General features: G+C 42.7%; 15 protein-coding genes across 15 annotated transcripts; 9 read left to right on the plus strand and 6 right to left on the minus strand.

The window, feature by feature from the left end:
• Positions 1-6,980: 6,980 nt before the first annotated feature.
• On the plus strand, positions 6,981-7,178 carry MELLADRAFT_84923 (uncharacterized protein; the record flags this gene model as incomplete). The annotated part of the gene is made up of 1 exon (XM_007408289.1): positions 6,981-7,178. One exon carries the CDS (start codon positions 6,981-6,983, stop codon positions 7,176-7,178), a length of 198 nt encoding a protein of 65 aa, XP_007408351.1.
• Positions 7,179-11,652: 4,474 nt separating this feature from the next.
• MELLADRAFT_105099 (uncharacterized protein) lies at positions 11,653-14,692 on the minus strand (the record flags this gene model as incomplete). Its single annotated transcript, XM_007408505.1, has 9 exons — positions 11,653-11,973; positions 12,165-12,355; positions 12,388-12,422; positions 12,716-12,843; positions 12,935-13,333; positions 13,400-13,552; positions 13,635-13,979; positions 14,055-14,468; positions 14,537-14,692. 9 exons carry the CDS (start codon positions 14,690-14,692, stop codon positions 11,653-11,655), a joined length of 2,142 nt encoding a protein of 713 aa, XP_007408567.1.
• A 4,447-nt stretch (positions 14,693-19,139) lies between these two features.
• Positions 19,140-20,389, plus strand: MELLADRAFT_84925 (uncharacterized protein; the record flags this gene model as incomplete). The annotated part of the gene is made up of 2 exons (XM_007408290.1): positions 19,140-19,605; positions 19,674-20,389. 2 exons carry the CDS (start codon positions 19,140-19,142, stop codon positions 20,387-20,389), a joined length of 1,182 nt encoding a protein of 393 aa, XP_007408352.1.
• A 224-nt stretch (positions 20,390-20,613) lies between these two features.
• MELLADRAFT_61955 (uncharacterized protein) lies at positions 20,614-24,221 on the minus strand (the record flags this gene model as incomplete). Its single annotated transcript, XM_007408504.1, has 10 exons — positions 20,614-21,226; positions 21,307-21,755; positions 21,812-21,974; positions 22,017-22,440; positions 22,510-22,824; positions 22,887-23,111; positions 23,189-23,218; positions 23,300-23,371; positions 23,439-23,855; positions 23,987-24,221. The coding sequence occupies 10 exons, from the start codon at positions 24,219-24,221 to the stop codon at positions 20,614-20,616; spliced, it is 2,943 nt and encodes a 980-aa protein (XP_007408566.1).
• A 323-nt stretch (positions 24,222-24,544) lies between these two features.
• On the plus strand, positions 24,545-26,414 carry MELLADRAFT_105101 (uncharacterized protein; the record flags this gene model as incomplete). Its single annotated transcript, XM_007408291.1, has 3 exons — positions 24,545-24,798; positions 25,370-25,491; positions 25,567-26,414. The coding sequence occupies 3 exons, from the start codon at positions 24,545-24,547 to the stop codon at positions 26,412-26,414; spliced, it is 1,224 nt and encodes a 407-aa protein (XP_007408353.1).
• Positions 26,415-26,885: 471 nt separating this feature from the next.
• On the minus strand, positions 26,886-27,864 carry MELLADRAFT_61957 (uncharacterized protein; the record flags this gene model as incomplete). Its single annotated transcript, XM_007408503.1, has 5 exons — positions 26,886-27,142; positions 27,217-27,336; positions 27,398-27,478; positions 27,562-27,753; positions 27,822-27,864. The coding sequence occupies 5 exons, from the start codon at positions 27,862-27,864 to the stop codon at positions 26,886-26,888; spliced, it is 693 nt and encodes a 230-aa protein (XP_007408565.1).
• A 642-nt stretch (positions 27,865-28,506) lies between these two features.
• On the plus strand, positions 28,507-29,338 carry MELLADRAFT_84928 (uncharacterized protein; the record flags this gene model as incomplete). Its single annotated transcript, XM_007408292.1, has 2 exons — positions 28,507-29,231; positions 29,299-29,338. The coding sequence occupies 2 exons, from the start codon at positions 28,507-28,509 to the stop codon at positions 29,336-29,338; spliced, it is 765 nt and encodes a 254-aa protein (XP_007408354.1).
• A 1,263-nt stretch (positions 29,339-30,601) lies between these two features.
• MELLADRAFT_84929 (uncharacterized protein) lies at positions 30,602-32,187 on the minus strand (the record flags this gene model as incomplete). Its single annotated transcript, XM_007408502.1, has 8 exons — positions 30,602-30,699; positions 30,759-31,059; positions 31,141-31,193; positions 31,284-31,421; positions 31,472-31,585; positions 31,662-31,745; positions 31,820-31,903; positions 31,980-32,187. 8 exons carry the CDS (start codon positions 32,185-32,187, stop codon positions 30,602-30,604), a joined length of 1,080 nt encoding a protein of 359 aa, XP_007408564.1.
• Positions 32,188-37,826: 5,639 nt separating this feature from the next.
• On the plus strand, positions 37,827-39,207 carry MELLADRAFT_61958 (uncharacterized protein; the record flags this gene model as incomplete). The annotated part of the gene is made up of 5 exons (XM_007408293.1): positions 37,827-38,110; positions 38,420-38,591; positions 38,673-38,741; positions 38,824-39,013; positions 39,158-39,207. The coding sequence occupies 5 exons, from the start codon at positions 37,827-37,829 to the stop codon at positions 39,205-39,207; spliced, it is 765 nt and encodes a 254-aa protein (XP_007408355.1).
• Positions 39,208-39,859: 652 nt separating this feature from the next.
• MELLADRAFT_116047 (uncharacterized protein) lies at positions 39,860-41,699 on the plus strand (the record flags this gene model as incomplete). Its single annotated transcript, XM_007408294.1, has 7 exons — positions 39,860-40,210; positions 40,280-40,422; positions 40,512-40,737; positions 40,814-40,849; positions 40,933-41,042; positions 41,116-41,197; positions 41,297-41,699. The coding sequence occupies 7 exons, from the start codon at positions 39,929-39,931 to the stop codon at positions 41,321-41,323; spliced, it is 906 nt and encodes a 301-aa protein (XP_007408356.1).
• A 1,930-nt stretch (positions 41,700-43,629) lies between these two features.
• Positions 43,630-44,355, plus strand: MELLADRAFT_61960 (uncharacterized protein; the record flags this gene model as incomplete). Its single annotated transcript, XM_007408295.1, has 1 exon — positions 43,630-44,355. The coding sequence occupies one exon, from the start codon at positions 43,630-43,632 to the stop codon at positions 44,353-44,355; it is 726 nt and encodes a 241-aa protein (XP_007408357.1).
• A 159-nt stretch (positions 44,356-44,514) lies between these two features.
• Positions 44,515-46,143, plus strand: MELLADRAFT_84933 (uncharacterized protein; the record flags this gene model as incomplete). Its single annotated transcript, XM_007408296.1, has 6 exons — positions 44,515-44,919; positions 44,989-45,079; positions 45,151-45,198; positions 45,247-45,566; positions 45,639-45,919; positions 45,984-46,143. 6 exons carry the CDS (start codon positions 44,515-44,517, stop codon positions 46,141-46,143), a joined length of 1,305 nt encoding a protein of 434 aa, XP_007408358.1.
• A 4,782-nt stretch (positions 46,144-50,925) lies between these two features.
• On the plus strand, positions 50,926-53,124 carry MELLADRAFT_84934 (uncharacterized protein; the record flags this gene model as incomplete). Its single annotated transcript, XM_007408297.1, has 5 exons — positions 50,926-51,397; positions 51,458-51,620; positions 51,689-52,020; positions 52,080-52,642; positions 52,705-53,124. The coding sequence occupies 5 exons, from the start codon at positions 50,926-50,928 to the stop codon at positions 53,122-53,124; spliced, it is 1,950 nt and encodes a 649-aa protein (XP_007408359.1).
• Positions 53,125-56,094: 2,970 nt separating this feature from the next.
• MELLADRAFT_105107 (uncharacterized protein) lies at positions 56,095-57,204 on the minus strand (the record flags this gene model as incomplete). The annotated part of the gene is made up of 4 exons (XM_007408501.1): positions 56,095-56,224; positions 56,300-56,586; positions 56,668-57,101; positions 57,177-57,204. 4 exons carry the CDS (start codon positions 57,202-57,204, stop codon positions 56,095-56,097), a joined length of 879 nt encoding a protein of 292 aa, XP_007408563.1.
• A 534-nt stretch (positions 57,205-57,738) lies between these two features.
• Positions 57,739-59,914, minus strand: MELLADRAFT_61963 (uncharacterized protein; the record flags this gene model as incomplete). Its single annotated transcript, XM_007408500.1, has 7 exons — positions 57,739-58,205; positions 58,252-58,690; positions 58,771-58,923; positions 59,017-59,275; positions 59,359-59,418; positions 59,514-59,641; positions 59,735-59,914. The coding sequence occupies 7 exons, from the start codon at positions 59,912-59,914 to the stop codon at positions 57,739-57,741; spliced, it is 1,686 nt and encodes a 561-aa protein (XP_007408562.1).
• Between the last annotated feature and the right edge of the window lie 9,922 nt (positions 59,915-69,836).

Consider the following 69,836-nt stretch of genomic DNA (forward strand, 5'->3'; position numbering starts at 1 on the left):
ATAGCAATGACTACTCACCTTGACCGCTTTGATTGCCTTTTCGCGCAATCCAGGATATAAAATAACCAATTGTTGTGCTGCCCAGGTTCTTGAGCAAACCTGGGCAGCACAATTGACAGTAAAGAAAGCTGCTCAAAGAGCGGGGTCTTCGAACCTAGCCCATGGAAGAGCATGTCGGACAACCCATAGTACCAGGATCATGTTGACAAGGCCGGCTGAGAAGGTCGGTCTGTTGAAATAAGATGTCAAAGTGGTCTTCTTGGCCTGTGATTCAGCCTTGAGAGATTCCTGATGAGTAGGAGGAAGAACAACACCTGCGGCAATCGCTTTGTGACACATCTTGCACACAGGGCGATTATTCTTGCCGTCACGGTGGCCCCATAAGCCGTAATAAGAAGTTGTTCCAGCAGTATACGTGTTGTGACAAAGACAGCACTTGTATTTGAGTCCCTAAAAATGATAAACATTATTAGAGTTGCTTCGACATACAAATAAAAAAAATTGATGAAATGATTAATGATACTTGAAAGGTGTACCCTAGGTGGATCAAAATACTTGAGGAAGTCCAATACGGCAAGGCTCCTAGCCTTATTATACCCAAGCTGATCACTTGACCCGACAACTTTGACGTCCGACTCTTGATCCACGTCAACACCGTCCGGAACTTCAAAGTCCTAGGTGATTTGATGTACGGACAAAAATGAATTGTGGAATAAAAAGAATCAATATGGAAAGGTTTAAGATACTGTCAATCAAATGGAGAAAGAGGTGAAAAGCTGAAGGTTGAACACAGAACTTACATTGTTTTTTGTTCTCTTTGCGCACGGGGAAGTTCTCTGAGAAGGACTGCCTGATGGCGATCTCACACGCTTGCTGATTGATGATTGACTCTGGAAGAGGTGATCAATTGATGTGTTAGTATTTCTGATCATTGATGGATTGATATTTCTGATAATCGATGGATTGATTATCAGAATGATGACATCAATCATCAACTAACCTTTCCTTGGGCCGTTTGCTTAGCCTTTGAAACACTTTGCTTTTGTTTCTTGGTTGGAGCCGGGGGTAGTGGTGACGCAGGTCAAAGGCCAAGGGGACCAGGCTGACCAGATGATGTTGGTTCATCTCTCGGATCAGGTGAAAGAGTCATAGATGATTGCAAATCTTTTGGAGGTACCACAAACCCAGGTTGGGTTTGACGTGGGCTTGGAGGTCAAAGACGTCCAGTTGAAGACGTACCTGGTACCTGGAGGGTACTTTGGGATGACATTTGCAATGAATGGATGGACGGAGCAATGGGAATCAACAAGAGTTGTGTTCGCGAAACACCTTTGGATTTGAAGGTGATAATAAAGCAAGAATACATTACCTTATAAAGAGATTTAGTATCAATCCAGGTTGAAACCCACATGTCAGCCATTGCGATTGTGGAAAAATTTGCCAGGTGGTCAGCATCATAAATCTGTACAGAAATGCTCCTGTATTTCCCCACTAAGAATGACCAGTCTATTAACCTTTACAATGGAAATTGACTGAGTTACTAAGGTTTAAAAAATTCATGGATTAAAAATACTATTTTGGTACTATAGACCAGACTGAAATCTTCGATATGCTGACACTGCACCAAATCAATGTTATACCATGGAGTTTAGAAAAGTCAAGATGTCAAAAATTCTCAGTGATGGATGAGAGGTTGGAAAAATTTGAAATAATTATGGTTGAATCAGCCTGTGATGTCCCATTATTTTGCACATTTGTTCATATTTTTACCTTGAGTTTTGAAGATATTTCAAAGAAAAATGATATTGGGGTGTATTTGGTCAGAAACTCAAATTTTGTCCAACACTACCCAGGCTTGAGCAGAAACTTTTGAACAATCACAAATACAACAATTTTCTTTCAATCAATTTGACAGTTGAAAAATATGAAAGCCACAGACTGGATCTACAGTTTTCATCTGGATGCTAAAACCCTTCCAGAAAGATTTATAAGCTTTTCTAGCTTTGCTGATGGGGACGATGATTGCTGTACCTCATTAATTTTTGGACACACACCACTCATTCCAATGTGTATCTGGTGAATTGAACATGTAGATTCCATAATGGGCAGACAGTACAGATGTTGACACAACATTGACAATTTTATTGGTCTCACAAGGTTGATGCCTCCATGACTGCCAGTTTTGGACATAAACTGAGTTTCTGACCTGATATACACCGCTGCCATAAAAATCTGTAAAAATATGCAAAATGATGGGCACACACAAGGGAATGCAACCCTCATTTTTCCATATTTCTTTGGCCCCTTCTGCCTTGTGTATAATTTTATATGTTTTCTGCATTTTCTAAACTCAGTGGTAAATTTGAAATCTGGTGCAGTGTGAAGGTCTATCAATATAGAAATCAATTAAATTCAATATTCCTTTCCAAAACATTCTCCTCCACATTTTTGTCCCCTACACACTTCCAGTACAAGACGTATTTTTATATGTAATGACAGATTGTACATGAGCAGTCTTGTTTTTCCATTGTTTTGGTGGTTCCAAGAGAAAATGGAGGAATTTTTGGCACAAACTTTGAGAAGATACATCAAGAGTGCCACTATACTGTACCCCAGTATAGTATAGTTGCAACTATACTTTAGCGAACTATACTGACTATAGTATCATTTCATTAACTATAGCTGAAGAATGTTTATACATGTTTTGAATCAACTTGTCCCACTATACTATACTGTACAGTATAGTATATCTGAGTTTGTTTTATCTATACCCTATCAAGTATATTTTGAGTAAGTATAGTTGGACTCTATACTACACCAAGTATAGTGAAGTATAGTAAAGTATAGTATAGTGACAGCCTTGATACCATGTACATGTATATCAAGCAATTTGAGACTTCTTTTCCATTCATTTCATCACAATTTGCCACAACAGCAAATTGCTTCAGAAAATCAAACCTCTATGTACAATCAAAAATTACATATATAAATATTGCAAATAGAGAAAGACTGTGCAGAACAAAAATGTGGAGAAAAACATGGCAGAGAGGGAAGCGCTTTGCGCTCCCCATCTCAATTTCAAAACATATGCATATTAATTAATATAGAAGATATTCAAGATTTTAGCCTTAAGTATAGTATAAAAATAGTATTTTTCATCTGTGATTTCTTTCTCAAACCTGAATCACTCCTTCAATTCACATCATGAAATTTAATGGACTATATATTCTTGTTGAGGAAATACAGGAGCAGTTTTGTACAGATTTATGATGACATACAACATCATCTCAATTCTGGTGATATCTCAATAAATTCCCAATGGGGTACATAGTCAAAAGAAAGTTTCCCAGAAGTCTCCAGGAGTGACATCCAGAAACTTCTGGGTCACCTACAATTCCTTTTGGCTGCTTTGAGACTTTTGGGCTCCAGAAGCCTATTTGCACCTATGAGCCTACTAGCACCTGTTAGGCTAGTAGCAAGGCTGCCATTATACTATACCGGTATATTATACTGTTGGTATAGTATATTTCAAGTATACTATACTAGGCATTATATGGAATATACTAGTATATTTATACTTATACTATGCTGAAAATATACCCAGTATATTTGGATTTACCAAACATACCTGGAAGACACCTATACAAGTTTTTGACAAGTTTTTATAAATATACTGCAGTATATTTCAATTATACTATACTATACTGCACTATACTATACCAAGTATATTTAAGGTCCAGTATAGTATAGTGCAGTATAGTACAGTATAGTATAGTGGCAGCCTTGCTAGTAGGCTCAATAAAAAGGTTGTAGAAGGTCTAATCACTTAACCCAAAGTTGTGGAGATCAATATCTACAAGTATAAACAGGTAGAGACTTGGACACAAGATCTTTACTTGCAATAAACAAGTAAAGGCTCCATTTGGTTGACCCTGCAACAAAGGCTTTGGCCCAGGGATTTTGGGTTAATTATTGTCTTTACAACAATTAAAAATAGGAGGAACTCACGCGCAGTTCTGGTCCAAATGTGATCCTCTTTTTATTCATAGAAAGGTCAAAGAAGGTGGTGTAAAAGTCTATTATAACACTGGGAACTTTACACTCTGACTAAAGGAACTTCCCCCGTAGATTTGAATTTTCTTATATCAGATGAATCTCAAATCTGATATAAGCAATACTCAAGGACTGCTTCCTTACAAGTAATTCAACCAAATTGATATTACAAGAATTACTGATTATGGAGTCTAATCAGAAACAAAGTTGTATGAGCAAACCAAATAAGCATCAATACACAAGGTTTGTACAATCAGGCCTTGTCAGGACTGATTTGATGGCTAGGAATTGCTCCACCAGATTATTGTAAGATGGACAAAAAGTGGTTTGATCTTGCAAGATTTGAAAGCATCAAAGATTCTTGATGCAGCCACTCAAGGCCAGGCCCCAACAGTAGATGAGGTGAGCCTCTTTGACTACCTTGAGGACCAGACGGGTCTGGAACACCTTGGAAAAGTAGAGACACTTGAATAGAGTGTTATTCAAAAAAATCTCAGGTGACTATCAAACAAATTCCAAAATTGGTTGGCTTATATTAGCTAAACCAAGGGTGCAACTATACCATACCGGTATAGGTATAGTTAGGTATAGTATTCTTTACACCATACTATACTATACTGGGTATAGTATAGTTGAACTATACTTTAACCAACTATACTCAGTATAGTATCCTTTCACCAACTATACCTGGAAAAGTGTTATATATGTTTTCCATCAAATTATCCAACTATACTGCAGAGTATAGTTTGGTATATCTGAGTATAGTTTGGTATATCTGAGTATAGTTCATCTATAATATACCAAGTATAGTTCAAGTGCAGTATAGTTTGACTATACTATACCAAGTATGATCAAGTATAGTATAGATAGTTGCAGCCTTGGATAAACCTTCACCACATAACAATTGGCTGGATGTTTAGGGATTACCACATGAATGAATTGGTATTTTCCTCCAAGAATTTCTTTGTGCACTATTTTGGTGAAGGATGCCCGTGTCAAATTGATGGCAGATAGTTCATGTATAGCCTTTTCTTCAACCTGTCCAATGGAAAAATGGACAGTGGGCCAAATTGCAAACAGGGACATATTAGTATAACTTACTTGATTGTACCCCTGGGCATCTAAAGGATTCAAAGTCAGGATTATCAAAGCACAGGCTCTGATGAACATCAAGTAGAACAATTCTAGTATACGAGACTTCCTGTAGCCGGTACTTGCAAGGAGAAATATGTCCCAATTTTGAGCTGGACTCATAGTCACGTCCATTTGAAGTGTTCAAGCATTAATGTGATATTTGTCGTATAATAATTTATGTATGACTTCACGCTGATCTTCATTGTTGAACCTGAGTAATAATTTTGAGATTGATGGTCAGAAATCTTTAGGGTTTGCTTTGGTGGTAGCTGGAGAGGCGACTGGAGTCTTTCCAACATGAGGCAAAGGTGGAAATATGGGACCTTGAGAGCGAGTGAGCATGTCGTAGTTGGGTGAAGTCAAAGTGAATGCATGATGATGACAGTGGTGTCTTTGCTAAGAAAGGTTGCCCACCCAAACACTTACTGCCCTTATGATATCTAAGGCCTACACCCCTTATGCCATAAGACTTTTAAGTCTTATGACCTTGATGCCCAAGTTTTGTATTTGTGTTGATTTGTCCAAGAACAAATCAACCAAATCTGATTGACTGCCTGTACACCCAATCTGAGGCTGTTACAGGAATACATAACCACCATAATTGGTCATGGCTCCAGCAGATGCAAACCGAGTCTGTTTGTGTTGAAATAAGTACCAAAATATGTAGAAATGTTTGGAGATCAACACACACAAAACTTGGACCTTTTTGTGGAGAGGGGACCAGGGGAAGTTGAAGAAAGTACCTAACAGTACTTACTTCTTAGAAGTCCTCCGCCAAAAATTGCGTCTCTGCAATAAGCCCCTCTTTGAGGTCACAGACTCAGCTGCAGGAGAGGGGCTTAGATAACCTTAGGAGACTCTCAATGTCTCACCCCCAATTGTGTGAGGTCCTTTGGAGTGATTTTTGGCTATTTGACCCCCCACATCATCAAGATCCACCACAAGTGGGGCACCGCTGCGGATGCTCTAAGTCCCTCCCTCGAATACTTGGGCGGAGGGACTTTGATAAGTTTACAACGGTCCTGGGTGGGCAGAAGGACCCGCACATACGGAAGACAAGATGTGAGGTGTCTACCAACCAATTTTTTGTTTTTTGTTTTGTGTCTTTGGAATTTTCCCCTTGGACTAGCCCGGTATGTAAGATACATATGTGTAATTGCATACTGTAGTCCTGTAAACCCCATAATATGCCTCAATGGTGATTCATCACTTGACAAGTTGGCAGTGTTGCTGTTCATGCCTCTATACTGTCTCAAGGTACCATCAACTACACCAAATGGTGATTGTTTAGAGCATGGCTGACTTTGTGATTTTTCCAGTTTTTCTAGATCATACCTCTTAATCCTTTGGTTCATTTCATGTAGGTTCAAAAGTTCACCTGACTGAGGATAAAACTCAATGGTTGAAGAATTGCTTAGGAGATGAATTGAATCATTTCTTCATTTTTGAATCATTGTCTCATCTTGTATTGTCTCATCTAATTATGTGCTGTTTTGATTACATAGGAGGATCAAAGATGTATATGAGACGGAAGCAATCAATCAGACCACAAACATTATCTCACTCCCTTATGTCAAGGTGGTAGCACCAACAAGGTAATTCAGTATTCATTGACTCAGGACAGCAGAACCTAAAAAAATGTCCTTTAACTGAATTTATTGTGCTATGATTGATTTCAGGGGTTCTAATCATGAGATGGATTTTGCATTTTATTGAGACTTGTTCCGGTTATTGGTGCTCTTGCATTGATCACCAGTTTTGGATTTGTGGGAAGTGCGATAAATTTCTTGCAGATGGGTATTAAATGGAGTACTATCTTGATCTGGGCTTTGGATTTGATCACAATTGTCGTTCCATCCGCCTTACCAGCAACAATTCCAATTGGTACCTCTTTCTCTATGGCACATTTGAGGAAGCCGGGAATATTCTGTATCTCACCCAACAGAGTCAACATCAGTGGCAAAATCAACTTGATATGTTTTGATAAGTGACTTCAGTGAACTGTACAATGAGATTGAAGACACATCAATCTTTGTACCAGATGATAAGAAAACTCCTCTTATGCATGCCTTGGCCACCTGTCATTGGTTGAAAGTAGCCAATGGATGAGTTTTATTGGCTCGAGGATTTTGTCCTGAACTTCATTGATCTGCACCATAATGTGGTGTTGAAGTGAATCGAGTAGAGGACTGATGGGTGTTATGCTGGGTGACAGAGTAGAGGAGAGTAGAGCAATGAACAGCAAAGTGACAAATCACAAATCTATGATTGAGGCATATTATGGGGTTTACAGGACTACAGTATGTGATTACATAGATGTATTTGACATAGCAGGCTAATCCGAGCAAAAAGTTCCAAAGACGCAAAACTAAAAACAAAAAACAAAAAGCAAAAATTGTTTGGCGGACACCTTGTGTCTCGTCTTCCGTACGCATGTGACATTGTCAATTTGACTTCTGTCATGTGGTGGGCGCGGCGCGATGTTGACGCCCCGGTACGCGCCTGGCGCGGGCGCGCCCGGGCGCGTCCTCTTTGGTCCTAATTGCGGTAAACTCCAGGATCCGGGGATCACCTGAGAATTATCTGAGACGCTGAGAATCTGAGAATCCCCCCTCATAAACCATGATATATGGGTTTATGCGACCTTCATCCGCCCCTTCAGGAATGTAAATACATCCTCATACCGTTTGTGCTTTACTTTTGGACATATCCCTTATGACCTGGGAACTGGTACTAAGCTATGTGGCTAGACGTGACTCCTTCCACACATGTGCCGGACATGCGCGTGACAAATCGTTCCCTCACCAACTCAGCACTCAAGCCTAGCCTAGTTCACGTGGCTAGGCTGAGTGCTGACTAGGCTGAGTGCTGAGTTGACGCATAGCAGATTGTTTAAATAAATACTTGATTATTTATAATAGATCTCCGAGCTTCTCGGATTCATTGGAAAGTGGTCACGTTCAATGATTCCGAGAAGACAAATAAAAAGACAAATAGACTAGACTACTACTACTGACTGGTATGATATTTTTCACGGAGATACTGAGGACTCCCATTAAACCTCCTCCTATTAAACCTCTCAGTGTCAATATCAATATGAATAAGTGTCAATATCAATATGAATATTATGCCCTTGGCCCCATTGATCAACACCTTTTGTTAGAAGGTTGGGTGCGGTGCATGAGAAATGTGACTTGACTCTATCATACTTTAGAAATAAGGAAAGGAGTCACTTGACACTCTTAGGAAGTTTCAATGCAACAGGTTTTGTTTAGAGATTTGTGTTTGAGAGGGAATTTTTTCCTTTGCACCCATAATAACTTAGAAGTGATGATTTCAAAAAGACCCAAGATAACCAAACGTTCCATCACCAGCAATCATTCCTTTCACTTCAGCATGCTACTGATTGACTTTGTTGGCCAAATGTCCAACACCAGCGCTCATCTGAGCACTACACTAACTGTCAGCAACTTTATTCAATTTATATCCCTAGTGTCCGAAGTTCAACACAACGCTGGAGTTTCTTTACGGCTCACACAAAACCGACCAACCACGGTGATACCTTTCCTGACCAAAGCACTGTCCCCAAACTTTCCTGACTACCTCATCAACGATCTATGGAGTTTAACCTTCCCACTGTTATCCTTGACACGCTTCGACCCAAAAGCCGCCATTTGCACCTTTGGACTTCGAACTGACTTGGCCGACAAGGACAAGCTCCCTGAACGTTTCCTACGCCCGCCTGTATCACAATGTGTAGTTTGCCCAAAATCACATAATTTACATGTCCATACCCGCTTGAATGGGTACCTTTTCGACACCAATGGCGTACACTCGGTTCAGATAGTCATCCTGGATTGCTCAGGTGAGAATTAATTCAAACACCAACACCACAGTCCGGATGCATGACTCAAATATTTGATATGACGTACAGGCTGTGGAGCATCTTATTGCCCCAGTTATTACACGGGCAATAAATTTTGACACTATTACACCGTGCCGATGGGACGTGATGTGGAGATTATCCATGTGCACTGTCATTATTACATGACAAACCGTTTGGGTAACCTGTTCCAAGTGATTCAAATGTTGGCTCAGTAAGTTCAAAGTTCAATTGATATGTCTTTTATTCATGTGACTCAAAATAAAATTCTTGCATTATTCTAGTGTCTCCCACTTCATTCTCACAAACTGGTATAATGAGATCTCTGTTGAGGACTCCAATGTCCTACAGTTTGAATCAGCGCAAGTTTTCAGTCCGGCTATGTCAGAGGCAGTGTGCCTAGATGGGCTCAAACTACGCGACTTGTTGGAGCACGAAGACTGAAGGCAGCAACAACTGCTGCTTCCTGCAAGTGGCACTGATGATGCTTGTTTTGAGAAGGCTATCGCCTCCCACCTGGACCGGCTTGACATTAAAGGTACAAGTTTCCGTGATCATTACTGCAGCAGCTGTGCTCGAGTCAAATCAGGTGGTGTGGATCCGGAGACAGGTGAAGAAACATGGCTAGGTACATACACAATGTCCTTACTCTTTTGAATCCGTATTCTGTTTGGATTTAACCAAATACAATCCATTCCAGGAATCCAAGCAGTTGTCACCAATGGTCTCACTATTGGGCACTGGCGTTGCAGTGCTTCCACAGAACAACTTGAAGAGCTAGCAAAAATCTCAGGACTACCTCCACCTGAAGGCCCTTGTACTCATCCTCTCGACAAGATCAATGATTGATTCTGTCCCCTTCACCACTCCCTCCTGGGCACCAGGTGTCATGTACAACCTTGCCGAAAAGATGCCCTGCCAGATTCCAAAACATGTGGTCTGACTGCCCACATCAAAGCATGGGCAAAATTCACAGAGCGTGTCGAATCAAATTTTTCTCTCACTGCCATCCTCAATCGACCCAGTTCCAATCTACCATCCAATCCAACGGTCCACCTGGACGCTGAAACAGGGGAAATCAATGATCTGGAAGGTCTACGCCAAGCCGATGTATCTGATCGCATGCATGAGGGCGCCCGCAATGGTGGAGCCTCGCAGGCTAATGCAAAACTTGTGGTTTCAAGATGCTGAACTCACAATGATCAACTAGTGGTTGGGTGTTGCGGCATTATCTTGGCGCGGAAAACCTTTTATCACTCAGAATCTGTGAGCACTGTCAAGGTATGTGCTGATTGTTTCTGATGCGGTGTAAGTTAACAAATTGATTTGTGTTGCTCTTCTCAGTATTTTTTGGAGGAGACTTTTCCTCAAGGAATGCCTGAGGTCGTGTTCTACAACAATGAATGTCGACTCACCGAACACATATACCATCAAGTCTAAGATTCCAGCCGATTCCAAGGTACTGTGATACCTGTGGATCCTTTCCACCACCGTTTGCATGCGGAAAGTGACACATTTTGCAAAAGATTTACCAACCCAAAGCTCTTTCCTGATATCCAAGAAGAGGGCAAATGGATATTCAACGCGCCCGCTGCAGAACTCACCAACATATGGTATGGAGCTTTTGCATCTATGTGTCGTAACATGCACTCCCTCCAGTATAATTTTTTCTTGGAACAAATGGTTCATTTGAGGAATCTTTGGCTCACAAAGAAATTGAACAAGCAAAAGGGAATGTTGTTCTTGGGGCACGGTGTCCTTTGATAGATAGAGGGAATTCAAATAATGTTTTGGAATTATAATTGCTCATTTGGTTTTGGATTATGTGTTGTTTTCTCTCACACAAATATCTATCTAATAGATAAAATTTGAAAATACCTCGGGTTTTGGTGAACCTTTTTGTATAACCTTTGTGAGCTTCCAACTGACCATAGTCTCTCATAGTCATATGACAGACCGTATATTGCACAAACAAACACAAACAAAGAACATGTGATAGTTATTATTGCACTTGACACTTGAAAGGAATGTAAATGTAAAAGCAACGGATAACAAAGACATGTTTGTTCTGTGGTCACGGGGACATTTGGGAACATTTGGGATCGATTGTGATTGTGACACAAGGGGCCATCCATCGAAGCACTGGGAGCCTGGAAAGAAATCTGACCTCTAGACAATTTCGCGATGGAGTAATACCTGAATGTGAATGAATCAAGGTCAACAACTGGAATTATATAGGTGGATAAGCTTGGATATGCTGTAACCCACTTGAACAATGAGCTGGTTAGATTCTGTATCTTTTGAAACAACAATTCCTTCCAACCACATCACTGTGCCTATAGTTATGTTTCTTATCTCTGATAACTCAGGGGAAAAGTGGCCAAAGCAATAAGTGATCGCGAATTGCAACATTGTACCTTCCTGGAGTGATAGATAGCGATTGGCAAGTCATGTTGTTCTCAGTGAGTGACAAGTCTGCGACAACACATCAACTGCAGTACTCACAGCCGAGTGAAAGATCTCATGTTTGGCTTGGATGTAAGATGCCATTCGCCATCGTCGTTGTCATTGTCCAACGTCATTCAAAGTACTTTGCCTATTGCACTGATCTTCGCTTTACCAGAAAGGTCTTCAGGTTGAGGGGGGATTGTGGCAACCAAGCTCTGAGTCATGATGCTATGTTTGATAAACGCATCACCGTCTACGAGGTCTACCCCCACCGGTCCATGTATATGGTAGGTGTGATTCCGCACAAGAAAGTCATCAGATATGCTAAGTCCATAAGCTTTGAGTGGGCTTAGTATGGGCTGGCCTTTGTTGTCCTTCAAAACTAGGTTGGTTTCTGTCTGGTGCCATGCTACACCGCCTTCGCCCTGCGCCTGGGTTGGATTCACTGGGGTGGTCTGTGGATTTGATTGTTTAAGGGAGAAAGATAAGAGTCAATAAAATAAAAACCAAAGACATCAAAAACCACATAAGAAGATGAACATGAGCCGTACATCGCTGGTTGCGGTGAGGATTGCAGAGAGCGTGGCAGTAAGGGGTGGTTGACGAGGCATGTCTATTGTGCTGCTTCAGCTTTGACGACACAGACTCCGCTGCGCCTCATAGCATCTGATGCTGATTTTATATCTTTCACGGAATCGAGGTTTGCTGGCTTGACATACATACACAGGGTCTGAATAATCACTTGTGGAGGTGAACCCCAAGGGTCCTCCTCAAGTGCTCGGACTGGTAAAGCTAAGGGGCCTCCCCTTCTGTTTGGACTGACTTCATCAGTGGCAACTACAGTTTGTTGAAATAGAAACAAAACTGACCACCCCAGTATTTCAATTTCATTGGGCTAAAGATTCTATATTAATGACAAAGTGGGATAATTGGATGTTTTTTGGTTGTTAAATCAAAAACTCAAAAACCGTAGTGGAAATAGATGTGATTAGGCATTTGATACCCCTTGGAACTCCTTTTTGAAAAGGATTCTTGCCTCACCAACGGTCGCACGCGCATTTTTCTGGTACTGCGCCAAGAAACGGTTGTACCCCACCCGTTCTACCCACAGCCTGTTCCTATATACCGTTGAAGCAACCAGAATCCACTCCTTACCCCAAATGTCCTGCCATGCCTGCAATGGAGGGAGAGTCTCACACTCCTTGTACCACACGAGGAGGGTTGACACAAGCACCAAAGAACCGGGCCACTTTTTCTTCAAGACTCGGGCCGAGTCCGTCAACACTGGAGACGGGGTGGGCGGGGTGGCAACACTTGCTCCTTCTCTATATGAGAATAAAATGCGTATACATAATATACATCAGGATATAAGTAATAATAGGCAGACGTTACTGATGTCTTGTAATAATTACTCACTGTGTTTTTGGGAATTTTTGTGACAACATGAAAAGGGTCAAAGATTGGTGGCTTGGAAATTTCGCGTTGGGAGGCAACCGCATCATCAGCTTGACTGGTGGGTTCAGGCAGGCTGCTCTTTACAAAAATAATGTTGTCGTCAGAGTCGGGAGGCAGACTTGTTGGAAATGAGGAGACCACTTGAGGAGGGTTGAGGCCGTAGGTTTCAACTGGAAGTGAGGCTGAGGCCGGCGGTTCGACTGGATCATTCTGTGCTGCCGCTGTTGTAGGAAATACGGGGCCTTGCTTGGATTTGGATTGAGGTAAGCCTGGGCTGTTAGGATTGACAGTGTGAAACCTGAATACAAGGTTTTTCTTACTTGCCGGGAAGCGATGAGGGAATGAAACCATTGTTTCATGCTACACAATCAATCAGATGGGCCGGTCAATTCATGAAAATTTGTTGATCAAATCATGATCTCTTACCCATGCGTCGATTTTGTTGTCCCAGAACAACAGTGAGCGGTTCCAAGATGTTCCCAGGGTTTGTGTGCAAGCTTGCATGAGCAAGCTGGATTCTTCCAGCCTTGCCTTGGGCCAGTGGTCAAAATGAGCAGATATGACCTTCTCTGCGATTGCCTGTTGGATTTTAGATTCAAAGTGTTGAGTGGTAGGGTTGGTGTGTCATCAGAACAGAATTGATAAGTGAAGTAAAACCCACGTCAAGCCAAAGATGGATGGTGACGACTTTATTCTCATCATATTTGTTAGCAATTTCCCGTTGAACCGCCCCATATTGCTTGCAGAGGTCAATTTGAATCGTCAATACGGCTTCAACACCCAAACGGTGTCCAAGCGTCTTGGCACTTTGGGCCCACTGGTGAGCACGGGGTCCCCTTGGGCGTGGTGGTTCACTAGTGCTCACGGAGGTTGGTTGAGCTGGAGCTGGAGCTGCTGAGGTCGAGGTGCTAGGTAACGGGATTTCCCTTGGGTTTGCTGTGAGGGTGGCCAAGGGACGCTTGGGTTGGTGTTTGGAACACGGACCCAAACCGTATTTGAGGCAACACTGGAGGGTGGTTACAAGGGTAAGATGAAGAAATAGTAAGTATCCATAGGCTTAGAAAAGAAAAAACAAACTTACCGCTTGGCAGTATTGGTAAGGACACCCCTTGTTGCCAGTGGTGCGGTGTTTCCGCACGACAAGTCCTCGTGAAGGTCGCTGACAGGGATATACGGCTTTGGCACGTTGAGGGCCTACAAGTGAGTCTAGCTGGGGTGGATCAAACGGCGTGAGAGGTGGTTGTTGACCTGAGAACGGGTGAAGGTCATGATCCTGGTTTGAATGATTTGAGGTCGTGCTGAGCTGTCGGGTTGCTGTTGTGGTTGGTTTAGGATCAAGGGTTACCCCAGAAGGAGAAATTCTGGGGCCCCAGTCAGCGGGAGAAGAAACAATAGTTCGTGGAACACCTGCGTGTATCAATGCCCGTTCGTAGTTAAATTGATCACAACGCCAGGTCCGCCAGTTGTGTGAATTGTTCTTGGGAAGTGTGGGGCACTAACGTGTGTGGATGTCGTGAGTGTGAGTGTGAGTGTTATGTTCAAAGATGAAGATGAAAGACTTACATGGATCCGCCATGCGTCTTCTAGCGCTGAATGATAACATAGGGGTGTTGAGCATTTGGGGGACAGAATGCCAACAAGCCCACGCACGGCCGGCTGTGGCAAAAAACCTTCAGTGATGAATACGTAGCGTTCGTGGACCAGAGTAGCAACAACCATGATTGAAGATGTGATTGATCGTGTAGTTTTTGAAGTACGATGGCAAATTCTGGTGAACGTGAGCGAGCGACGATGAAAACGAAGTGTGATAAAAAACCACATGTTCCAGTTGTCCGCTTTGAGCTGGTTGAGACATGGCTGCAATTGAAGGCATCCATATTGGGATACTTGAAACGATATGATACGAGTGGATTGAGTTGGATGGGTGAGGTGGTTTGGTGTTGTGATCGAGGTTGAGGTTGAGGTGACAGGCCGCGTACATGCCCAATCACAATGTTCACATAGGGGTTTGGACTTGGAACGAAGAGGTTTTGGCCTTCGTTACATGACATGGGAAATGCTTCTATGTATGCTTATACAGCATGTGCTGTATTGGGGCTTTATTCTCACAGTCTCAGATTATTCTCAGTGTCAAATTAGCAGGACGTAAACCCGGATCCTTGGGTACTCCCCTTAATTGGAGTGGGCGCGCCCATGAACCTAAGGGCCCGTTCGGTTCCTTTTCAAAGATTATATGACCTGAAAACCAAATTTCAGTTCGCCCCTATCTTGAGGTGCACATCGAGATTGTCGTAATTCAAAAACTGAGATTACCGAACAGCGAACCAAAAGAGGTCAACAGACGTCTGTTGACCTCGTCATGATCAGTTCGCTGTTTGGTGACGACCAGGTGTGATTGTATCTCGTGTTGTTGTTTGACTCTCCCTTTTGAAACGGTCATCCAGACCTTTGTTTTCTTCGTTCATCGTCTTCAATCATCAACTTCAATCTTCTTTCATCATCTTCGTTCATCATCATCGTTCTCATACTTTTCCCTACAAAACCAAACCACCTCTACAGAATAAAACCGACTACCTTGTAATGTCATCACACAACACCGGCTCGAACGAAATACAGCGTCGTGCTCGCCTGTTTTCGAGATCACTACACACTCATGATCACACGCAAAATGAGAAGTTATTAAAATTAAAATTTATCAAACAAGTTCTTGCTATTCAAAAGCAACATTTTGCCATGTTCACCTATTTTAGTATTGGTACTCAAATCTGCATTAGACAACTTCTTCCGCAGCTCTACAAAACACCGCGCCTGACCTCTATTCTCAGTGGTCAAGCTTGGATTGATGAACTCATCAATAATCCAAACAATTTGGTTTTTCATGAGAATCTCAGCATGCGCAAACATGTCTTCTTCGAACTACGTTCTGTGCTTGAAGAAGCTGGAATTCTGTGCGACTCACGGTTTATAACTGCAACTGAGAAATTGGCTCTTCTACTCTATCACTACACCAAACTACATTTTTTCCTAGGGGTGTAGAAAAGTACTTTGCACATAGAAAATAATACTTTTCTACGCATACAACGTACTTCTCTACGCTTGGAGACAAATTTGGTGACTGTAGAAAAGTACATATACACCTTTGTTTTGTCGATATATGCCTGATTGGTTCCCTAGTGTAGTGTACTTCTACATAATATCAGAAGATGGGGCATTGGGCCGGGTCACTCCGGCCTACCGCGGCCATCTTTAAACTAGTGTTCATTTTCAGTTTGTCGTACGCCCAGCCTTACTGTCAAAATTCCTCTCGACTAGCCCACAAATCGCCAAATCAAGTCTCAACACTCGTCATGTACGCTGTAACCCGCCAATGGACAGATCGCATTCACCGTCATTTCGTCGAGTTTCATTGTCAACAACAAGATCATTCTCTCACACCACTTCCTCTCACAAGTCTAGGCGGGCTCGTAAGCAAGTTTCACGTCTTGGATGCTTCACCAAATGGCCACAGTAGAATGCGATTGTAAGTTGATGATCTTTGAAGCGCGGAGCAATCTTCCTAAGTACGTTTCATCTTACACAACGAATCAATATTCACGTTTGTTTTGAACCTAAAACCAATCAAAGTGTCTTTTCAATCTGAACTTCGAATGTAGATCGGCACCGATTTGGTTGATAAGGGTTGATAAGGGTTGATACGATAGTTCCGGGTACTTCAGGGGGAATTTGGTCATTTCAAGGCTCAACCCCGCTCTTTGAAACGGTATTCATCAATCAATGTTACCAGCCGATCTTTTTCTTAATAGCTCCTTCTGTGTCACTAAATATTATGAAACCTTTAGCGCAATCGGACCAAACCATGTCAAGTATCAATTGTTGTAATCGAATACCACAGATCCCCTGCTTCATTTGTATCCTCTGTGACCTGAAGAGCTGTGGAATTGTACCCGCTTGATCAAACTACTCTACTTTCAACTTAATTTGCATAATGTTGTCTCCCACAAAGAAGACTCGTCCAACCCGAAGGCATATCTGCACCTGCCGAGCCCACAACTGTTTTGCTGGCCTTATCATAGACGCAAATGGGAACTCTCGTTCAGGTGTCGAGCTGAGTCCGGAGGCGTTTGAAGCTCATCAAAGGACAGAGCTACGACTACAGGCTCAAGCAGCCGTCAGTGCTCAACCCACACGTCTATCTCCAAGTTCTCGGCCTCGGACCTATATCGCAAGTCAGGATGATCTTGCAACACAGCTTGAAAGAGTCGCCCTTGGTTCCAATCTTCCTGTGGCTGGGAGCGCGCAACAGAGTCCCTCAAGTGATCGGCCATCGACATCAGCTGCCCCTTTTGGATCAAAACCTTCCCATGAGTTGGCCGATATCTCGAGTGATCACAATGCTATTGAGGAGCATATTGACACCTCTGAAAGCCAGCTTGCCGCAGAATCAGCGCAGGTGCATGGTGTTCAAGTTTACAGCTGTGGTACGCTATCTTTCATTCATGATTGATTTGTTAAAAAGTTTGATCGGCCGAAGTGCTTACCCAGATTGGTATTGACAGCACGGTTCTTCAAGTTCAGCTTGGAGTTTATTAACCCACTACATTTGCACGCAGCACTAGCTGCAGCTCTCATGAATATCTTTAGCCACGCTTCGTTGAAGGCTACTTCATGGCTCCTGGACGTGCAAAGAACCAACATCGAGCTGTCTTTGACACATGGCCTGAGGCCCACCTCTTCGCCAGATCATTTTCTTCCTTACGATGTCGAAGTTTTACACCGGATCCCCAGGACAATTGCCACGGTTTTTGGATGGCTGCAAATTGACCCCACGCTTATATACATGAATTGCTGCCGATCCTGCTTTGCCTTGTACCCCCTCGAAAGCGCGCCACCTACATGTAATCATAGAATCTCTAGCATTCCAGGTGGTCCACCGGAGCCCAAGGATTCCGATGTCGAGTTACCTGCCATGCCATCGAACTTCGACTTCACCGAGCGTCTATGTGGTGAACCTCTATTACGTTTCTCTAGAGGAAATCAGGTCCCTGTGCGACGCTATGCTTTTCAGAGCCTTTCTGATTGGATTGCTCGACTGCTTTCGCGACCTTGCGTCGAGTCATGGCTCGACGAGTCCTTGGTAGAATCGGCCAAGCCCTTCGATCCGCATAATCCTGTCCATGATATACATCAAGCCAGACTATGGAAGGAATTTCGCGGCCGAGATGGGGAACAATTTACCGCTAAAAGCGGAAATCTTACCTTCGCAATGTTTGTTGATGGAATAAATCCATTTGGAAACAAACAAAGCGGACACCATGTGTCAATAACCTTCATCGTACTAGTGTGTCTGACACTACCTTTTCGCATTCGTTATCGACCAGAAAACGTATTTTTGGTAGGGGTTGTTCCAGGGCCGCGGGAACCATCCCTCGAGCAAATGAATTGGGTTTTACGCCCAATTGTAACTCAACTGCAAGTTCTTTGGAAGGAAGGCCTGCTTCTTTCACAAACACATTCGCACAAAAAGGGTCGCCTCATTAGAGCAGCCCTGCTACTCTTTATAGCGGATTTACCTGCATTACGACGATCCCTTGGCTTTCCGAGTGCGAACGCAAACTACTTCTGCTCCATATGTCTTTTGACAAAGGCTCAGGCCAAAAATTTCGATTTCTCATCTTGGCCACCCCGTACCACTTGCCAGCACAAAAAATGGGCTTATTCAGCGCGGGATTCTGAGACAGTAAAGGAGCGGGAAACAATTTTCAAAACCCATGGAGTTCGTTACTCAGTTCTAGTTGATCTTGAGTATTGGGACATCATTGACTGTCATGTTGTTGACTCGATGCACAATCTTTTACTTGGACTACTGGCTTGGCACTGCCGACGGTTTTGGTCGATGAAAGAGATAATAGATGATGAAGACAAGCCAACATCAATCAGTACGGTTGAGTTATTGAATCTTCTCTCGGAGCACTCGAATCCACAATCACAAGCAAGATATGTGAATGTTCCTGCACCAGAAGACTATGAAGATGGTGATGAGAACATCAATGATATCTTGTTTTCAGAAAATACGGACTCAGATGACGAAGATTTTAATCCTTTGGGAGAAGGTTGGAACGGTACATGGGAACCTCCACCAGTTGACAAGATTATATTTGATGCACCCATGCTGAAAGAAATCAATGCGCTACTTCCTCAGATTCATATTCCCAGCTGGATCAAACGTGCGCTACCAGTTCTGGGTAAAGCTTCATTTGGCAAATTGAAAGCTGATGAGTGGAGAAATCTATTCACAATTCAATTACCTCTGATCCTCATTCCAATGTGGTATGGTCATGATCAGGTCAAATCATCACTCCTCAAGAACTTCTGTCATTTGGTATCATTGGTTAACCTGGCACTCAAGCGCGTGATGACATCTGAAATCATTTCTTCATACCGCTATCACATCCGTGAATATTTAGAGAGTTCATTCCTGCTCTTTGAGCACTGTAAACCTACATGTAACCATCATATGGCTATACATCTAGCTGATTGTCTTGAAAAAGCTGGGCCAGTTCGTTCTTGGTGGTCATTCCCTTATGAAAGGATGATGGGGGCTATCCTCAAAGCAAGTCATAATAATCATATGGGTAAGCTTGTCTCTGAAACTTTTGCCTTCTATTGATATACTTAACTTCACTTGTTTGTCTTTTGCAAGGCGAAATCGAAATAACATTCATGAAGAGTTTTTGCCGTGCAGGGAATCTTGCAGGAATACTCGAAGACGAAAAGCTTCCTGAGGCTCTTCATCCTTACATATCACGCTTGAAAGAATTATACGAGCCATCACCAAAACTTCGCAGACAAGTTTCGAACTCAAAGATGCAATCTCTTGAACCTGTTGTCTTGAAATCATTGACCAAGCGCTTGAACAAACAAAGGAAAGATGATTGTATATGGGTGATGCCGGAAAAATGGGCTTCAATGTCCAAAGAAAGCTCTCTTGGGTTCTCTCCAGTTGCAGCTCAAGGAATATTTTATAATCAAGTTTCACATTTGAATGTGAACTTCTCAACATTCAAAGCCAGTCGCAAAGATAGTTTCATTATCTTCAATTCATTACAAGGAGAAACCTGCTTTGGTCGAATTCACTCTATCTTTACACACCGCCGAAGTCCGGAGCCAAACAAAAGTACAAAAGATACATGGCTTTGTGTACAAGCATTCCGTGCACTCTCCCCCACTCAGTATAATCCATTTTCAAAAGTTGATGCGCCCGTCCAGGTCGAGTTGCGATTATGGGAGAAGCCTGAAAGTGTCTTGGTAAGATTAGATGAAGTGGTGGCGCACTGCGCCTGGATGATGTATCAAGCTGGTTCAATTCACGAGAGTTTGAACGTGTCAACAGTCGCATTGGTGTCTATGGAACGATGAGGACCTTTGACTGGTTTATTGAATATCTAAAATTGAAATATGTTCATGAATGTATTGAGTGCTTCCATTGTCGAGGTACAAGAAAGAGATACTAGATTGATTATTCCCAATACAATTAACGGATGTCTAGAAGTTGAATAAATTTGTCTATATAATTAGTGATTACATTGTTACAAAGAGATATCATATCAATGACTCACATCATCAGCAGTCGTCATTTATCATCACAGTGATTTTATGATAGGGATCAGAGTTGAGAGAAGCGGTTTGCGTTCAATACCAAGTGCCGACCTTTCAAAAGGCGTTAATGTTTCAAGGTATTGTTGTGAGTAGCAGTCTATGGGGAGACCAGAAGGAGCAGGATGATCAGAAATCGAAGCATTTGGGCACCGGAGTCGAGGGCGTGGAGGGCGTCCGTTACTTGATGAACTACGTCTATTTTCCTGTTTTGGAGGCTTAGGAATACTAGCATCAACCCGTGCTTTATATTCTTCTAAAAAAATAATAGTATCTGTCAACTCAGAGCTGCGCCAAATCAGCTTTCGAATGTGAACCGCAGTTTGTGTTTGGTCAGAGTCGAGGTCTAGACAACCCTCGTGATCCGTCTCGTCATCGCTGCAAGCCGCTTGGATGACGGCTGAAAGGGGCCACAGAGGCTTTTGTGAGAGTACTATACGTTCGCGTAGCTTCTTTGTCTGTTTAAGACTTGCATCAGTCTGATGGATGATGGGAAGCGAATTGAAGAGGAATGAGCTCACATAACACAGTCGGGCACGTCTTCGCCCTGCGCTGGCAGTTTGCTTCTTTCGCCTCTCGTCCCAGCTTTCTTGCTGATACCTAAGTGTCAGGGTTGCAGATTAATATGTTTGTTAGCTGATGTTGGAGCGCCTGATGCTGAGAGAGGGAATAAGACAAACTGTTTCATAAGAGACCGGACTCGTGTATTCAAGAGCTTTTTGAGCTGTTGTTGGTTTGCTGCATCAAGTGACACACCAGGATATTCACCGCACTCAACTAGCTTGATGAATATGCTAAACGCGAGGTCCCACAACCATTTATTCTCGGCAGAGGATGGTGATTTGGAGAAGTCGGGACGAAAGCTAGATACTCCCACAAATTGCATCATGGTCCGCATGACTATCAGCTGCTGTGCTGTTGCTTTGGGATGTCGTGGCCCGTCACTTCCCAGAAGAGACTCGTCAAAAGTTGGTGGGGATTCTGCAGGGGAACGTTGACAAGGTTCAAAATCGTCAAGGTCAACATCAATCTTCCAAGCCTTTTGATCTTCACCAGTCGCCGGAGCCGGAAGCCTGGCTGAATCTTCGGTATGACCTAAGAGAGTGTCAATATGGAGCCGCATCCAAGACTACTGGGTGATATCAGCTTAGTTCTTCTTGCTCCAGACACAAAATGAGGACTCACTGCAGATCTTCCGCCGCGCACTTTCGTCTCAGGCGAGGGGGTTGGTTTGACATCTGCAAATCGACTCACGATCTGCGATAAGATGGCCAAATCCTTGGTCACGAGCTCAAGTTTACGATTAGTTTCTGCCAGTGAGTGTTTAAGTTGATCTAAAAAGTTGCCACTCTTCAGGAATCACATCAGATTTTATCCTAGGGATTCATACAACGACTCACAGTATTTGAAACGCCACTGGGGCTCGTCTTTGTCCTCCTCCAAAGGACCCTGACCGTGATCAACAAATTCATTAACCTCAGGGGCTGGACTCGCCGAGGCAGGTTGTGGCTGGGGTTTCATGGAAGGCGGTGGAGATGTGCGAGAGAATGCTGGCTTTTTTGAAGTGGACTCGCGGAAAGGGCTGTGCTTATCAGAGATTGAATCTGGTAATCCATCACTGGCCTCACTTGACGATTTGTCGTCGTCTGGTGGAAGCCAATCGTCGTCTGAAAGGTCTGCTGGCTCAGGATCACTCGTCGGAAGTAGTTTAGAGGTTGGGTTAGGGCGAGGGTAGAGGAAGCGTCGATGTTCGAGACTAGGAAATGCGTCTTGGAGCACATCCTTCTCGGTGGATTGTTTCTGTGAAGATTCGGCTGTGAGATATAAAGCATCAGAAATTGAAATACACTGGATGATGATCAACATACTAGGGAGGTACTAACGTGGCTCTTCTGTTGGGCTGCGCTCTGAAGACTCGCAAGGTGAGAAAGATGTTGCTCTTCCTTTACCCTTGCTTCTTTGTTTTCTGATTGATGACTCGGATTGACGAACCAACTTTTTGGCTACTCTGACCTTAGCTTTCTTTGGGTTCTTGGGAAGTGTTGGACCAGCTAAAGTCGAAATTTGTACTGGGCCTGTTGGTGCAGAACCGTGAGTAGTACGTGTTGAGCTTTGCGTAAGGGATGGTTGCTGTTCCAGACTAGGAAGTGTGTCCTGGAGCACATCCTTCTCGGTGAATCGTTTCTCTGAAGATTCTGCTAGTAGATGTAAAGTGTCACATCAGTATTACACTAGATCAGCATACTCGGGAAGTACTAACCTGGCTCTTCTGTTGGGTTGCGCTCTGAAGGCTCGTAAGGTGTTCTTTGTTTGCTGATTGATGACTCGGATTGACAAACCGAGTTGTCGGCCGCTCTTTCCTTAGCTTTCATTGTTTCCTTGGGAAGTGTTGTACCAGCTGCAGAGAAAATTTGACCTTGTCCGGTTGATGTAGAGCCTTGAGTGGTATGTGTTGAGCTGTGTATAAGGGATGGTTGGCCGTCATCTGGGTGCACAGGTAGAAAGGAGGTCAGCTTGCGTCAAATCCACACACTATGATAATGACATTCAAAAACACATTACCTTGATGTTTGTGGTGAGACACTGGTCCAGCTGATAAGGGAGTAGTAATTGATACTAAGTCATCTTGGTTGACATATTTAGCAGATCAGAGTTGAGATTGAGTTGACAAACCAGTGAGTATGAGCGAAGGGCCAGCTTGAGGTTTTGGCAGCGCAAATCGGAACATGTGGCGAGGTATGCGAACTGGGCAAATTGTTTCAGACATTAGCACTTTAAGCCAGCGTGGGAAATGAATCAAACCCATACGTACTTAGATCACGATTCTGATTACACAGAGCAACCAGTTTATCTTTGGGAAGTGTCTTGCCATCTAAGCCAATTCCCTCGACAATTCGAATCAAATCGGGAAGGTCGAGTTGGTTGAAATCGTAATCATCTGGGGCAACTGGATCAGTATGCTCAGCTCCTGCTTGAACATCCTGTGTTCCGTCGGGAGAAGCTTCATTGACGTGCGTTTCTGGGTCATGTGCTGTAGGCTTGGGCCTGACTTCGCGAGCTGAGCGAATCCTTGAGGCTTTGTCTTCACGGGTGAGCCTTGGCCTCTTAGTCTTCACGTACTTATCGAGGAGGTCGACCAATCTGTTTCGAGACGTCTTGGGTCCAACCGGAAAACCTAAATCACCAAGACGACTGGGTGAATCTTGTTGCAGTTCAGGTGTATTGCGTCCTATAATCCCGGGGCGGGGCGGGTAATAAAACATTGAAAATCAAGTGGTGAGCGTAATTAGCGTTGATGACATTTTTGTAAAGCTTCCAATGAGAAGATGCGTTCTCAGTTCAAAACAAGACATAGCTTACCGTCCGCTGAATTGGTAGGTGAAGGCGAGCGCTTCCTGCGCTTTTGGGAGTTGGTTCTCGTACTCAAACCACTGGGAGCTGAGCTAGCTGGCGGTGGGAGATGTGGCTGTGACGTTGAAGAATGCACCTCCGGCGCTGGTTGAAGAGGGGCTGTCCCAGGTGCTTCCGAAAGTGTGGGTGTGTTTTTGCCTCGCAAGCTCCGACGAGGAAGACTCTTTGAAGAAGACGTGGTCATTGAGGGCAATAAAATAGGACAAACGAATAGACTAATATGTTAAGAATAGAGCTAGTAGTCACAAGACATTAAACGTGTCCTTAAAGAACTTTCTAAACCTGACAACTACGGATCATATAGGTGTAGGTACCCTTGGTGGACTGCTGATCGGCATCAACAAGATTGATGGTATAAAAAGTTGAAAGGCTACTATCAAACCATCCTCGTCCATTGTTCAGTCAAGAGATGTAACCTGTTTCCATGTGATGAGGTTTACATCCCTTATAATCGATCTCACCACAAATTGGCGACATGGAAACACTCAAGGACCATAATTAGCTACCATGAGCTGTTATGTGGGACACATCAAAGGGCATCTGGCAAGTCTGCTTTTTCGCGCAAGCTGCAGACTACTTCCACCACTCATCAAACAACGTGACAGAAGTGGGGTGCTTCTACATTCACTACCCACTACCTTAAGACAAGTGATCCCAAAGGGATCTGCACACCTAGGAAACCGCTTCCAAGGGATGGACAAAGAACCAGGCCACTCGGATCATACAATTGTCAATATGGCTCATAATGATCGCGTCAAAGCGTGAGTCACTCACCTGCAACACGGGCCGAAGGAATTGAAAGATGTGTGTAACAGAACAGAACCCCGCAACAATTCCTGAGCCACCTCGCAACAAACCAACCACACAAGACCACACATTATTCTTGCCGTTGGTTTGTACGCATTTGTACTTATCCCTTTATCATCATCGAGGGTCTTACATTGCTCCTCACCCAAACTCTTCACTTTTAGGAAACGCACCCTCCTCGACTGCTTTAAGTACAGCTCGTCCAATTACGGATTCTGGTCTTCCTCCTCTCGTATCACATTGTAGCATCCTCAACTCCAGCTGAATGACTCCTGAGTAGATATCGCCGCGCTGTGTTTGATCTGTGTCTCGTATCTTTGAAACTTTTGGTTTCTGGTACATTTATCTTTCTCTTGATTGCGCTTAAAATCAACGTACGAACCATTCTCCAACCCAACTCTGAATCTACAACATCACTTTCAAATTGGAACAAAAATCCTTAAACAAGCCTATAATCGAAGCCTCTAAGGTACACGTAATCTTGTCTCCCTCGCCTTTTGTCTTCTTTGATAGATTGTAGTTCAGGTGTACTGATCTTCATGAATCCTTATGTGTGGTTGAATTTCAGTTCCTTATAGACCGGTCTTTGATTGGCTTCGATATACCAATCCGATTTCCTACATTTCCGAATAACTTGAACTTTCCATGTAAGTCTGACTCTTACCACATTCAATCTCTGAAAGCTTGAAATCAGTGTATTGATGACGGTTGATTGATTCTAGCGATGGCCAACAAGAAGGGAAAAGGCTCTGGCTCCTATTCAGTCACATCGCCAACAACTGCAACCGAGATACTCGCCAGTATGCAAAAGAAGGGAGCGGCTGCAAGCCCAACCCTTGATGACGTCTCACCATCATCCGATCGCAAAGGCTCTTCCTCTGCCGATGCTAAACAAGAATCATCGCCATCTGACGACAATCGCTTGCATCCGTTATGGCACGCTGTGCAAACCTTACCAGGAGCCCTTCGCAAGTTCCTCGATCACGACTATATGAGCCAGAAGAAGTCCATCAAGAAGTTAGAATTCTATCTAATTCTATTTCACTTCAACCCGGCCACCACGTCTCGTCCTACCCACCTCAAGGCTAGTTTGGTGGCAGAGTTCGAAAAAGATTGGTTACCCCTCCTTAAGCCGTTTATATCTCCTGCTCCGCCTACTGATATGGACACGGATGAAGACGACTTTGATCCCTTGGCCTCCAGCACCACTCGTCGCATGTTGAAAGAAGTCATCCAGCGTCGAGCTCCTCACGCGCATATCGCTTCGGTTGCAAAGATCGACGGTTTACGCCGACTCTACAAGCAATACATTGATCCAGACCTTCAACTACCAAAATCTACGGAATTCACTCGCAAACCCCGTGCTGTCAAAGAAAAAGCTCTCAAAGGACTTACTATCGAACAGCTTCGATTTGCTATACAAGCCCGCTCCCCGGAGGTCTTCATTCATACTGTCGGATTAACCCGTCCTATCTGTCTTGCCTTATACATTAAGTTTGTCGGTGAAGGGGCCGTTGAGCCTGATATTCTAATTGAGGGCTTTCATTACTCTATCATTGAGGACATCTGACTGTAATGTTTTCCTAGATTTTATTTGTGTTGTCTGGAATTCTCGTACACCTGGTTTGTATTATCACTTTCAGCTCCAAATTTTCTAGTTTTTTCCTAAATCCAGAGGCTTTACTTGTTGAGTTTATTTGTATCGCTCGAACTGGACTGTACTGCCTGTCAATCCAAAATAGTCTATTACTTGTTACACTGTTGCACGTAAGGTCTACCATGAGAGTCGCTCAGAGTCAACACAAATCAGTAGACTGGTTGCTGATATATGTGATGTATAGATTACAAACTAAGTGATCGCATTACAAACCCAAGATACATAAAGGGTTAGATAACAACATCACAATCAAGCAACCACGTGAAAGGCAACATATAATGTCTGATTCAACCAGATTGAACAAAACAGACTGAAACATGGTAAAATCACGTTCAAGAAGGAAAAATCATCACATAGAACTATGTCAAGAGATTTAAACACAGGTCAGGAGTCTGTTTGCGGTTGGACAGTTTGATCTGGTTTCGCATCATCTGAGTCATCATCATACTGTTCCATAAGGTCGTCATTATGAGGTCCCATAAGCTTTCGGATCACCCTCTCTTGTATCTTGATCTGGTGATGAGCTGAATACACCTCTTGATTCAAATCTATCATTTCCACTTCCAATTGTTCATACCTAGACTGAAGTACGTGAATATCTTTGATTGCTTGTCCCAAAAGCAGATTTGAATTACCCTCAACTGAACCTCACAAAGAAAGAACGGAAATCAATTTCTACAATGTTGGCCCACATGACAGCCGATAAACTACATACCATGTTGTTGTGGCTTTAAAGCTTGTGAAGCATTCAACCTAATCTGCTTCTCAATCAGATTCAGTTTACTATTCATACCAGCCAATTCCCCCCCTATTTCGAGAACTAAATCATCGAAATCTACAATGTAATGCGATTTATTTGAGCAGTCAAAACACTGATGAAAAGAGACAAAGCATACCTGATACATTGTGATTTGCCTCGTCACACACATCATCATTGGGTTTCACCAAGGCAGGACACTTCGTCTGAGTACCTACGTCTGTGAAATTTGGTTAATGCCCGCTCGATAAGACTCAGTGGAGCTCGACATTCTTGAAACTCAAAAGAGATAGGTCTACAAACCTTGTTCTTTAACTTCAAGATCCTCGCTTCCAGTCAATTCCGTGTCCTCTGTGACCACGGATACATCTACAGGCGAGTTCTGATTGGATGTGGGCGTGAGGTCTTGAGTTTTGGATGGCTTTGTCGCTATAGTACCTTCAATAGTTGGAGTCTTGACCAAAACCTCCATATCATTCGTGTCTCTAAAGTAAGCTAAGTATTAAGATCAGGCATCATTGAGTTAGTGTGGTTGCTAGTTGTGAAAGTTAAAAGGTTCATACCTTCGGCCTCTTGGCCTTCATCATGACTGCCACGGTTCGACATTGATGACAACTGTGGAGAAGATACCAGTGAGTTCAAACTGTGGAGATAATCAGACATGAATGGATTTGTTCAGTGATTGATAACTTGAACTCACTTTGATGCGCTGGGAAACGAAGTTAACGCTATGTAAGAGGTGGATCTCCTATTTTAACTACAGTAAGTCAGAGTCTCAAGGGCAAAACCGATGTATGTGCCCTCGAAGGTGGTGCGGTGATAGAAAAGTGGCCACAGCTTTAGAGGCCCTCATGATCTTGATTAATAAATTGTGAGGCGTTTACATAAATGAGTGTCAATCCAATTCCATATATTGAAAAAATTACAACTCATCGTAATCCTATATCATGCATGCATCAACTTTCGATCTTTGTTTTCTTAGAAGTCTTCATGTTTTTATGTATCTATTGTTCAAAATACATTGCAGCATATCATCGCACCATTCTTTTTCCAATCTTGACTTGCACAAAAATGAAAATACATATGAATTACATTCAAAATTTGGATTCTGATTGCCCAATCGGAAGGGGACCTGCAAATTATAAACCAAGTAGATTCCCAATCAGCCCTCCTCATCCGTATTCTTTTCGACACCATCTGTAATACAACGTTCCAACTAAACAAACTGCCTAATTTATTGATAACATCATGACTACTCCAATCCAATCACGTATCTTTCTACCTGATTATCTTCTTCAATATGTCGTTGAAGGCATCACGCCGCGGATTGATCCTGACCTCTTCCTAAGTGAAGCCGCCACCACCGAAATTTTAGAGACAATCTTAGCGTTCTATCCTCATTTCCGTTTTACTGCGCATGTACAAGAAGATCGTGATCTGCTTCAAAGGATGTTCATTAGCATGGTGGCACCTCGTCTATCAAATATAATCATACCTACTCAGCGCGATACAAACTACATTCAAGCCCCATTACGGACCCTGATATGTGAACCTCCAGAATCTACGAAAACAGTGGACTCTAGCGCTGATATCGACATTAATCGGATGGAGATGTTCAATAACTTTGCTCTTGCTTATCTCAAGAATGGACAGTACCGCCTGGCAGCTGAAAACCTTAACCGCTTCATCGATAGTTACAAATTTTTGAACCAAGAAGAGATCAATGAAATCGTGGATGCTCAAACCGTTGCCGAAGAAGCTCTCCACGACAGCTCATGCTATCTTCAAGATTGTCATCGTTCCATCGAGGGAATACAGCTCCTTTTACGCCAACGCAATCTCTCACCAACTGAACGTGAAGCGCTTGAAGAGCGACAAAAAACCACAATCACTGCATTAAGATCCAATCAGAGGTTGTTCAGTAGCTGTATCCAAGATTTTGGATTCATTGCTGCGTTGGCTGAATATCACAAGTGAGTCCCTTTTATTCAGTTGGTGTATGATTTCCATGTGACCTAATATGATATTATTCCCGATTAGGAACATCCTGGCTAGTCATCAATCCGGTGCTCCTAATTAGAGACTTTCAACACAAGAAATCAAAACATTCATCTTAAGCCTCCTCAATACTCTTAGCCTCACAGAATTGAGATGTAGCTTTTGGCTCCGAGTTTCCTATCTTATAATAATATATGATGTTGCTCTGGGAAATGTAGCTTTGTTATTCTGCCGCTGTGAATTTAGAAAAGGTTTAAATGGCTGAACCATTGCAACCAAATACGCCTTTCTATTGAAATCCATGCAATCAGACCCAAAATCCACTGAGCCAGATTTCTTGTGAAGTGTTTGAAATGGTGATAGAACCAAAAAAATGATCGAATCCCAGTTTCCGAACGAGCTCATGCACATACAATTAAATCCTTGATCATGAAATCAAACTTTCCATTTGTGCCGCACTTGTTGAGGGCACAATCTATGAGTATTTAAATAAGCTTTATGATTCATCAATCGAGCTTGAAAAACGTGCATTCATGTGTCATATGTTTGGTTTAGTTCTCCTTGTGCGATTGCTGGTGACTGGTATCCGTTGACATGAAGGAGATTTGGCTATTCCGATACTACTGCAGGAGTTCCATATGTAATGGAACGACTGTTGACTCAAGGGTTGTACTTCGTTCAGAATGATGACTTGGTACACTAGTATCCCCGGTGAACTCCTGTATTACAAGATGAGAGTAACATTGAAAAGAAGAGACCAAAACCACAAGCAAGTAAAAAGTACAAAATGCCACCAGGGCCAAGTAAAAGAGAAACTACAATGGATGCGGTGTATTCAGGAAACCACCTGTGACATAGGAATCATCAATCACTATATTCAGATTGGCTGTCAACTCCAGGTTCATCATACCCCACCCCGCTTTCTGACTCCTCGTCACCTTGTTCATGTTGCATTAGTTGTACAATACACCTCTCTTGCGTTTGAATGTCTTGTTCGGATCTACTGCATCGGTGATGTAGGAGATCCAGCTGCTGCTTCAAGCTGGAGACCGTATCCCGAAGTTGATCAAGACATTGAGCTTGAATGTCGAGACGACGTGTGATGTCCTTAAGGGCTTTATCTAGAAATGATGGGCAGAGTCAGTAAAATCTTAGCCGACTTCAAATGGCGAAATTTACCTTGCTCGTATCGCTGGTGTTCATGTTGGATGATCTTGGCAACTGATGTTTCCTCAATGACATCTACTTTTTTCAGTAGCTGAGACACCGATGTCTCAAGCGTAGAAACTACTCATTTCGACGTATCAGTGTATGCTCCATGTGCTAGAAGGATTATGTTACATACTTATCTCCACTCGACGTCTTTCTTCTTGGACACATCGATGCCAGACTTAGTTGTTGATGTTGTTTTTTTGCGTGCTTGTATGTCTTCCGTGATAGCTGCTTATGAGAAAAAATCATTATGGTAATCTCAAATGCTGACGTTGATGACTATCACTAACGTAGATCTTCAACCCCAAGCAAGTCCACCCCTGAGAAATCAATGAGATCCTTCATTTCTGGAGTCTCTGGACTCTTGATAAGATCGTTGATTCCAGTCATTTTTGAGCTTGAAGGAATGCCATTCGAAGTTTTTGATGATTTGATAGATTCTATTTCATAAGATTGTAGGGCTTTGAGATCTTCTGTGCTTGCACTGTCCAATAAGTCGATACACGAGTTGTGCACAGCTGGTGTTGACTTGAGTGGTTCCAAATGCGAAGTTTTGTTTGATTGTGAAAAAGGAAAGACCTTTGCTACTCGCTATTATTAAATCGGACATGAGATGATAAGCAGCTTGGTCAGTATATAATAGATAGGACCACGGACGGCCGATAATCTGACCTTTTTTTCTTTCTTTGAACTTTTTCTTCGAAGCTGAGACGGCCCCTCGTCACCTGATGAACAGTACACACAGTTTGCAATGGCCAGGTGACATGAGCCATTCACATCTGATCAATATGATATTTGTGGAGAAAGATGCGCACCCAAGTGAGCACGTTTGGAAAGCTGGTTGTTGGGAGTGGGGGAACCAGACCGCTTGAGTTGACGTTCTCGTTCTGGCGGAATCGATGGGTGCCGGGGCTCTTGTGGTAAATTGACTGGCAGAGCTAGCTCGTGTAACACTTATCAGAATCACAATATCAACATTAAACAGGTGCGAAATCAAGCTTACCAAAGGTGGCTCGCTTGGCGGGCTTCGCACTGTAGCTTGGGGAACCAGATCGCTTGACTTGGTGTTCTAGTGCAATCGGTGGCTTGGGGACCTCTTGAGGTAACACTGGCTGATCTGTATGATCATAGTTCAGCCTTTAGAACTGTGAAACAAATATCAAGAGGACCAGGTGTGCCATAAAGTCGCTTACCGAATTGACTCGAAGTGGAGGTATCAGATTGATTGACTGGTTGCTCGTGTTCGATTGCTGGCGTTGAGGGTGATTGAGGTGAAGCTGGGGGGGCGCCAATACAAATCAGAAATAGGATTGGATCAAACTGGAAGGACAGAAAGATAAAAGGAGCCTACCAGGCATCGTCGTTTGGAATCCATTCAGTGTATCGGAATTGCCAGGCATCACTCCTGGTGCATCGCTCTGTGGATTGGGGAAAACTTTAAGGATAGATTGACATGACTCATGAGATACATACGAAAGGAATTTGTTGATCAACATAAGAAATACACTTACACTCAGGCTGTTTCTTCCGTACCATCTCGGCTACACTGCTCTTGCGGGTACTTGATATGACTGGAAACTTGGGATAATTGATGCGTAACCAATCCAACATCATTTGCTTTGTCACACCGGGTGCACTTGGATCAAACATTTCTAACCGGAGAAATCCCGACGACGCGATCTGATGTTGTTGTGAAGCTGAACTACAACCCTTGAACATCCGAAAGATGACCACGAGATGCATGAATAAATAGACTCATCAACGTTTCAAGTTAACACATCACGGAATTAGAGAGACATAATAAAGCACAGTATCAAGTTGCACCTACCGCTGCTCGATCTCCAAGGGACTAGGAGAAGGATTAAAGTTTTATAGCAACTATGCAAACGATCCGGAGGAAGACGATGATTGAAGTGATATTGAGCGGAGGAATGTGAGAGTTGTGTCAAGAGTTGTGATTGAGTAGAAATATGAAAGTGCTTCGAAGTGTAAAAAGGTGCCTCCGCGAAGCTCTGCGAGAAGTTGTATCAAGATGAGAACAGAAAAACGGAATGAGGAAGCTTGGTCAAGTCTGGCAGTGAACCAGCAGTTTATATCTTGATCCAGCGTTTAGAAACTCGGTAAGACCTAGCGATGATGAAAGAAAGAAACATCACAAAGGTACTACTCGTACGTCAAACCAGGTGTATTGGAATTGCTTGGATCTCTCGGGGGTATCAAAGGGAGAGTGTAGATGACTCATAGAAGAAATGAAAATCGTGATTCAGCAAGAGACAAAGTAGGCAACCGACAGGAGTTACAAGTGCATCTTACGGAGTTCCAATGACTTACTTGATCATTGATGAGCCATTTTAACGCTTGTAGCAATGAGATGATGTACAATCACTTTGTACTCTTTCGATGACATTCTGTCGTGCCACTCGTGCCCGTTACATACTGAGTTGTGCTTCCATTCATTGTTCGATTCAATCTATGAACGGCTTGTTACAGGCCTGAAGGCAGGATTGCTGTTGGTACTGAGGGTCTGGTGAAAGGCCTGTAACGGTGAATATAAATGGGGTGTGTCGCCGAATGTAAGCATGCGAGTCAATTCAAGAGTGGGGCTCTTGACGGAGAGTCTTGCAATCACGAACAGCCAGAGTACAATTATAGAATTACTTGAGAGGCAGTGTGAGGCAGAAAATAGATACTTTTCTATACATTGTCACTGATTGATTACATGAGTGTAGAAAAGTGCGTTGTATGAGTAGAAAAGTATTATTTTCTATGTACAAAGTACTTTTCTACGCCCCTAGGAAAAAATGTAGTTTGGTGTAGTGTATACTATTTCAACCGGTCTCTCAAATCGCAAACTTCAGAACCGTTTTCAACGATCTGCTGATAGCATTTCTAAGTCTGTTTTTTTTTCAAAAAAAATCTACTACTTTCTTCTGACATGTTTCCTTTTGACTAGAATAATCAATCAACTTGTTAAAGGAATTTCTGGTAATGGGGAGCTACTTGAAAAATACATTACTCTTCCTGATGCTCAAACACCGCTCCCTGACGACTTCTTGACAAATACCAAGTTTATGACTTATTTCAAAGACTGCATTGGTGCAATTGATGGTACACACATTCCAGTCTCTCCACCAGTCTCTGAATATATTCCTTTCTCTAATCGTAAAGGCTATACATCTCAAAATGTCCTTGCTGCGTGTAATTTCAACATGGAGTTTATTTATTTGTTGGTGGGAGCTGAAGGTAGTATGGCTGATGGGGCTCTTTGGAATATGGCTCGAGATTGTGACCTTGCAATTCCAGCGGGAAAGTACTATCTTGGGGACGCAGGTTTTGCTCTCACTGAGACCTGTCTTGTTCCATTTCGAAAAGTCCGTTATCATTTACGAGAGTGGGAAAAAAGGAAATTCAGGTCAGACTTCTTTTTTTATCACCCTTTTCATCAATCTCATCCATTTCTCTGTTTTATTCTTTCCCAACTTTTCCATCCTTTCATCTTAGACCTCAAAATGCAGAAGAACTTTTCAATCTCCGCCATGCTAGTGCCCGTAACGTCATTGAGCGCATTTTTGGAGTCTGCAAGAAGCGCTTCAAGATCATGGCACATGGATGTCAATATACTATTGAAATTCAAATATCTATGGTCACAGTTATGTGTTTTATTCACAACTTCATCCGCGCAAAAGATCCAAATGGTTTAGATGAAGAATTTCCGCAATTTAGAGATGATTTCATTCCTGATCCTCAAGATTTGACTGCACCTGTCACTCAAGATCAAGATGATAACTTAGAACATTTTGGTAGTACAGCTGAACGTAATAACAATGCTAAAAGACTTCGAGATTCCATTGCAGCTGCTATGTGGGAGGATTATCAGAAAGAGACAGAAAGAAGAAAAAAAGTAAATGCAAGTAAAAAAAGACATGGAAAACCTCCCATGTATCCAGGTATCTAGAGGTTACTTCAATTATATTACATCATTACACTTCATTGTTATTATCTTACATGTATTACTCAGTGGTGACTAATACTCTCATTTGATGTATCTCTTCTCTCACTATCTTAACTCAGCTAGAAGCAAATATTCCTTGTAATTGTTTTTGCATTTCTGAGTTTTAAACCAATTACAAGCAGATAACATATGTATATAACAATAATGTTTGCATGATTACCCAGGCAAGAGAAGATAAATTTAAGTTTGTGTTTGTAGATAAAAGGCTGTGCACATAAAAGAGACACGAAATTGACATTGAAAGTAAAGAAATGGAAATGGAAAAATAAAACATGAAAGGTAAATAAACCAAGAAGATAAAGATAAACAAGGGGAAATGGAAAAGAAAACACATCAGTGATAATCACAAAATAAATTGTAGACAAGGTTTCCTCACCTAAACAGCAAGCACAGATAAAACCCATTCATCACAAATCTCAGCTGGAGTGCTGAGATAAGTCTCAGCCATTATAGGCTCATCAGTAAATAACTTGACAGCTAAAAAACATTGTGGGCGAGTCAATTCGGATTTATATATAAGGCTGACAGCTTGAGCATGGACTGAAGGCTTAGCAGTGGTGATCGCTTGAGCAGTTGATTCAACAGCGCTCTCAGTCGAAGAAATAGAAGATTTGAAAAAAGAAGTCATATCATGTAGGTTGGTTGATAATCCGTCAATGATGTCGACACCGGGCCTTTTTTTCTTGCGAGCTGGAGCAGGAGTACGTTGCTTGAGGGCCACCGCAGACTTACCATGTCTATTTGCGGCAGACTCGTGATCGGAGCTAGAGGAATCATGAGCTGAGATTGGCTGGACCTTTTGCCCAACATCTGGTAATTCAGATCCAGATGAGTTGGGTGAAAGGGTGTGGGCATGAGCCGAACTCGATTTGGTAGCTGATGTTGAGGGTGTTGGAGGATGAGTTGAACTTGATGTGGTAGCTGAGGTCGAGGGTGTTGGAGGATGATCTCGAGGGGGTTCTTTCTTTGCGACGATGGCTGTCTTGACATACTTTGCAGTTGCTTGATGGCCCTCCACCAGGGAAGCCAAATCGTTGAATAGGGGAAACGGTCGGCCCTTACACCGGGCATAGTCTTTCGACTTCTTGCTGTCTTTGTCCTGAGAGGAAAGGCAAGAAGATCAGTTTAACCAAAAAAATGAAGAAAATGATCATAATAACAACTTACCTTGCCATTGAGGATCGGATCCCAAACTTCATCTGAAAGAACAATGCATCCATCAGACCATCCAGCCCCACTAGTCAGCGAAAGGTGTTTATAGTCGTTATAGAGACCTCGTAACTACAGAGTTGATGGATGGATCAATGTCAGTAAAGCAAGCAGAAGATGTTGAAATGAGATTGAAAGAAAATGAAAGATGTGCTTACAGCGTACCACCTTGACTTGCAGTTGTCAGCTGTTTTGGGCAAGCTAGTTTTACCTTCGATGATCTTCTTCTCACTACCTTTGAGCTTTTCAACCGCGGTGTTCCAGACGGGCGGCTTGAAGCCACGAGCACTGGTAGCATTTTCGGGTCCAATGGGTTTGCCATCGCCTGGCCGACGTTCAGCAAGGAGGACATCGATTAGAACTTGACTGTCCTCATCGTCCCATTTAGCACAGTCCCACTTCTTCTCGTCGGGTTCGGTAGCAGGTTGGGTGATAGGATCAGTGGCAGAGGGAGCTGGGGTAGGATCGGTGGCAGAGGGAGCTGTTCTGATGGCTGGTTTTGCCCGAGGTCTAGCTGGCTTTTTGTTGGTAGCCATCGAGAAAAAACCTGAAATCGTCAATAATAAGCAGCTTGTGATGATAACGATGATGACACTGAAAGAAAAAAAAACTCAACGTAGACAATAGTCCAAAGTATTTAAAGAGAAATTGAGGCTTGAGCCAATAAAAAATAAACAAAAGAACTAGAAAGAAATTTCAGTTCTTGACTAAAACAATAGATAGATGGATTGACGAATAGTGTGAAACTATAGAGCAATAAGAAGTTGAGAGACACGGTGTGATGGGCTTGAACCTGTCAATCCCCATCCAGAAACCATCAGGTTAACCGTGAGCTGGGGAGGTAGCAGCCTGAACCTGTCAGTGCTGCCCTTGGGCTCCCCAGCTGGAGCGATAGTGGTGATGACAAGAAAACGAAAAGATTAAAAGACCACAGATGATCAAGAACTAACTTGAAGTTGAGAGATAATAGGATGGAGCAAGGAGCAACTTGAGGGAAAATAGATCTGGTGGATAGCGGATAGAAAGATAGAAAAACTACAATAGAAGAAGTAGGAGGATAGCCCAGTGAGGAAAGCGAAGGGATGATTTGGAAAAGTATCGAGAAGGGTGTGGTGTGTGGGTAAAGAGAAAACGAGAAAGAAATGGATGGGGGTTGGGATTTGGGGATGGTGCACATCGAGATAATGGGTCGATATACAGCGAAAAGGCTGTATCTCGATATGGACCATCACATACTGACGTCACATTGTTGAACCAAACGCCGATCAGATTTCGGCTATCTGGTCAAGGTTGGACCGAGATACGATGTGGCGACATGTAATTTTTTTGGTGTAAATTTCGGCCACATCGTATCTGCTAGCGGTGTCCGAACGGGCCCTAAGCATGTGATCTACAAGGTTTTCCGCTGAAATCAGCCCTCTTCCACCTTCAAATCATTTCAAATGAATCAATGTGTGTTATGGGTACCACCCCACACCATATTCTTCCAGTCATGGAAGCATTTACAGTCTGGATTGAAAGTTGCCCCAACAACAAAATTTCGGACTACATTTATGGGATACAAAGTTGAATCCGGGAACGGTCCCGGATTTTTTCCCAAATTTCCAAATACCGTTTTTAGCGGTAGTTTGGATATTGGGAAAAAATCCGGATTTTTTTATCTTTGAATCCCTGGTTGCTCCATCGGCCATTACACCTCTTTTTTCCCAAATTTCAACTCCATTTGGAAATTTGGAAATTTGGGAAAAAATCCGGGACCGTTCCCGGATTCAACTTTGTATCCCATAATTGATAGCAACACATGTTCATTTTTTTTTTGATTTGGTTGATTTTTGTTGTACTATTGCTGTTGAATTTGTTTATAGGGTGTTCATATGAGATCATCAAGGTTTTCTGGGATGTAGAAGATGTGGCTGACAAAGCATCATCAAAAACTTGGCCCATTTTTGTCCTTTTTTCGCGCCCCTGCGCCCTCTCGCGCCCCCAGCCAACATGAGGGCGCGCCTGACCCCTCCGGGCGCATAATTTTTCTCAAGCTTGCGCCCACCACATGAGACTTCTGACTCGCTCTCTTTCAACTCATCCTACATACTCCGCCTTGTTCATCCTCCGGTGAGGTGAACACCCTTCCTCAGCAATGGCGTCTCAGGATACCAACCGACAATCGACATCGTCTTTTAGGAAAGAGTCTCCTCCCGAGGATCTCGACAAAGATTGGGCCTCCTTATTTGGCTCCGAGGGTGAATCTGATGCCGCCCAGCCTGTACGACCGCCCAAAAAAGAATCTGGAAAGAAACCCAAGAACATTGGTACCACTACGAGACTTGACGCGGTAGTCATTGGCGAATCAGACGATTCAGAAAAGGAAGAGGAGTACGAAGTCAAAGCGATCAAGGCTCACCGGATTAAAGTACGAACATGGTGACTGGATTTCTCAAATTTACGGCCTCACTAAGTCCTCCTCGTCTCCAGTGCGGCCGGATAGAGTACAAGATTCGGTGGAAAACTTACGGACCAGAAGATGATACTTGGGAACCAGCAAGTCATCTTGTAGGTGCCGAAAAGATCTTGAAAGAGTATAACTCTGAACATAACATCGGCTCGAAACATAACAGGTCAGTCCGCTTCATGTGCATGTGTTGCACCTTACCTAAGTATTCGAGTGTGGAAAAATTCATTTTGTTTTGAGGCGATTTTGATGTATAACGACTAAACCTTTGACGTACTTAGCCAATCTAGTAGCAAGAGGATGCGGGATGGGGATGAGGACCAGGAGTCTGATTTGAATTCAAAGCAAAGACCTACCCTCAAACGAAAACGGAACGAACACCTGACCAAACATAGTATCCCCCACGCGCGGAACAATTTACGTACCGGTAATAAGAACGACCTGAGTGACGGAGTACGTTTCCGCCCGAAATCAATTGTCCAACCGACTTGAGCGAGCATTTGTTGAGACGATAAATTAATCCTTTTGTGTCAGGCCGAAGATGACGAGTCGATACCACAACAGGAATGGCATGCCCGATATCGTAAATTTGCCAGCTGGGATGTCAGTGCTTGTGTCGCCTTCTTACTTCCCTGCCCACTTATCCTTATGCCGACCATCTACCCTGTCCTCCGTTCACGTTTAGCATCTTATCAAGAGCGTCCGGACCGTCCAAAGGGATGTCGGCAACTGTGAGAGCGGCTCGAAAACGACAGGCGGAAAGAATTTCAGTGATACACTATATGTTTGCTTACTGTGGTACGTCATCTCTTCACTGATAACCACCTTGATGACTCTCCACTTATCCTTAGGAGAGCATGAGGATAGGCAGTCAGGTAAGACAACATGGGTACCCAACTCAGTGGCTAGAATCAAGCTGCCACAAAAGATGCTTGACTTTTATCAAAATGTAGGATGCTGGCTGTACCAACCTCAACAGGACAGCCATGTAGTTTTCTAATTTACTTCAAATCATACAGGAAACAACGATGAAATTATCTTCCAAATCAAAATCCAGAATGAGTCCTGATCACCAACCCTCTTGATAAACTTCGGCATCTCATCATAGTCGCCTTCAATATCATCAAACGACATGAGATGCATAAAATTCACCTTCATCTACGTAATTTCCGGTGTTGTCTTCCTCCTTCAGTCCTTGGTCGGTGGCCTCATTTCACCCATGTTCCATCATTCTCTGCACAGCATAATTCAATGTATAAATACAGTCCCACGGTCGGCAACTTGGCGAACACATAAAGCTGTAATTCCTACACCAAGCTCAACGAGCCATGCATCCCATGTTTTCAAGGTTCAATCTTGGATTCAACAGGGGATCCCCTTCAAAAGCTCAGAAGAACATGCTTCATAACTCTTCCATTATGTAGTCTTCAATGCATTTTATCATTTTTACATGAACATCTAGTAGTCGATACTATGTTTTTCTTCTGTCGCCCTGGGTGTGTAGTTTCAGATGTTTACATGGAACGACCGAATTGTGTGCTGAATAAGTTTGTGTCAAATTGATGAGTGTGTACTGTATAAGGAGCGCGTGCAGTCTGATATACACACGTCCACGCGCCCCAACGCGCACCTAAGCTAAAGTTCAGCCTATGTATTTCATCCCGCGCCCGGCGCCTTTGTGGGTTCAGATTCGATTGCCTCCCCAACACTCACAGCTTTAAGTTCATCAATTAGCGTCCATTGTCATCTCTTCTTTAAGGGGCCATCACTATCTCTGCGAGCACTACATCATGTCATCCAAAACCAAACGTCATTCAACATCCTCCACGTATGGAAAGAAATCACAACCGATAGATCTCGTCGAAGATCAGTCGTCGATGAGCTCCGATGATGGATCTGATTCTGCTCAACCGGTACGGCCCTCGAAAAAAAAGGGTGGCCGAAAATCCAACGATAGCGACGAACCTGATGTTAATCGGATTCTCAAATCGGAGGGGTCGGAAGAAGAGGACGAGGAGGAGGAAGAAGAGGAAAACTACGAAGTCTCCAAAATCAAGGCTCACCGCGTTAAAGTATGGACCGATTCATTGATCTCTTTGGGTACATCGATCTGACACTATTAAATCTGTTCATAATTCTAGCGGGGCCAAACTGAGTACCAAGTTGGATGGAAAAACTACGAATCCGATGACGATAGTTGGGAACCTGAAAGTAACCTGGCTGGTGCGAAAGAGCTATTGAGAAAGTATAAACTCGAACATGACATAGGATCGAAACCCAAGAGGTAAGTGATGGGGTCTTTGCGTCTGTTCAGTTTTCAACACGCATTCACCTCTGCAATTCATTTTCGTTTACGTCGGTTTTGATGTATAGTGCACGAAACTCTACAATATCTAGCAAATCTACTAACAAGAAACCCCGCGATGCCGACGAAGATAAGCAACCTGATTCGACTGCAAAGAAAAGCTCCACATTGAAACGTAAAAGGGATGAAGAAACGACTAAAGGTAGTATCGCCCCCTTGCGTAAGAATGGATTCGCGAGTAAGAAAAAAGACGTCCCGACCGGGCCGCCCTCCGAACAAAGTGGTTCACCCCAGGTACGCCTCCGTTCGGCATTGCTTGAAACTCAAGCAGAGTGCGAGTTGAGCGCTAAATTTGAACAATTCGAGGTAGGCTGAGGCGGATTGTGAGCCAGACGAACCTTGGGAAGTGAGTATTTTCTAACTCGTCAAACTTTGATCGAGTCACCCAGTTGTGATGTGCGCTCATTTTGCTTACTTCAACTTTTTCAGGATCATGTTAAGCATGTTATCACTATAGAAAGACATGGAAGCGAATACGGCCAGAACTCGCAAAAGACAGGCGCAACCCGTTCCGGTGAAATCCGCGTACTACTGCAGCTGTATGTTTTTTCCTCGCCCATATCAACACAATAATCATTCTTAATTCCACGTACTGACAGGAATTTGTCACAGTAAATCTAATAAAACAGCCTGGGTATCCAACTCCGCTGCTAGAGAGAAGGTTCCTATGGTCATGCTAGACTTTTATGAAAAGGTATGTTTTGCTTTTCTTTCTTTCGAAGCTACGAAGTTTAGGATCCCTCTTGACGCACGATTTGTGACGACTTTGTGTCCTTGAAACCTCATACAACAGCATCTGCAATTTGCTAAGCCTGAATGAATCACGTGAAGGAAGAGGTTACAACATAGACTTGATGCGATTATAAGTTCTGCTAGGATGTTTTGTATATTGAGTCTACTTTGGCAACAGATTTGGACTCCTTACGTACCTTCTTTCTTTCTTTTGGCTTTAGTTTTCCTACTCATTGCTTTTGCGGATGCGTTATTCCCGATCATAGTATACTCTTGCACTGGCGAAATACTGTGATGTGAAAAATTGTTTCTGCCTCTGCCATTGCTTGTTGAGGCAGGCCCATTTGTGGCTTCCTCCTTCTTGACTTGCCTTTGGAGCTGTCTTCTGACCATGTCTTGTACTCTTGATTTATATACAAGCTGTCCTGTCAACAAATAACAATGTAACCTTCATGATCAGAGACAGGATCAGAGAAAGTAAAGATGCTTGATTAAGCATGCTCAAGGCAGATGGTTGACTAGTAAGTGCTTTACTGGGTGAAATACCTTTTTCTTCAATGATTCTGGTTCTACCTGGTCAACTTTGGACTTGGCTACTTTGTGTCTGCAGCAAATCCGGCAGGTGCATGATCTAAGCCTATGTGTAAGTTCACTTGTACTGCAGGTGCACTGAAGAATTTCATGCCTGCATATTGACACACTGATAGAATGTAGACAGGATATTTCTCAAGCCTTCACTAAAGTCAACAATTTATAGGACCCTGCCCTTCAAATGTTACTGAAATATATTTTAACCTTTTTGTGGGAGCTTTTTTCAAGAATTCTGCATTCTTGAGGATTCGATGGGACTTGCCATTTTGTTATGAGATTGCTGCAACTCTTGGAAGAATATAAGGAAACTCAAGATCCCAATCACTGTGCCTGTTGAATGTACCCTCAATGTCAAGACCATAGTAGCTTCTAGCAAACAGCTGGCATTTTCTGGGCGCAAAAAAAGATGACATTTATCAAACTTAATCAAGGACCTCTCCCTCACAAGGCTTTGAGAGAGGGACTTACCACCAAAACACAAAATCTCACATGAGAAGTGAGCTGTATATGAACAACAATCAATACATTGCTCTGTCTTCTTTGTTTGTTTATAGACACTCCTTGATGTAGAGGCAAAGGGTGGGCAATACAACTGCCTGATCTTGTAAACCCTCTCTAGAACTCCTCCCCATGGGCAATCCATGATGACTCCTTTGCTTAGTGGTTAAGCTGCTAGGAGCATGTATGTACAAGTGCTTGCAGTCAAAATACAACACCAGTTTACCTTGCCATCCCCAACCAGTTTGCTACATTTTGCTGTATTGACTGTATTGACTACACTGTATATTGTAGCAAGACTTTCTCTCAAAGACAGCAACCATTCATAAGATCAATCCTGGTTTTTGGCAAAGACAATGATACAATTGCTCAGAGCAATGTTATGATAAACACAATGATTGAAAAGAGATAACAAACATACCGAAGACAAGACGTGAGATGTCCGCCACTTGTTTTGCGTTTTGAGTTTTGAGTTCTCAGTTTTCAGCTTTTCGACTTTTGACCTCGTTTTCGATTCCGACCACCCCATCCTACCACAACACACAAGTTGACAATGCACCGCCATCATACCCTTCTCAACAAAAACAACAATAAACCTCATCATCATCAGATTTCTCAGCCTAACATTGGGGTAAGTCTTTGGTCAATCTAAAAACTCAAAGCTCAACAGTCAAACTGATTTGAATGAATCGATTTTACAACGTGAAAGCCACATTTGATTGCAGGTGACTTACTACTTTCCAAAGGGTGTAGCAGAATACCACTTTGGTGGAAGCTACGATTTGAATGAGTTCAAGAATGACAGGCACCCTCTTGTGTCATCCACCTAATCATGATCATGAATCATAGTTCTTTTTGAATACATACCTTTTGAATAAATGTGTTTGAGTCAGAAAAATGTTGCTATCTAATATAATCAAAATATATGTAAAGAGTTTGTATAGAACACCTATGCACAACAAAAGAAAATAGCCTTGTCAGTGAGAGATTAGTCAAATGTTTTACGTAACATAGAAAGAAATAAGTGACCTATGTCAACTTCAATTCTCTATTATTGTTTCCTACTCTTTACATAAACAATTTTTTTGTTCTTTTCATGATGTTCATTCTTGAATTGGCCTGTTTATATCATGAGAATGTGTTATACATATCACGAGCTCAAGTATTTTCAAACTGAAGAATGTACCAGTTGGTGGCACCCGTAAAAGCTATCCTTTCTCCTTTGACTTTGTTTCCTCAAAGTTGTTAAAAGAAAATCTTCATTTATCTAAATCTCAATCTGTCTGTATTATCCTAAATCTCAACATGAATGACAATATAGAATGTCAGGGATGTGGCAAGCACTTCACCAGAATGACAACAACCATATGCGGTCATTGCAAGTGGAGACAAGAGAATCCCGACTCTGGACCATGCCAAATCCCTCAATGCTCAGGTTGTGGGAAGTGTTACCCTTATCTTTCCGACGATCCATGTGAATCATGCCAGAAGGACCTTCATAATCGGAACTCAAATCAAGATCACAGATTGGCTTTGGCCCCGGCAGTTCCAGCTTCTCCAATGATTCCACCTTTGAGTGCATCAAATCTTCCACGTGAGCTTTTCCAGGGAGGATTACTCACTCAACCGGCTTCAAATACCCAGTCCAACTCTTTTGCCATTGGCATAAATCAATCTCGGGTCAAGGCTCCTTACGTATCTCATAGTTCTTCAACTGGTTTTAATTCACAACTTCAGAATTATATTTGTACGTCTCAATCGGGAAGGCGAACTGTTGGTCAGCCAAAGGGCAGGAGAAAGAAAGAAGTGGAAGTGGCCATAGAGGAAGAAGATCCGGAAGTTGAAATCACAATGAGTTTCACTTACTCCAGTGGAATCGGAAAGTCCAATGTCAATCATGGTCTCACACCTCGGAAATTTGAAATTGACTTGAACAGCTCTGATTGGTTCTCGCAACTAGGGTTGGATGTCTATGCGTATTATAAAGAAGAAGCCGAAGCTTCTTCATTTCCATCCAAGGATCAGATTTGAGAGAAGAAATTCCAACCACTCCCCCAAGAATTCTCACCCGCCTACTGGGTCATCGCCGACAACGGAGTTTCAGTTTCCAAAGAGTCCATGGCATCATTGCTTGTCCGTGCACGGAAAGAGAAAAAGCTTCATAAGACAAGGTTTGGGCTGATTTTCAATATGAAAAAAATTCTAGCCCTTCGATCAGATCCTCCCGAGCCTGGGAATCTGTCGTCCAAACCTCAAATCCGCAAGCGGAAGGAAGTCTCTGATGAAGATGATTTCGAAGATACCTCAGAATTGTCTTCTGAGCCAGAACGATCTCGCACTCAAAAGCGCAAGAGAATAGTTGAAGTGTCTGAATCTGATGAAGAAGAGTTACAACTTACAAAGGAGATTACAAACGAAAACTCATCCGATTCAACAGAAGAGTTGAGTCCTTTGATTTTGCAAGCCTCAGTACAACCAGATCACCAAAACGATAATCACAAACAAGTTGAATATGAAGATGTGGATCAACTCAAAGCAAGTTCACATGATGAAGCCAAAGTTAACAACGAAGTTAATGAAGACAATCAGGATAATGTAAGTGTATCAGTCAATACCAACATCACACCCTTTACGGTTCTGATAGTGTTTTATTGTCTTCACAAGATTTCCGATTATTGGGCAAGAAACTTGCGTTACACAAATACAATCTCTGAGGTCCATGGCGTTCTGGTAGGCCAACTACTCAAAGATGAATGTAAGTTCATTGTATTCATTCTTGAACCCAACTATATAAGTCCTAATTCTTTCCAATCGGTCCATTTCTAGTGATGTCTTTAGAAAGTTTTGGCAATACACATGATCTTGGTGGGTCCGGTAAGAGGATACTTCCATACCCTGATCACCAAACTTCAAACTGGCAAGCAGGGTGGCTTCTTGCACTCATCAATAAGGACCATGACATCGTCTTCAAACCGACTACAATAACTTACCGAGTGGATCGAGGCGAATGTATTGGATCAGGCCAAAACATGAACTGCTACGAAGCAGAATTGCTAATCGGTGATCGTGTTCATCACGTTGTAGCAAAACAGTACCGAAGCCCAGATTGCCCCTTGTCGTATTATCAAGTCCAAGCGCAGTCATATATTCATACTGAATCTGTGATCAATCGATTCAAATCTAAGGTTGTGGGTAGCAAGAACTTTACACGTCTTGACAAGGATATTGTTGAAAGTTTGAGGGTTTGTGTAGCTCTTTTTTTATTGCCCTCAATTACCCAACCTGATTGTGTATTTATCCTTTTCAAAAACTAGACTGTAAAGTGTTGGGTTGTCCAGGTAGTGTCAAACAAACAACCAACCAAAGATGATAGTGCGGGTTTCTGGCTATTTGAAGAAAAACTTGAGGGTCAGAATGTCAAGTATGTCGCAAACAATGACTTCACTCCTCCAGAGCCAAAGGATACTACTCCAATCCATGAAATGCTTCATGCTCTTGTTCATGAAGACTTTGAGGAAAATAAAGGCCGTGACTTTATTTGTGATTTACAAGGTGTGGGTTGTACACTTACGGACCCAGCATTCATTGATCTTGAGTAAGTGGTGCATTACAGCCCTTTATCCGCAAGAATCCTTCTGATCAATGTTTCTCTAATGCAGCAAATCCTTTGGTAGTGGAAATTTGAATTATGACAGGAGGAAGATGTATTTATCTCAGCACATATGCAACAAATGGTGTGAAAATTTGGGGCTCAAATCTGTAGAAAAATGGCGTGTAAAATTGGGATTCACTGCAAGAAAACCGTGGGGGAATAGATGATCTATTAAATCAGTTGTTGTTAGGGTGTTCAATATTTTTTTCTAATTATTCACTACTAGTAATTGTTTATGTAGATAGAAAGGAAACATATCAATTGTTGGAAGTGCTGGTGATCATTTGTAGAGCTCAAGCATATCTAAAGGAATTCATGGCAGAAATGAGTGTGATACAACTATTCAAATTGTCTTCATTCATGAGGTACACTTGTCTCAAAGAGTGCAATGCTCTGTGTCACACAAGAACAGTAGCACACTGACCTGGTACTTCTGGAGTTGTTCCCACTTATTGCAGCTGTGTACTTGAGATTGCATTGTTCTACCAGCATTGCTGTTTCTTTGTCAACAAAGAGGTGGTGGGCTTGTCTCCAAAATTAAATTAACATAGTATATAAGATGTTGTTTGATTTTTTATTCATTCCACAACTGCATCCATTCAGGTACAAGTCAAAATCAAAGCATGACCACTGTATATGGATAAAGATCTTTTTCTTCAAGGATTAAAGTTGTAGTAGTACTCCTCATCATGAACAAACTCTTCTAAATGTAGATCTACTTGAATAAGTCTTAACAAGGGTAACACCCGGTTAGAAACCAGCCATACATTGTTGAGTGTAATTTGTTCTTCTTGCACCCCCAATCGCTGAATCAAAGTGGAAACCTGTACAGAAAATTGAGGAGGAGTAACTTGTAGAAGCTCCACGCGGTCTGGGTACTGATCCTGAATCATTGCTTGGATGGCCTCACGTGGTACAGGATTGATTCCTTGAGTACCATTGTAGTTCTCAGGGAAGTAGAAACATGTATCAGGTGCAACTCTAGTTGGGAGGTGTGAGTCTAGATTTTTACGGGTGCGGTATGTGTTCTGTGTGGCCATGAAAGAATTTATCACTCTTTGAACTGAAGGGATCCAGAGGTGTAAAAATAGAGCCCTACCATAGTGTGATACCATCATGTGAGAAATCTAATACAAAAAAGTCAGAAATATTTCAATGACACTTACTTCTGAAGGGGTTCAAGGGGATTATAAACTCCTGTATCAATTGCCAGCTTTATATCATCCCGTAAAGTGGTATTCTTTGCTCGCATCAGCTGTGACCACAGTGATTCAATCTTCTGGTTGTGGGTAGATGTTGTGTAGTGATGATGGTTTAGAGCATCCTCAAGAGGCTCACCACAGTAGATGTGTGGCATCAAAGCCTGAAATGTAGCCATATCCCCAGTCTCGGTTCCATGATCAGTGGAAGTTTTGACTGGGAATCCTCCTACAGTGTATACAAGCTCTAGAAAATACAATCCAACTACTCTTGGGTTATTATTTGTCCGGCCAACTTTAAGACTTAAAACCTTCCTTGACCACGTATCAATGAAACCATAAATACATATCCCGTAAGGCTTGAGTTTATCATGCCCATCACTAGCCCAGAGATGATTGGGTCCTGGAACATGGAATATTCTTCGCTTGAGAACACCATGTCGGCGAAGTTCAATACCTTCAGGGTCAATCAACTTCATGAGACGGTAGACAGTATCACGGTTGATCCGGATATGATGATTTACTGCAAGGTTTTGTTGCATTGTGCAATAGCCAGCATGTCGATCTTCACCCTCTATTGCTTCAAGTAAGATATCTACCACCTGATCTACAGTGACACGTCCTTGTTGTATATCATCACGGCGCCAATCAATCCCCAACTCCTTGGACATGGTTTGGACATCATGCATCTTCATAGGAATGTCATAAGTATTCTTGATAGCACACAGGGCTTCTAAACGTGTGTTTCCAAGTCTATGGTACTGTAACAGTAAAGGATAAGTATGTTCCTTTTGCTCAGGAGACATTGGTGCAGGTGTGTTGGTGAGGTCAAAGGTCTGGAGAGTCCGCTGGAGAGTTTGCAAGGATGTATAAATATCATGATCATTACTAAGGTGAGTGATCATCATGGGCTGTGTTATACCTTCCTCACAATAGCCAAGAAGTATAGGTTCAAGTATTTCATCTGGAATTTCATTGATGTGCACCATGATGTAGTGATGCAATGGTGGAGAGATGTGTGTGAAACTTCAAAAGAAAAAAATTAAAAAGGAATTGAAGATGTGGAAATCTTTGATTCCTTTAATGAGGATGACTGGTTATGATGAGTGGTTAACACTGCGAATATAATGTATTTTTCCAAGGTGAAAAATGATTACATTTATTTCACAAAATAATTAAAAATGCATTATTTCTGCATTATTTCTGCATTTTTCTGCATTAATTCTGCATTATTAATCATTTTGTGCATTAATGTCAATCATTTTTCACCTTGGAAAAATACATTATTTTTGCAGTGTAAGTGGCATGAAGTGCAGATGGAACAAAAAAAATCACAGGTTGAAAATTGGATTTCCAAAATCTCATAACTCAAAACTTGCGGGGAAGACCTCATGTCTTGGCTTGCGGAGACCTCATGTCTTGGCTTGCGGAGACCTCATGTCTTGGCTTGCGGAGACCTCATGTCTCAGATTTGGTACAGAAGCCAAGATTCAAGGTATCTGCCACACTCACCATTTGAATGATGATATAAAACCTAATCTGCAACACCATCACAGGTGCAGGTTACAGTAGTTGATATTCCATTGTATGTCTGTTTAAGCCAGGAGTGTTGACCTATAGTATACTGATAGTGGGCGCAAAAGTATTGGCTTAACAGATGTAGGTGTTGTGGATGGGAACAGTGAGTTGTAAAAGTGTACTGAATGGCATATAACATATTTCGTGCAATATCTATGACTTGAATCTGATAATTCACTGATTGCATGAGAACTTAGGAGGAGAGAAGCTGAAAAAGAATTTAAGATACTCCTGGGATGGCACTCAGAGACTTATGTTTAGGTTTTTTAATCACTTTATCCATTGTTTTAAGTCTGTGACACCTGCTCGACCTCTAGCTTCAGGGTTATGCGTCGAGATGAGCTCAAGGTTCAAAGAAGGAGGTTTTGCAAGTGACAGAGTTAAAAACAATGGAAGGAGGGAAAAATGCGCCTAGAATGCTCTGAGCAAAGATGATTGGGTTTAAAAGGTGATTGGGAGACAATTGGAAGAGTGATGATTTTGAAGGGAAAAATAGTTGAGAGAGAATCGAAAAAACGATTTGAAGGAGAATAAATCGTAAACATGAGTGATGGATATTCAAAAAATGGGATAAAGGACCCTCCCACTCAAACATATGGACCCCTTGGTCTCTGACTTGATCAAATATCTCACTGCACCAAAAGGGTCTTGACCTGAAACAAATGTGCCACACGCTGCCATGCCAACTCAATCAATTTCAAAACGCCCCAGCTATCTGGATTTGTTTCCCTGATTTGTGATAGACGCCGTGGGAACGCTTGGGATCAAAGCTTCTGATCAAAAACGGAAATCATTCAGGGTGCCCAAGGTTGCCCACTCTGTACGGCTACAATGAGTTCCTCAGGTGATCTCATCGTGGGCAGAGCCGATGCATAATCACGCCAATCGACGTGGCAAACACGAATCTGTTCACCACTGATTGCGACCTGATGGCAGCACGGTCTCACTGCTGCTGGCTGCAACGGTGAAACTCACATCAAATAATACTCTGGGCGATATTGGCAATAATAAGATAGGGCATATCACTATAGATCACTTTAATGCAATCCATACCCTTTTTCTTGTAAACAGTAAATTTCTTCTTGTTTTTCCCCGTTTCCTTTTTTTGTTACATAATTCTGCATGTTCTTCTCATTCGTACGCTCTCTTCTAACAAAGAAACAACCCAAATCGATCCGTTTTTTGTGTCTTCTCTCTCTCTCTCTCTCGGTGAACTGTGGTGAAATTGATTATGTTTCCGTTAAATCTTCTCTCTATATATTTTTTGCTAAGAGTGTTTACATATATATATAGCAATAGATAAATAAAGAGGAAGAACAAATCAAATTCAGATGAAAATAAAGCTTTTTAACCACATGTTTTGCTCCCTTTGGATGGAGATGATTTGATACATGTATATTCACACTTGCAAGAGTGCTGTGGTCGTTGGTGTGATGCGTTGGGTGTTTCGGTAGGTTGTGGTGCGAGGTCGGAATTGAAAATGAGGTCGAAAGTCGAAAAGCTGAAATCTCAAATCTCAAAACTCAAAACTGAAAACGATTGGCGGAGATCTCACGTCTTGTCTTCGGGGGTAGGTCGAACTTTCGTATGGTCACTGATAATTATCAAACTTGCAATGATAATTATCACTACAGGTCCCAATCGGTACACTACAGGGCCAATACCGTCCTACAGAGATGCTTATATGCAACCCGCTTTCACTGTGAAAATAATGTATTTTTCCAAGGTGAAAAATGATTGACATTAATGCACAAAATGATTAATAATGCAGAATTAATGCAGAAAAATGCAGAATTAATGCAGAATTAATGCATTTTTAATCATTTTGTGAAATAAATGTAATCATTTTTCACCTTGGAAAAATACATTATATTTGCAGTGTTTCCACCCACAAGTCTCGCAGGACGTCTGCCACGTGACCGCGCCTGCGGGCCACGTGATCTCTATTCACCCACATTCATGGGTATAGAGCGGCATGTCGCCGCGCTCACTCTACAGTCTAGCGCCATTATGTACCGCGCGCATACCCTCTACACCACAGTACTTTGCGCATACCCTCCAGACCACAGACCACCACCCTACCCCCACCTTCCCTGACGCACGCCCAGCCGTATCCTCCACTCATCTCACAAGCTTCACTCACCTCGCGTCACCCACCTCCGGACTGACACTATGATCATGATGGACTTTGTTATTCGCCTGAACAAAGAACAACCCTCCTTAGCCCAACGTCTCACATTGGCCAACCTCACCAAATTCATCAACCTCGCAAGCAACGTTTACCACCGTGCTCACGAAGTCATGAATTTGACTTCAACTGATACTCGCCTGCTCCCCTTCCTCAAGCTAGCCCTAAAACTCGATCTCGACCCATCCGAGTGCGAAGTTTTATGGAACCTCGCGTTTCCCTCGCTTCCATTGGCCCACCTCGATTCAGCGAGCCTAATCCGGACGTACGGACTCCATGAAAGCCTCGACAAAGACACCAAGGTACATGAAGTATATCTCACACCTCCGACAAAGACTTGCATCGTCTGCCAGCAACCTTCTGGCGAAAAACTCCTCACAAGACCTCGAATTGATGGATATCTATACGACCTCGACGGCGTCCACTCCGCCGAGTTCCATACATGGGGCTGCACAGGTACCTACCACCTTACCATTTATCCAAGTTTCCTCCTAGCTGACTGTCCCCACATGTCAGATTGCGGCGCTTATTATCGGCCTTCGTACTACACGTCAAACAAGGAACGATTCTATTACACCAAAGGCCAGGGCGCCCACCCCGAATACTACCAGGTACACTGCCACTTCGCAATGTCACACCGCCTGGCAAAGTCGTTCCGGCAATCTCAAATGCTCGCCCAGTTAGTTAATCCCCATACTACACCCAATTTGAATATACTGCTGGAATGACTAAATTGAAAATGGAAAGCATGTCCAACTTCAATATAGTCAATCTATTCAACCTCACGCACATACAAGGCCAGCATCTCCCAACCCATTCAGGCGTTCATATCACACCTAAGATCTCGCAAGAGGTCGCTCACGATGGGTCTGACCTCTTTAGTCTCCTTAGAAGATGCGACCAACGTGGGTCAGTTCTCCATGTCCGCGCGAAAGGAACCAATGCGGACTGCTTTGTACCAGCCATGACGCGTGAACTCTATCACATAGCCAATCACGGGTTGGCTTTCCGGGACCACTTCTGCTCGTTGTGTGTCAGAGCATCCAAAGTCGAACACGATGGCCACGCAGCGATCAAAGGTGTGCATTCCCTTTCATCACCCCTCCCCATGTGCTAATGCTCGCCTTGTTCAAACCAGTGATTCGAGCCATCGTCACTGATGGCCTTACGATAGGACACTGGCGCTGTACCGCCTCCTCGGTCCAGCTTGAAGAACTGGCTCACCGCGCCGGCGACCCACCACCTAACGGACCTTGCCTTAACCCACTGCCCAAAGTTACCTCGCGGTTCTGTGCTGATCATGAGGTGAGCCTGAAGGGTTGGTGTCAGGCACAACCATGCACTGCACTCGCCGAACCAGGATCCAAGTCTTGTGTCAATGAACGTCATCAAGCCGCCATGGCCACCTTCGAAGGAAAGAAGAATCACAATTTCTCACTCAAATCGATGCTCAACGGCCCCGGATCTAACCTCCCGTCCGATCCTTCCGTACATCTCAATCCCGAGACTACCGAAATCATTGACCTCGACGAACTCCATGACGCAGACGAGGCCGCGCGCGATGGTGGCGAGGCCCAACCTAAGATCACATCAGCTTGCAGCCGTTGCCGCACCCACAATGACCAACTCATTGTGGGCACTTGCGGAATCATATTGAGCAGACGGACATTTTACAATGCGGAAGCACCAAGCGCTCTCAGGGTATGTTTTCTCGAACGTCTCACTTTGGTAATATGCTAACAATGCCTTTCATTCGTATTCAGGACTACTTGGTCGAAGCGTTCCCTGAAGGACTGCCCGAGGTTATTTTTTACGACAATGCGTGCAATTTACTAAAGGTGATCCACAACGGGGACAGGGATCCCGCCCCGTTCAAACACAGCATCATTCCCGTAGATCCGTTCCATCATCGTGCTCATAAAGAGACTGATGAATTCTGTCAAAGGTACACTGACCCTAAAAAATTCCCTGATCTTCAAGAGAATGGCTCTTGGATCTTCAATGCGTCCGCCGGTGAGCTGAGCAACATCTGGTATGGCGGTTTCGCATCCATGTGTCGCAACATGCAAGCCACTCGTTACAAGTATTTCCTTGAAGACATGGTGGAGTGGCGGAACTTGTGGCTGACGGATGCATTATCTGCACGCAAAAATGTGGAATATATTGGCCTTCATAAGTTCTGAGGACAATCAAGGTCAGAACCTATGTCCTCCTTCATGAATCCCATTCACAATTCGAAGTTCTTTGTGCTCTATGCACAATTTCTAACTCTTTTGTTCCCTCTGCAGCCCGGACGTCCTCGCACGGCCGGCTTTCAAGGTTATGTTGGTATGAACTTAGGGAGGATCACAACGGAAATATGTCATCACCAAAACTTGATTGTCAGGAAATGATTTACTTACAGGAGTATGTGTCGTTTGAAATTATGTGTCACACCTCAGTATTTCTCTATGTGTTTGAATTTCAATAAGATATCTTATCGTACTCGTGGCGAGACACAATGATGCTACACAATGATGGCTGTTTGGGCTCGATTGGCGTAAGTCTATGCGTTCACCTCTGCTCCGCAGCGCAATGCAGCAATGATTCCGTCTATCAATGGAGGACCTAGCTCGAAAGGCTCCATCCAATGCTAATTGGACCCCTCGCACTGAACCGCAGGGCTCCAATGTAAATCGCAATGATGAACATGACCATCACCATAAAAGTTGGTCATGGTTGAGAGACAACGCCTCGAACTTTACAAATCCCACTGAATTTGTAAGTGGGACGCAAGTGACACAGGTTAATAAAGAGTCACCATTTTAGCCCCGTGCGCAGATCAACTGCCTGTGAATGTGAACCAGCACATGTCATAGGTAACCATGCAATACCTCCACTTGTGGTTATGATTGTGGAGTGCATTAGGCCTATCACACACCAATGTGTGCCTATGCCACCATGCGCTCATAGGGTTGGTGGTACTACCAAGGGAACCTAAAATTAAACAGGTTGTAGCATTTAAATTGTTTTCCTGTCTGAAATGTGTCCATTTTTTAAATTGTTTTCCTGTCTGAAATTTGTCCATTTTATCTTTATTACATCAATAAAAAGAACAAATTTATTGCCACATACATAGCAGTTAGCAAGAATGTAAATCATGCAATCCCAAACCACTTTATCTTTGGGTCATTATCTAGAGAGTAGATAATGACCCATTATCATGGGTCATTGCGGAGAGCACTGGAACCAAACCACATAACATCACTGAATGTTTGCCCTCAGTGATTCCCATGGAAAGAAAGCTAAAGAAGGCAGGAATGGGTGACCCAAGGTAAAGGCAACCCACACCCGCACAGCAATTACCTGCTGTAGATAAAGGAAACAATTGTTTCACATATTAGGACTAGCCTAGCACAAAGATGGATGCGCACACTTTTTTTTGTGTTCAATAAAGTGCTTTTGTTTTGTGGACCACGCATCTTGGCCCACACAAAAAGACAAAAGGATGAAGGGTCATAATAAACACAAGGTCTTTCTGATATTGAAATTGAACACAAGGTCTTGTTGGGAGTTGACTGGGTTTTAAACAAATGAACCATGAAGAATTGATTACAAACGCAGAGGCTGATGCCAAATTTTTGTTTGAACCACCAAAAGTTGGTGTGACAATAGTTTCACCACACCTGCTTGCTATCATGTTCAAATCAATAGGTGCAACCAACCACAATGTCAGCCTGCAATGCTGAAATGGAAAGGAATGTCAGAGCAGAGTTCAGGCAGAGGGCACACCCAGGAAGCTTGCATGAATTGCACTGGGAGCCTGCCCGGGGTGAAACACACTTATAAGGTCTGCATCAATACACCAATTGGTGATGCAATGCAAAGGGATGGCTCTGATTAGCATGGCTGGGCAAACACCATGGCCATGCCTTGCCCAGCCCGCTTCAAACCGAAGATTACTAACTGAAGATGTCACCACGGGCAGTAAGTAATCTCATTTTATGATTGTCAAAGCCGATCATAATGTTGGTGACATCTTCTGAATGGATACGCTGACCAGGAAATCCCGGTGGGCAAAGGCAGTGATGGGATTGTGAATTCCGCCATCCTCTCCATCCCCTTTGGGGATGATGGCGGAATTCACATTAGGCGGCTGTATGGATTTAGGTGGGTAACACAACATTATATGTTGTATAATGTTGTGTTACACAACATATATATATATCAAGGATTGCCCTGGGTAGTACAATATACGCAACTCACTTTCTCAGGGATGGAATGCCCCAGTGACTTACTTTTGACAGTTGACAGACAGGTTACGTGAGTCAGAACCATCAAAGGCCACCAAACCAAACCAAACCAAAATAAACATCAACGCAGTTGTGTCTTTCATCAACATCAACCACCAAACCACCAACACACAATCCAGATTTTTCCTCTGGATTCTGGGACTCAGGGGGAGGACCAACCATTCTATCATCTACAAATATATATTGTAATGTTGGATTGCAGTAGTGATCCCACTCATGGAGCAGTGTGTGAAGTTTAAACTTGATCAGCAAAGTTTGGTGGTTCATGACTGAGGTGAGTGTACAGTGGAAGATATGAGAGGTGACTGGCAATCAAACATTTTTTTTAAGTCGATGACCCCCGTCATCCATTTGTGTGGTAGTAAATAGATGAGGTCATGAACCAAACCAAGTATAAAGCTCTACCTAACCTATAAAGCTCTACCTGTTGGGATGATGGGATTGTGGTGTGTGTACATCTGTAGACTACGACCCCCTCTTGTTGCACCCTCTGATATGCAATGGTACGTATCAGAGGGTGTATAAGGTTGATGGTAGGTTTCGAGCGGTAGGATAATAGGTTGATAGAAATACGTATTGGGAAAGGCTCATGATATGTCAATAGTGTGCAATACTTTGACGAGTAAGTAAGACACATTTGAGTATACACTGTTGTGTGTGCTGATGTGGATCAAACTGTAATGACTTTATGCTGATGGTTTGCTGAGAGTAAGGATCAAGACACTTATTCTAACCAAGGACAACAAATGCACACATGATAACCATCGGAACATAATCATCACAAAGCAGAAGCTACCACACTTATTCTAACCAAGCACAACAAGAGCCAACAAGAGCACAATTGATAAACCAGGAGCAAATTTATTCCATTGCGTAATAAGGGGGTGGTCGTTTGAATCCCACACCGTGACACCACACGCTGTCACATATATGGGTGGCTGTGAAAAGCTGCAAACCAGCAGTCGAAGGATTTCCAAGGAACCAAGGACGCCTATCAAACACATCAGGTGAAGTATGTATCTGGGTCACTATGGAACGTGACATGAACAAGATGCAGATAACTTACTCGTTATCCTCCATGGTTAGATCTGTGATGACGCCTGCGGACCCACGGAACCCTGTGATCAAAGCGTGTCGCTGGTGATATTCATAAGACCAGTGGGTGAAGCACACAAGGAGCGCCGCAATGCTTGCAAGGTCACCTCCTGCGCGATACTTTGGAGCGAACAATGAATCCGAAGTGAGGTATTCTGGTCGGTCGACTGGTTCTCGCAGACTGTACCAGCGGGGGACATTGGAGTCATCGGGTCTGTCTCTGCTCTTACCCTCACGCACAACTATATTTTTCACAATCTAGTTCCGGGGTGAAGCATAAAGGATGATAACAAACTTTCAGCTGGGGGAATAAACAATACTTGAATAAACAATACTCACACGCAGTTTATGGAGGTCCTCTTGTTGTCCAATGGTTAAACGAGCGTTTAACAAAACAAACACCTTGAAGCGCTCAAGCAAGCGTTCCGCGTGGGCATACATCTGGGCCAAACGAAGGTGATCACCCAAAATGTCTTCGCGTTGTTGCAAGGCACAGGCCTGCAGCTTGATTTCTTCGGATCCTCGTCGCAAAACGGCTGGGTAGGTGACGCGACCGTCCCAACACCATAACGCTTTCTTAATGACGCAGACGTCGACAGGCCGGAAGGCCCAATTATAGCTGAGCACGTCAGCCGGGTTATGTGCCTGAGCTCCAGAAGGGATTAGACCAAATGCCAAGCCAGTGAGGTTGTCGTCCTCGTCGACGGGTTGGTCAAATGGCAGTGATCTCCAACCGAGCTGTTCAGAAGCACTCAGATCCAACTGGTATGTGCCTGCGTTTAGTGTGGGCGGTCGAGAGTCAGTTAGAAGTGTCAACATCAACATCACGAAATCAAAGGAGGACGCACCAAAGCCTATCATTTGATACAGATCCATTTACTGGTTTGTAACCTTGAAATGTCAAAAGGGAACAGAGATCGAATGATAAAAGGGGAGTGTTCGATGCAATATCGAGGTGCACAGGGATTGGGTGATTGGGTAACAGGGTAGTGGGGAATATTTGAACAAATCAGTGAAATCACAACCAAGAATGGGACTATGAAAGTACTTCGTTTGTGATGTTCAACGGAAAGTTAAAGAGGGGTTTTTATGATGTGGTGAGACCGTGTTAAAGAAACGTGTGACCATCTCACATTGTCACAGGGTCCTGACGTCTGAACGGTGGGTAGGACCCTGTCAGGAGGTATACCTCGGAAACAGGGTCCAACTGGAAAAATGAGACGGTGAGTGTTTGATTGCAGATGGAAGGGGGCCAGGCAACAACAACGTGCAACAATCTCGCACAGGGAACCCCAATTAAGACTGTGATGAGAGAGATAGAAAAAGACCTTTGTAGGTGTAGATCAAAGAGATAACGGTCCCTTTTTTTTGCCCATATGAGGGAAATACCCAGGCAGTTTAATTACCACGTCAGTGTAAGGGAGGCGTGGCACTCGAAGATATGGCGTGGCTGTTGCCTTTACGCTTGTGGCCCCGCGAAGGCTTGTCCAGAAGACGTTCCGAAGCGATCGTGGTCTTCAACTTGCTGACTTCGTTGAACTCGCGCTGAAAAGTATGCCGTGCTTGACTGACCCGGAGATTGTGTTGATTAACGACTCCAACTTGAGGCCATTCTTGGAACCATTGGCGCATGGTTGGGTTTTTGACTTTGTCGATAAATCGCCAGTAGCGATTGATGGTTTGCTCGTTAAACCGGTAGGTGCTTCCATAGCGGACAATCCACTGCGGTACTCGAGTGCCTCGCACCGAGGAAGCATCGAACCATTCCAGCAAAGAGGACACGAGGAGGTCTTCTCCTGGCCATTCTTGTAACATCACATTAGCAAAGGGCTTCTGGTCCAACTTTTGAACCCCGGGAGGACATGTCAGCAACGTTCCTATAATGGATATTATAAAAGACTCTACTCACGTCCGAGTCATTACCATCGTGACCAGCGACAGGCTGGTCCGGCCGGCTGAGAAGTGTATCAGGCGTGGAAGGATGAGCCGTTTGGTTGGCGGTGACCGGCGACATTCGTCCATCTTGCTGCAGATTGTGAGCGTTGAATTCCGAGTCCGAGTCGGGTTTGTCGAGAAAGGATATGGGATTCTCGGAAGAACCAACTTGACCTTTGGAAGGGTATTGCTGGGGTGCTGACGTTAAAACCTGGATTGGGTCTCTTAAGTGGTTGTTGGCAATATCGGCTGCAGTTGAAGATGATATAGGGCCTGGTGGCTTTGGCAGCATTGGTTTGCCCAAACCAAGACTTTCAAGGGCGTCCTGAAGCTGTTCAGTGAGGGCTGTTTGCTGGCTGGGTAGGCAGTTGACCAAATTGCGGGCCGTGGACTGGTATCGGTTGGGGATACACACCGAAATGTCACGCTGGTATGACCAACCAAAAAAACAATCAGCATGAATGGCTTACGTTGTTGAATAGCAACAAGGTAAATGATGACACATACCCAGTTCCTGACCATTTCATCCCATACAAGCACGTGCTCATCCCAGGAGGCGCCGGCGGCCTCTTTGGCCTGGCGCACAAGCCCAGGGCAGTCGGCAAAGATGGCGACCGGCCAATTCTTGAAATGGTGAGTGATGACCGGTGGACGGATATCCTGTAATGTAACCAAAGATTCAAAAGAAAGAAAAATGAATAGTGGACACCATTGTACTTACTTTGATGACCAGGTGGAGGCTCACCACCTTACCTTCGTCGATAGCAGGATTGGAGGCCTTTCGTTGTGTCTGTTCCTCGCGAGCTCGTTCAAGTACGGCCATGCTTTCGAACGGAAGGATCCGTCCGACTCGGCCCACACTTTGGGCGCACTGAGCTGGTATAATCTTGGGTCTTTTAGGTGCAGGTTGTTCTTGCCGAGGTATTGCGTTTGCTGAAGGTGGGTTTTGCTGGGCGGGTGGCTTATCTCGGTGTACGTAGCAATCACCTGGAGTACCGAAAGCCTGACAGCACTGTCAGGGTGTGTCCAAAACCAAAAGGACGCCATCAGGGAGGCTTCCAAAAGATAGGATACGAAGGCGAGGAGTCAGCTTACCGATTTGCAGTGTTGTCGGACACAGCCAGTATGGCCCGCCGGTCAATGTTTTTCGGCGGTCTTGCCAATGTCAGGTCAAGTGCATTTGTTGGGCGGAGGGGGTCGCTTGGGCCGGTTGTTGGCTTTGGTGGGTGTTGCCTTCTCCACAATCATACCGTGAATGTTGATCGATGGTCCATGAGCAGACCGGTCGTACGGGATTGGGTATTTCATTCCAGCGTTGATCATTGAGATCTCGTGATTGAGCTGGTTGATGAAGAACGTTCGATAATAGTGGTTGGGACTGGTGGGACACTAAAGCATGAACGAGAGAGATGGCGTGTTACGTTTTGGATCCCCGAGGATGTATCAATAATGATTCGGAAAGAGGACTCACCCGGACTTTCACGGTATCCTCACCGGCTTTGATGTAGGTCAGTGATCGCATGTTGCTTGGAGGACAGCCAGGGCAAGTGAGCCCAACAGCGCTGCCATAGCTTGGTTTAGGTAGGTCTTCTGAGGGGTTGACACGCCGGTATTCAGGACTAATATAAGGTTTTCCTGGTTTGCCGGTCATAATTAAGTCGTACGGTTAACGAAGTGTTGGGGTGTCTTCGCCGTGACCGATCCATTGTGGGATGAGGGTGTTGATATAGGGTGTTGGTGCTTCGACGATTTTTTTTGGTGTTTCATCCATGAAAAACTCTGACGCGATGGAAAAAAAAATGACGTGGTGGCTGGGGGAGACTATGGGATGTAAGAGGTGTGGACGACTGGTGTGCACGGGGTGGCAACCCCGGTGCGCAGCGGAACGTGACTCGGGTCAGCACGTTAAAAGCATCTGTATAAATATTGTTATGTTTATAATGATGCGCGGTATTTGTATGCATTACAGGCTGATAATTATCACGTGATAATTATCAGAGGCCATACGAAAGTCCGATGCTCCCGTCTTCGGTACAAACATGATATTTGAAAAAAACTTCATAATAAACAAGAGATTTCAAAAAAGAAGTATTACAAAAATATTGTCACCAATCATGACCACCATACAACTACTTCTAGCGCAACCTGGATATATTGCAGCATAAATTCCACCAGCAACCAAACACAGTGCCCGTTGGATGCGACCTTGCCGGCAAGGTCACATCTATTGTGTAGTTTTTCTCACAAAAATGAGTTCTTTGTTACACATCTCTCTGAGAAACATGAACAAAGGCAAATTTTGCTCATAGCTGAGAAATGCTGTTGTTCAGCTTTGGATCCCCAAGTGCCTAACTGTTGTGGTATTCACCAACCATGTTTAGAGCTTGTGTGTGTGTAGTTATAGTTGCTTTAAGATGGTATTAAGTGTTTTACCAAAGACAGTGTTTGGTCAAGGAATTCTGCTCAATATGAGTATCTATTTGTTAATGAAGATCAAGAACAAGGGTCACAAAGAACAAATGATAATCAAATTAGGTAGCAGTCAGAGTGTGATTAGGATTTTCTTTCTTATTTGGGAATAGGTCGTATGTGACCTGCGATGTTTTTCTGATTTCATTTAATCTTGTGTGTTGTGCTGTTACTCATATTTAACTACAACCTTTGTATGAATTCTTTCTTCCCTCATTGGAAACATTTATTTTACGCTTTCCTTAACTCATCTCCTCTTCCCACATCTATCTTTTTGCCTACACGGGCTGTTGCTTCGAGCACAGTTTTGTCTTGATCTTTTCTCAATTTCTCTTTTTATACTTTCTTACTAACCCTCATGTATGCGTTGTGTCAGGTGTGTAGATGTTTTTAGAGATTTTTGTAGCTCGTAGGCTTGTGCCGTCTTAGCTCACACTGAACCTGATTGCCCCAGGTTAGTAATTAATGATCAGAAAGATCTATTTTACGTTTTACTTAACTCAACACCTCTTCCAACATCTATCTTTTTGCCTACGGGTCCTGTTGCTTCGAGCACAGGTGTGTAGTTGTTTTTAGAGCTTTTCCTAGCTTGTAGGCTTGTGCCATTTTAGCTCACGCTGAACCTGATTGCCCCAAGTTACCCTTCCTTTCTAAACCAGCCTTGCCACAATCTACTCCAAGTTCTAAAGCTGAATCTGATCAAGATGTCAAGGCTCTTTCATATCTTTGGAATTTTGGAGACTGAGATTCACTTGTGGCAGCTTTGCCTCTGGGCATCAAGCAACATGTAAGCTCTCTATACAACAAGCTGAATAACTCAAGTATCATCTGGCGGTTTTCCCTTTCAGATTTGGGTATTGCAATAGAGATCCCCTTCCAATCCAGAGCGTCTACTTGTGTTGCCTCTTTTAGTTTTGCTTGGCAAACCAAGCAACATATCAAGGCATCCTTGGCTCCCAATGTAAGAAAAAGAATTGGGCTCTTCCCGCATGAAGTCACTTTGATCAGGCCGTTGTTCATCTTTGTTCAATCAGAAATTCAATCAGAAGAGGAATCTCTAAGCTCACCATAGGTGTAAGCAAGGTCCTCAAGGATTCCATCAAGAGAATATCTGATCAAAGACTGGATATCAAGCATATTTCTCCTGACTCCAAAATTTGCTATGACACCCTACAAGTCAAGAATGATGCTCAAAGTTCTACTTCCTATTGACCAACTGACAGCCAATTGCTCACAAACCGTCTCTCCCTTAACATACACCATAGCTCTTTAGCTGCCAAAATTCAATCATCATTTCCCCAGATCTGAAGTTATGATTGATACATAAAATCTGACAAACCTATCACTCCAATCCATTTCCTTGCTTGAAAATCCCGTGGGAGGGGAAAGACAAGAGAATGGCAGAATTTCAACCTGTAATTATTTTCAACAACTGTTTTGCTGAGCATTCATGCTTTTTGTGGTACTTGGCCTCACTCAGCTACAGGTGTGTAACACCTAGCAAAATGTGGGATGGCCTGTCTGTCCAGGATATGAGACCATCCAGAAAGGTGCTCTCTCAATGTACATACAAGAGTGGATCTAGAGACCCTCCAAACCCACTCTGGAAGGTACAAGAGGCTGTGATTCAATTCAATGGCTAGCGACCACCACACCCAGTGTTCAACATGCCCTCAACAGCAGGTCAAAGATTTTGTCCCTTGAGTGCAACAGACACAAAATGAGAACATCAAATAAGCAGAGACCATGTCCCTTGAGTGCAACAGACACAAAATGAGAACATCAAATAAGCAGAGACCATTAGCATAAAAGCGGCTCAATGGTTTCTATTGAGACACTGTGCCAAGTCTCTATGTTCTCGAGCAACTCTACCACTATAAGTCCGTAAGTATGATTTGTCTGCCAAAGACCTCCACCGGCCTGCTTTCTTCAGGTGTTGTAATGAGTAACCTAAATGCACCTTAGGTGATGCCCCCCGCTCCTCGAGCTATGGCCAGACCACAAAGTCTCACCGTTTGGATTATGCAAGTTCAAGAAAGAGATGACTGCTTGGCGGCTGATTGGGGAACCACTGTTGAAACCAAAGAAAGGGGGTTTTCTGGTCTACCAATGTGTTTGCTGATCAGATCCAATAGGGCGCGTACTAGATTGAGTCAATTAGGTTGATACGTGAGACGCAAGTACTGGAACTTGCCTGGTGCCACTGTTTTTGCCAAGCGTAACTTTATGGTGGCATGCTTCATGTCATGGCTGGATTTAATGTCTTTGCGTCTAACAAAAACCCCTGGGTGTGCGAGGTTGAACACCAGCTCCCCTAGCCCTGCCAAACCCCAGAATCCTGTTAGAACTACGCTCCGCATGACTACGTCTTCAAATGATCCCAGGTCCAAAGCGCTTATCAAGTGGTTAATATGCATCAAAGTTAAGCCGACTTGTTTGGGGCAAAGACTCTTGACTTTGGTCTTCTTGGCTGCAACAAGTAAGATCCATAAGCAATCCATTTCTTTGGGTCTCCTTTCTGGGAGAGGCAAAGGGAGAAAGAAGGGGTATGACCTCTTCTTATCTTCTTGTTTTGTAGACACTCCACAAAATATAATATTTTCTGGGCAGAAAATACAAATACTGACACACAAAAATATTGAACAGTCAGGGAGAGAGATAAAAAAAAAATGCACATTGTTCCCCAACATTATGGGTTTAGAACTTATGTGTAGTTGAGTGATGCATGGGTTATGAGGAGTATACAGGTTTCAAGTTGAAATTTTGAATTTTATGGGTTTTGATAGTCATGGCTAAAGATATGTATGGGTTTAATGTGTTGTGTAGAGGAATCATGGTTTTTGAGGTATGGGTTTAAATAAGGTTAAATTTCAAAAATCCAACAACTCAGACAGATGGTGGTATACTGGGGTGGTAAACTGAAAGAGCAAGCAGGGATCACTTTGAAGGATGGATTCATGTGATTATCAAACAACAGCATTGGCAAATTCAACATTACATATCACTACACAAAATGTAATCTTTACCGGGCGGTAAAGAAAACTAGTGACGTAGAAAAATCCTGAGGCAACAGGAAGAGAGCTAAAAATCTGAAAAAATATGCACCTTGCTCCTAGATGTTGGGGCGTCATGATGAGTATTTTTTTGTATTTTACACACAGATATTGGTTAATGTACTAACAATAAAGGCTGAGAATCATCAAAAACCCACCTGTAACAATACCTGAAATTTGGCCCATGGTTTGAAGACAGGATTTTGAAATCTTCAAACATCAATAACTTTTGCAGTTCTGAATCAAATCACTCAATTTTAAGTTCATCAAAAAGGTGAGTCTTTCCTCTACATTTATCATTCAGACATTAAATCTTTAGCCGGTCTGCAAAAGATCCTACAGAGCGTTTTGTTCCAAACTGTTTGAACATAGGTAGAGAGTTTAAATTACCAGATAACACCCTACTACCTTTATAAAGTGTAAAGAAGAATTGTTAAGCTTTTGAATGAACCAATAATCAAGTTATTTGGAGCAAAATTGCAAAAGTTATTGAAGTTTTTAGACCACAAAATATTTGTCTTCATAATCATGACACAAATTTCAGGTACTGTTACAGGTGGGTTGTTGATGATTTTCAGCCTTTATTGTTAGTACATTAACCAATTTCTGTGTGTAAAATTAAAAAAAAAACTCATCATGACGCCCCAACACCTAGGAACAAGGTGCATATTTTTTCAGATTTTTAGCTCTCTCCCTGTTGCCTCAGGAGTTTTCTACGTCAGTAGTTTTCTTTACCGCCCGGTAAAGATTACAATTTTTGTAGTGTATGAAAAGGGTGGATTTGAAACTCAAAAATCACTTTCAAATTCATAAAAAGTGCTATTTTCAATCATACAACCAACACGCAAACCCCGCCACTGTAAACTGGGCCAGCGCAGCGGTGGCGCGGGGGTCGCGCCGCTGCCTGAGTCTGACAAAATTTCACTGGGGTGATAGCGCTTTGCTCTGCGGTTTTCACTGTGGTACGCCCCGCCGCTGGCCAATTGAGGGAACCCCAGTGCAAACCCTGGGTCGCAGTGAGCCTTGATCGCTTTTTGGGTGTTTGATCCAGCCTTCCGGCCACCCATTTCAACCAGACTCACTCTCTGCTTCTTGAATTGAAACACAGTCACAATGAGGCAACACAGGATAGACACATGTACAAGTTAAGCTTAATGTTTATGAGCTTGGTGTGCTAACTAATTCCAAATCATGGACAGTCGGTCTCCATTATGACTAAATATCCTGATCAAGGATCAAAGCTAGCTTAATTAATTGTTTTAAGTTGGAGCTTGTATACACAGTAAGTTGAACAATTCCATGCAACCAAACAGTTTAGCCATTCAAAATTCTCACTTTTCATAGGAATCATTAACTAATTATGTGTCATTTTGATTGATTTTAGCAAGTGGTTAACACATCAAAATTGGGATATTTATGCATCCAAAATGAGATCAAGAAAAACTTACTAAAATACTTAGTAAAAAACACTGAAGCAGTGAGATGCAATGTTTGGGTGAAAATCCTAGGCTAAGTGCCTAGGGTTAATAAAATTTCTTGAACAATGATAACACAACCAAAACCCTACAGGGTGGCTAGCGGCCAAATGAACAATGTAGACTAAGATAGACTAAGACCAGAAAAAACTCGCAAACAAACGAAAAAATATGAAAAATATCCCACAAAATGAAATAGCACCAACAAAAATCACTAAAAGAAACTGAATAAAGTAACATAAATCAAAATAAAATAAAAAAATGAAAAATAAACAATAAAAAGAAGGGGAAATATGGGAGGGTAGGACGCAAAAAAGAATACACACCCAATGAGATGATAACTCGAAACGATGAGAATCGACAAATGTGAACGCAATGGGAGAAATCGGTAAAGACGTAAAGACCTATGACATCATCAAAAGATGAGTGGTGAAATAGGTAATGGAAAGTCCGACCCATCAGTGTCCTGACATATGTAAACGTAGTTCCGATTATCTCTCATTCCAGTCCATTAGTAACGAGTTACCAACATCAAGAAATGAGATCAAGAAAAACTTACTAAAATACTCAGTAAAAAACACTGAAGCAGTAAGATGCGATGTTTGGGTGTAAATCCTAGGCTAAGTGCCTAGGGTTAATAAAATTTCTTGACCAATGATAACACAACCAACACCCTCTCCGACACGCCTATGAAAACAGGGTAGCAAAAGAGTGGTGAAGAAAGGAGAGGAAAAAAATTATCAAGGAAGCAAAACAATCAAATTAGCTTCATGTCATCATCATCAAACATCACCCAAACCAGGCTAAATGCCATAAATAACGCAAAACAAGGCTTAGGAAGCCATTAACCGAAAAAATAGGCATATATAAAAAGTCATTAACAAAATCAATACCAAAGGCTAAAAGGCCATGAACCGTGGTATCAATTATAAAGGAGGCATTAAAGCCATTAACCAAGAAAAAACAAAACCACTATCAAAGCTCACTTTTTTAAGAAAAGGAAACTTTTGCTCCGGCGTGCAAAGAATGACCGATAATATTGTTTTTATTACCCGGCAACCGTAACACAACGTGAGCTTGGACATAAATCAAAAAAGCATTGGATGACCAACAACCGGCACTCTTGATGTCGTCCATTGAATAACCAGCTTGAGCCAATGCTGTTGCGCCACCGGAATGTAAAGAGTGACCGGAAAAAGATTTGTTGAAAAAAGTATGGAACCAGGATAAAAACCATGAGCGGGATGGCTGAAACCCATTTGAAGTGACAAACAAAGGACTTGATGAAATGAAATTCGTATCTTGGACTCGAAGGTAAGATTTTAAAATCTTGATCGGACAGGCGGAAGTGTTTTCCAAATTTCCGACAATGACTTCCATGCCTAAAAATTTTGAATTGTTTTTTGAATACAGAAGATGATATCTAGCAAAGTTTTTACAATCTGAAAACTTGAAAGATACCCCAAGAATGGTTTTTCTTGCATCAAAAAGATTATCAGAATCAGGAATAGTTAGTTCTCCTAGCCTATGCAGACCAGCAAAACCCAAGCTCAACATGGCTAAGAGTAATTTTTCGTCAAAAGAAGAGGAAGATTTAGATACAACACTTTCAACTTGTTCCACCGTAAGAGGGTTCTTCCTAACGACCGGGTCTGAAAATTCCATCAAACAATGCTTCATAACTTTTCTAACTTCTGGATGTCTTGTTTCACAAATGATTGTCGGAAAGTTTAAAATAAAGATATGACCAATACCAACTAAGTAAGCCTGAACTGAACGGGGTGAAATCTTGCGGCACGTGTATGAAACCTAATCAGATAAATTTAACGTTTGGGATAAAAGGTTGATGAAATTGAAGACAAAATCTTGAAAAGCTCCTAAAACCGCATTTGTATTTGATTAATGAAGACTTGCAAACTGTTTCTTGTTTATCTTGAATTGATAAAGCACAAATTTCTTCAATCATAATATTTTGTAAAGCACCATTCTTTTTGATCAATCACCCCATCATTGAGAAGAGGAATTAAAAACAGCTAAATTAGAATCTTTTCCACCCAAAGATAAAGATGGATTAATATTAAAATAAGAAACGGAAACCCCTTCAATTGCTTTACAGAGCTTATCTGAGTCCTCTGATGAAAGAATTGAATTTTGTCTGGAAAGATTATTGGCCTTCTTATTGAAATTTTTTGAAATGTGCATGACTCTTATGTCAGCCTTCGCGTTTATCAATTCACTGACACAATGTTGAAATAAAGGCCTGACGATCTTATTAGGGCAGTGAGAGCTGAACAGGTCAAAAACTAAATGAGAATCCGTATAAATAAAGATCTTCTTGACACCGTTACTAATTCCAATGTCTACCGCTGAAACCACACCCAAAAACTTTGCCCAGAAGATATTGCGATTGGGTGGTGGTAAGACAAAATAACGTCCTAATTGTGGACCAGGTTCCCAAATCCCAAACCCCGTCATGCAAGCATCAGTAAAAAAGACACTGTCAGCTTTGTGAAGTCCCCAACGAATAGATTTTAGAACTTGAACTTCATCTGCATTACTGAAATAATCAATCAACCATTGCAAATCATGTTGATTTTCTTTGTTTAAAGGAATGTGAAGGCGTTTAACAAATTTATCACTTGTTTTCTTGCAGAGACTTTGCAGCGCAAATCGACCCCAAGGCATTGAATTACAAGCCCAAGATGCTGATCCTAAAATTTGGTGCCACTCTTTTAAAGTGTGTGTAGGAGAGCTGACAAATCACGTAATTGCCAAATCAATTTGTCCTTCTTACTTGGTTCCAAATACATCAGCATTTTCTCTGAATCAACCACATGTGCAATAATCTCAATAACTGTACCATGCATTTGCTTTTTCCAAACCCAAGGAATACCTAAAATGTTGAATAAATTCAAAAATTTTGCTTGAGGTAAAGGAATCCAATGGTCCTTGAAAGTTACGAAATTCTTTGCTGAACAGACTGCCCAGACATCATCCATCATATTATTCATATATTTAATGTCAAATACAAATTCCGCAATCCAAAGAACTAACGAAAACACTCCACACCAAATGTACGGAGATACTGAAGAAACAAAGATTAGCTTATGATCAACTCTATGCTTGTCTTTGATCTTTAAAACCTGACGCATTTGATATTGAAAATGCAAAGGAATAATTCAAAAAGCTGATTTGACATCAGATTCAAATAAGATTACATCACCAAATTCTTGTTTCATTTGAATTAGGTAAGGGATAAAGTTCTTGAGGGTATTGTAAGTTGGAGTGATATCCCGTTTATTGATCAACTGATTTGGAGGAGGATTTCCGGCGCGAAGGTCATTTTCTTTGAATCCTTCTTTGACACCATAAGTAGAGGTATAACTTTCATCCCTTCCAAAAGAAATGTGAATTCATCCAAGTATCTTCCTTTGTCAATTTCTTCTTGACATTGTTCTTCTAAAAGCTTCTGATTAGCTTCACTCCAAATATAGTTGGGAATTTCTACAATTTTTCATGTGGGTAAAGAAGAACAAGGCCAAAATCCCACCCGTAACCCTTTAAGAACTGAAATTACAAAAGGTTTATTAGGATGTCGCTCCAATAATGTTTCCATCTTGTTGACATCAATGGGTGTAATGATTTTGAATAGGTGTGAATATTGTTTTAGGGCATACTCTGCGTTGTGATCAATTGATAAAGGAGGGGCGTCTGGAAATGGTTTGGCGTGGATACTTGACTCAATTGCTGGAGAAGATCCTGCCGTATTAACGCCATCCCAAATGTAACCTCGCAGAAATTTTTGGTTGATATCTATTCACGTAAAATCAACATCATCAATTATAATATCACTACCCGAAACCCTAAAAAATATATTTACTCAGATGTCAGTTTCATTAAAAAATGATTCAAGACATCCAAAACACAGATAAACTGTAAAAATGAAGTAAAAATGGAAAATAAACAAGGATCGAAATTATACCTACCCATCCGTAGATTTTATTTCGTTAGTTTCCTTACACGTGGTCTTTCCCTTGGTGCTCTTTTCTGGCGTTGCATCCTTTGACATTCTGTGAAGTACTCATATGTCAGTATGCCAGAAAATAATCATTCAAATATAAAGATTTTTATAAAACAACCAGAGGAACAAAAATAAGATTTGAAAATACCAACACATTGATGCATGCGGGGACAGCTATTGCCCAGCTTGCAGTATCCAAGATTGTGCGCGAAGCAGAAGGTCTCTGGATCCTTAAAACCTCTTGTATCCTCGACGGGGTGAATACCTTTGTGTTTAAACAGATGATTGTAATAAAGAGGTGAATCCTTCTTATTTGCCAAATGATCTTGATTTTGATGGAATTGCCGTTGACGAGAAGAAGATTGATAAGGCTGCCGACCACTAGTAGAAGCCACCGGAGCATGAACTGGAGCGTGGTTGTCAAACGCCTTTGACATAAAATTTGTTTTGAGGTTTGACAGAGATTCGTGATTCCAGTCAGCGAAGGATAAACTTGGTTCAATTGCAAACTCTTCCCGAAGAGCAGTGTCAAAGTTGGCAACGCAAGTCCAATCT

Source organism: Melampsora larici-populina, assembly GCF_000204055.1.
Source record: "Melampsora larici-populina 98AG31 unplaced genomic scaffold MELLAscaffold_12, whole genome shotgun sequence".
Lineage (NCBI taxonomy): Eukaryota > Fungi > Basidiomycota > Pucciniomycetes > Pucciniales > Melampsoraceae > Melampsora > Melampsora laricis-populina.